The sequence below is a fragment of the Chiloscyllium plagiosum genome, unplaced genomic scaffold (assembly GCF_037043375.1).
Source record: "Chiloscyllium plagiosum isolate Xiang-an unplaced genomic scaffold, Cpla_swu_hap1 HiC_scaffold_34, whole genome shotgun sequence".
NCBI lineage: Eukaryota > Metazoa > Chordata > Chondrichthyes > Orectolobiformes > Hemiscylliidae > Chiloscyllium > Chiloscyllium plagiosum.
In genome coordinates, this window is record NW_028270172.1 from 42,042,964 (window position 1) to 42,115,052 (window position 72,089).

Sequence of the window (72,089 nt, forward strand, 5' to 3'; positions counted from 1 at the left end):
GTGAAAGGCAGCTGTCAACAGAATACACTTTACTGGTTGTCATGGGCAACCACTAACTAACAGGTATTATTACCCACCTAGGAAATTCCGTGTCACTGGTCAGGGATTCGGTGCTTCCTTGTGTGGCTGATGAGCCACATCTCCAACCACACATTTGGCAGATATTTCCGGAGGGTGGAATCATCCTTGGCCTTAAGATCATAGGCATTTCTTCCTCCAGCTCCTTTCCATACTTCCTTTGACAGGTGCTCTCAAAATATTGTGTCCTTTGCTCCAAGTCAGTTTCTTCTGAATGAGCGCCTCCCATGTGTTGACTTTGTTAGCATCGTTTTCCATATGCATCTGATTTACTTGCTTACTTACTGAGACTTGTTTTAAACTAATAATGAGATGTGCTTTATTATCTTTGAAATACAGGATTAATACATGCAATTCTATGGAATCTGTCTTTCCCTCTAATGAACCTTACTCTTCTTAAATTACTATGTTCTTGTGCTGCTTTAAAATCTGCCTTGGGAACAAGAAAGTAAACAAGTTTAGACTAACCGTTATAGCTGGCCAAACTGAGTTTGAGGCTATTTTTCTCATTCTCCAGGTTCCCGACTCTCTGGAGTGTCAGCCTCTCTGCTTCAATGGTCCCTTTAAATACAGTTTTCCAGGTCATTCCCAAGGACAGTGGCTTGCTATCATTTACTATGTTGCAATGCAGCTTCCTCCTATGTAGTCATACAGCCTGGAAGCAGACCCTTCAATCCAACTTTTCTATGCCAACCAGATTTCCCAAACTGAACTAGTCCCATTTAACTGTTCCTGGCCCATATCCCTCTAAACATTTCTATTCATGTACCTGTCCAAATGTCTTTTCAATGTTTTCACTGTATCTGCATCTACCACTTCCTCTTGTCAGTTCATTCCACGTATGAACCAACCTCTGCATGGAAACGTTGCCCCTCAGGTCCCTTTTAAATCTTTCCCCTCGAGCTTTAAACTCCTGTACCCAAAGAAAAAGACCAAGGCTATTTCAGCCTATCCTGATTTTATAAACCTCTCTAAAGTCACCCTTCAATCTCCTACGCTCTGGTGATAGGCATCCCAGCCTCTCCTTATAACTGATTCCTGATAAACCGCTTTTGCCCAAAACGTCGATTTTCCTGCTCCTCAGATGCTGCTTGACCTGCACTTTTCTAGCACCATTCCAATCTTGACTCTCATCGCCAGGATCTCCAATCCTCACTTTCTCATAACTCTCCCATTGTTAACATCAAGCATCTCTGTTCAATATACAAGACAGCTCTAGGCTGGTCTGTTTGCTTTTGACTTGTGGTAACCTTGGCCTCCTTGCATTATATCAGGCCTTGCTTGCAGAATTTGTGCCTTAATTTATGTCGGGCCTAGTTGCTTAGGCCATTGGCCACTGCAGGTCCCCATTTAAAATATATCAAATCAGTGCCAGCTGCAAAAAATGTCAGTCAGAAATTCTGTGAGATCATGTTTAACATGTATTTATTGTCATTATTCATATTACATCCATGTATATCACTTGCATATACTTCCAATGGGAATACAAGATTCATTTTGAAAAACACAAGGTGAAGCATTTAACATCCAGTCAAGCAAAATGGTGATCAACATCTTAAAGCTTGTGACGAATACTGAGATTAAAATATCTATTATATTATTCTGGATCAATCTAGTAATGTTAACACATGAACATTATCCATCCACACATTGTCTATCTTAAATATGTTGCTAAAATCAGTGCAATCACCTGGCACCTGCAATAAAATAGCAGATATTGGAATATGAAATTAATCAACTGTAATTTCTAGGTTACAAACAGCATAAATGGTTCAAGAAAACAAGTACATTATTTTGTTAACAGTTTACCAAAGTGCACGATTAACCATTCATTTTCTGTCCACGTGATGATTATGTTGCCAACTGAACATCGTAAACATGATTCGCTACTAAAAAAAAAGTGGAAAATACACAAAATAAAGTATGATACCATTTGTTGGGGGTGGGATATGTAGCCACAGCCCCAGTGAACATCTACAAACATTGCACTCTATGCCTAATTTTACAATGAATACATCACTAGTTAAAATCTTTCCTTTTGCTTGTATAGAAAGAATATCTTCACCTTCACTTTGACAGTCCTCCCACAGACTTAAGGCAAAATTACATTTTAACAGTAGTACCCATTCAAGTGGCTTCACTGTCAAAAGACAAGAGACTTTAATGTGAATCAAGAGTCAGGGTCCAAATTGCCTCAAGACTAAAGTAGTTGCTTTGAGAGTCAGGTCAGGACTTACAAATTTAGATTTAATAAAAAAAGGAACATCACTTTACACTGATACTACAGGTGTAATGTAAACAATTTTACTTAACCTTTCTAGACAGAGAATACATTTAGCTCCCTTTAGACTTAAACTGGTCAGTTAAATATTTGTTGAAGACAACACTGGAATATGTTGAACATCTCCCATTCTTTGGCTTCCACATATCTCAGAATATCACCAGCAAGTGTTTACACCAGAGACCTCTGCAAGTAAACAAAAGGTCTAATTTACAGAGCAGTTGTCATCATCACATTCCTGCATGGCAGTGAAATCTGGACTGTGTATTAGTGACACACAACAGCTGTCTAACAGCAATGTTGCCACCACATTTGTGGCACCATGCTGCCCCATCGTTAGCACTGCTGCCAACAGCACCAGGGACCAGGTTAGATTCCAGCCTCGACTGTCTGTGTGGAGTTTGCATGTTCGCCTCATGCTTGCATGGGTTGTCACTAGGTGTGCCAATTTTCTCCCATGGTCCAAAGATATGCAGGTTAGATGAACTGGCCATACTATATTGCCCCATAGTATTCATGCTTGTGTAGGCTTAAGTGGATTAGCCATGGGAAATACAGAGATAGAGTGAGGTGCTGGATGTGGGTGAGTTGTTGCTCAGAAAGTCAGTGCAAATTCAATGGGCTGAATTGCCTATATCTGCACTGTATAGATTCTTTCATTCTATTAAACGCTCTGTTCAATGGAGGACCATACAAACACCAGTGTCTTTCTTGAAAACAGCTCTAAAAGCATTCATGCAAAACTCATACATAACTAAATATAATTGTCAGGGCACTCTTCTCAGGCCCTTGCCAGTGTTCCCGGGGAGGACAAAGAAAATGCTACAAAGACATTTTAAAGTTCAAGTACAGCAGCACTGGCATGCGTGACTGCGTGGAACTCATTTATAAATAGTTTAAAATGGCAACAACTTGCCCATCAAGTCGCATCACGCTGAGTCCAAATGTCTTAAACAACAAGGCAGAGTGGCAGTACAAAAAGGAAAATGGAAACAAATCCTGTACTTTGGGTCCCACTACTTTGTGAGATTTCCTTCCCTTCGTGACATAAAATTCACAAGTCGAGAATCAGCCTGAACAATCACATGAAGACTCACAGTATAAACATATCTCCCTGATTAGATGCCACGTTCAAGTCAAGGGTCTGCCAACAAGAATTGATATTACTCATATTCCCTGTTTTTGACTTTTTTTCAGTGCATCTGCAGTTGTGCAATTATTGATCCAATGTAGATATAATACTTCAGGTTGTGCTTTACCAGTGGTTAACACATTGTGACAACCCTTTCTTTGGATTTATACTTGTTCCATCAATCAATTTAAAGATTTTTAAATATTCTAAGTGCTTCGGTAATTTTTGCTATTGACTAGGACTCTTCTTTCAATATTAGATACCGCCACATCCAAAACTACTATCTGTATCCTATTCTTCACAAAACCCTACTCCCAGTAATCTCTGTTCATCATCATCTATGCTGGTTCAGAGTTTCCAAATATAAAGTTTTCCTCTTTGCATTTAAATATTCTTACAGCTTTGTACATCCCCTGTAACTTGCCCCCACCTCCAATCCAAAGAACTCTGTATTGTTCTGATTGCAATTTATTAATATCACATATTTCCTTCAGTCCATTCAGAACTGTACCTTCAGTCTTCTAGGCTTTCCAACCTGGAATTCCTTCATTAAATCTCTTCACTTATTTGAAGACCCTTTTTAAACCTCTCTCCTTGACTAAAGACTTTATTCTTCCTTGTAGCAGCTCATCCTCTGATTTGGCATTAATTCAAATTGGATTATTTACCTTTAAAGTGCCTTTGTATTTGTAACTGTATCATAAGTACTTTAAATATGCAATGCTTTCCTTTATATTTCTTATCAGTAACCAGTTATCTTCTCACTATCCAATGTTGTCACATTTCTAAATACCAATAGTGATTTAGCTATTCAATACTTGCAGTATTTCCATCATAGTCAAAAATACCAGCAGAGTCACCAACACAAAATTCTTTTGGTTTTACGTGATCTATAGAATTAAAACTATTAATAAATACCCTCAATTTCTCATTAATAAAATTAATACACTGTCTTACCTGAATTTCAATACCTTTGGCTTTCATTCCATCAGGTGTGATGAATCTCATCACAGGCTTACTAAACTTTTTTTCATACCCATTTTCTCATCCTTATTAATTAATTGTTACATCCTCAGAAAATATCAACGAAATTTGTTGAACAATATTTTCCATTGAGGCGTTAACTTGGATGTTCTTAGATTGGTTCTTTAATATTTGCTTCCAATGTTTACCCACCATAGTTACCATATTAAATCATTTATAATTCCTTGTATAATGCATCAGACCTTTAAAAAAATCTGACTATTTCTCTCACAATCCCATGTTTCTGAATTGCTAAATCTATTTCTCCTTAAACTTTGTTAATACGGTCTATTTTGTCTAGTGCCCACGGATTTTCCAGAAGTTCTTTTGCTTGTTCCTATTTTCTTCATGAGTTTAAATGCATCCTTTGCTTGGGTGGGATTCTCAAGTAGGCAATCAATGTACTCTATGGAAAGTAATGTATACATCCACCATGTTGTCAACTTTTCTAAGGTCAGGAAAGGAAAAAGAGTACCAAGTGAAGGAGGCACTGAGCAGGCAGAAGAAACAAAGAAAAACCTCAAGGTTATTTTTCTGCATCTTCTATCAGGTGATTGCACATTAGTAACAGGAACGATGGCAGCGCTGACCATCCATTCACCTTTTTCACTCTCAAAATGTCCAGCAGAAAAACCAATAACTGAAACATGAAAACTTCCGGGGTGATTAAAAATGGAGGGCCAGAGGAAAGACATAGGGGAAGCAACTAAGTTCAAAAAGGAAGAGGCGACAACATTTTCTACCTAACCAATGACAGAAAAACAGCTTCCTTTTAGAATTGGAGAAAGGAGGTGGGACACAAAAACTCTTAGCTTTCTTCCTGTACAAACATTTATCACTTCAAAGGGATGCTGCAGTTGTTGCCTTCAATATCAAAGAAACATTTGTTTTTCTTAATGTACCATTCTTGCTGAATAGGTACTTCAGAATGAGACAAAGCTCTTGGTCTTAACCACCGCTCCAAGCACTGTGCCACTAGTGGGTGGCTCTTGACTTCAAACTTGTTTGCAAATAAAAAGTCCTTTTGAACAAGCCATTCCAGGTCTCCCAAACCATAGACACAGATGTTGCGAACATAGTGACCTAGGGGAAACAAAAGAGATAGAAAAGGCACTTTAATTTATGTAATATGATTGTGGTAAGTTTCATGACTATGACATTGCAATATTACTGCCACAATTGAAAACTGAACTGCATTTGTCATCAACCTAAAAAAGGTAAAAGGACATTCACCAATATTGACCAAAAGAAATAAAACCGACGTACTGGAATTTAGTAAAAAAAACACCAGGTCAGTTTTCTCAGTAAGGCAGAGTAATAATGCAAGGAAATTACTTCCTGAAAAGACTGTTCTCATAGGTTACATTAATTGCTAAACTGGCTGACCTTAAACAAGGGTGGGACTATCTTTCTCTGAGGAGTGGAAAAGTCACAACAAATTTGCTAAACCTGACTCTAATGTATTATTATTATGAGCAATCTCAACAAGAGTCAGTTGCAAGTTTTTTTGGGGGGAATATGCAATGTATTCCCTAAAATTCAGCCCTCTGGGTCAAAAGCTGCAAGAGAACACATGAGCCGGTGGAAAATACACTCATGTTGGATATTCCTCATGCAACAGAGTTTAATTTATTGTATTTAATTGCACTATGTTACCACTGGAAAAATCAGACTGAAATCTGGGTTAAACAATCTTTTTGTTTTAATTTAAGGTGATGGTCTCTCACTGAAACACAAACCTGCCAACTTGCAGAATTAGTTTGAACAATAAAACCAAAATGATTATTAGAATGAAGATAAAATAGAACAAACCAAGCTATTTACATATAACACAGCTTGAAAGATTTCAAAAATACGTCAACAGAAATCACTGGAGAAACTCAGCAGGTCTGGCAGAATCTGTGGAGACAGAAACAGTTAACAATTTGAGTCCTATGACACTTCCTTGAAATTCCTTTGATTTTATTTTAATGCCTTTCGATATTCACTCTCTCCCATTGTAAAACTTACAATCCAAAAAAAAAAATCTCATCACAACTCCTGGAGTGCTTTATAGTTTATAGAATCCCTACAATGTGGAAGCAGGCCATTCAGTTCATCGAATCCACACCAATGCTCCAAAGAGCATCCCATCCAAATCCACCCTGTGACCCTATCAACCTACATTTCCCATAGCTAATCCACCTAGCTTGCACACCCTTGGACAGTATGAACAATTTAGCATGGTCAATCTATCTTACTTGCATATCTTTGGACTGTGGGAGGAAACTGGAGCAGCTGGAGGAAACTCACGCAGTCATGGGGAGAATGTGCAAACTCCACAAAGACAGTCACCCAAGGGTGGAAATGAACAAGTGCTAACCGCTAAACCACCCAGTTGATGCACATACTGGTTTAAAAATGATGGCTCTACAATGAATGACAAGTTACTGATTAAACCCCCTCATGCAAAAAAGACCTAGAGCCACTTATCTCTAATTCAAAAGCCAAATACGAATACATCATAATTACACACTTTACATTGCAATTGTGATGTAAGGACCGAGTATGGGCCCCTATAATAAGAAATAATTTTTATATTGAAATTGGGTTGTGTGTTAGAAAATCTATGCTTGTAATGTATGTTTGTATAAATGAAAACTTAAAGTGTCAAAGGATCAACTCTGGTATTATCCTTTGGTACTGGGCTTTCTAGATACTGACAAGACAGCAATAGATAGTTGATTCAAGGTTGGAAACAAATATTCAGGCAGGAATACTAAAATTCTTGTGGCCATCGATGAAAACAGCAAAGCCCATATGTAAATGGTTTGGGTAAGACTGAGGTAGAATTACTGTCCAATGTTCTCAAAATCTGAATCACATGACCAGAAGAATGGGGAGGGTACAAGAATAGGGGGTTACACTGCTATCAAATAGATAACAAGCTATGGTCGCAGTATTGCTGCTTATCATTAAAAATATAAGCAGAAGTACTTTGACAGATGGACATTCATCAACTGGATCAAGAAGCCTAGACATTTTATTAGTTTTTGGGTAACGTTTACAAGAAAGATGGTCAGTTAAATAAGACACGGTCAGAATTTGATAGATGTTAGGAAACAGATGGCCGTTCCACAGAGTATAATCATAGACTTTAACAGATCGTGCTGTCAAAATTCAGTTTAACAATCCTGGGATAAGTACTAGCATTTAAAATAGGCAAAAGTGAGGACTGCAGATGCTGGAAACCAGAGTCTAGATTAGAGTGGTGCTGGACAAGCACAGCAGATCAGGAATGATGAAGGGTTTTTGCCCGAAACGTTGATTTTCCTGCTCCTCAGATGCTGCCTGACCTGCTATGCTTTTCCAGCACCACTCTAATCTAGACACTAGCATTTAAACGACTAGTTTATGGTAAAGTACCTAACATGGACAGGCAATTCACTTTAAATTGTTTGTGAATGTTGGAGGAGGAATCTCCATTGGGTTACATGGACTACCTTAAATATAAATTCCGGGGGCAAACTGGTAAAATATTATTTTATTTCACTCATAGCTAGTATCAATATATGTCCAAAGAATATAAAAATAATGCTTGTTGGTAGGGTACAACACAGATCAGTAAAAAAGAATTGTAAATTCATACAATTTAGTTGGAGTAAACAATTTTATGGGTACTGACATAATCCCTTGCAAGTTATAATATTTAGTCAACAGCATAGCTATCAAAAAGGCAAAGTGAAACAAGAAGAATTACCACTATTTTTAGAAAATATTGGATCTGCAATGTACCCAGTCAAGAGATGGCATCACTGAACAAATCCTGCTGCTTCGGACCAATGTATTAATAGTATTGAATGATAAGAATCAGATTTTATTTTTAAAAGTCTGAATTTACATTGATAATATGCTTACCCTACTAGTTAAACATTAAAAAGTCCAGCTAAAAGATGTAGGTGTAGTTGGTAAAGATTATAGGAGGCTAATAAAACAAACTAGTCAGAATTGAAAATCTTTAAAATGTATTAAAAGGACAGCATCCTTTCCCGATGTCATTATTTTAATCAAACAGTTTAGACAAGTAACAATGGACTTCCAGGGCAGGTCTGACTCGAACCCGGAATGTCTCGGATCATTATAAAGCTGTAAATGTAGGGCAAAAATGGGAGACTAATCAGCCACTTTCCTGAAGTCAGTGACGTGAACAGAAAACATATCTTCTCCGTCTTTCAGTGAGAATGAAAACTCAATAAAAAAACTAAAAAACTTAGAAAAAGGAATTTGAATAAGAACAGACCTAGGACGATGGACCAATTTTCAAAATGAAAAACAACCATCACTTTATGGTCAAAATCCTGGCCCAGCCAGTAACATTATGAATGAATTAAATGTTTTACATGCAAAGTCACAGCATTTCATTCAGGCTGAAGTCTCAGTGGAAATGGGGAGAGCACAGAGTCACTGTACTGTAAAGGCTTTCTGAAACTTGGTTCAATTCAGGATATTCAGCATGATATAAAGAGAATCACAGGAAATGAAAAAGGCTTCTGTAAGATAATAGGTTGTAACTGCAGGACAGTACTTGACAGTTTAATTAACAGAAGACCATTCCTCATGAACGGCTTATGCCCAAAATGTCAATTTCCCTGCTCCTCGGTTACTGCCTGACTTGCTGTGCCTTTCTAGCATCACAGTCTCGACACGTAACAGCCTAGATTGTATCTTTTTTTAAAAAAGGAGGGACTTTTAGAAAATTGGGTAGTTGAGGGCCCTCCAGGGCTTTCGAATTGGCACAGATTAATCATGGAATGTATTCCCCTTGACTTCCTTACAAACATGGTGCACCAAAAAACTGCATTATTCTATAAAATATGACAGCCCTTCCTGAACTATGTAGATACAGATATTTCGGCCATATTGTCAAGGGCTTTTAGCTAGTTGTGGTAGTGGTTCTGACTGGTCCGGGGGCCCACGGGGAGGAATCCCGTATGAATATGGGTTTTCTTATGACTTGATGTTAATTCATTTTGAGCATGTACTTCATTATTTAATTACTATGTTTTTTTTCAGTAATTAATATATTCTATTATATGCTTTGGTTATTTGTAGGTTATTTGTAGTTCTTAGTTGAGTTTTTGTGCTTGTTAAGTTTTGGTTATTATTTATTTAATATTTAATGGTATATTAGTGTTTATATTTGCTTGATATTTTGTAAATTTGTAAAAAAGTGTTTAATAAATTTCCTTTTTTTCAATAACAACATCTATGTAAAGGGGGGACTTTGAATCCAGAACCATTCACCAACTGAACCACTTCCGACACCAAAAGAAGCAATGTGTCATTCCTGCAATATGGTATTGGTCTATTTGGTGGATCTATTGCAAACTGTGATTCTTCCCAACTGCAAAAATATATTCTTTTAAAGATTCACAGATCATTGTATAGGAGAAGATGTGGGGCAGAAATGTGAGAGGATAAACAAAACACTGAAATGATTAAAGTACATAAGGAAGTAAAGGCAGCAACTTAGTGACTTATTATAAATTTAACAAAACCCCCAATGTCATCACGAGTTTAAAGCATGACTTAGTCAGCTGTAACGCAAACAGAAAACAACCAGAAATCTCCAGAGCTGCCTACCTGAAACCAGAGTCTAAAACAGACGGATCAAGCAACTGGTTTTAGTGAGAAACGTAGTTTACATCCATTTGATAGATAGTTGTGAAAGAAACATGTTTTTCTTATTCACTCGTGGGATTATAGGCATTACTAGCTGGCCAGCATTTATTGCCCGTTCTTAGTTGCCCTCAAGAATGTGATGGCAAGCTCATTTCTTGAACTCCTGCAATCCACATGCTGTAGGTTGACCCACAAAGTCTTCAGAGAGGAAATTCCAGGATTTTGACCTAGTGACAGTGAAGGAATGGCAGTGTTTTTCCAAGTCAGGATGGTGAGTGGCTTGGAGGGGAACTTGCAAATTATGGTGTTCCAATGTATCTGTTGTCTTTGTCCTTCTAGATGGAAGTGGTCACGGGTTTGGAAGGTACTGTTAGAACCTTTGGAGAATCTCTTCAGTGCATCTTATAGATATTATACAGTGCCGGTGGTGGAGGGAGTGTATACTTGTAGATTTGGTGCCAATCAAGTGGGCTGCTTTGTTTTGGATGGTGTCAAGCTTTGAGTGTTGTTGGAGCTGCACCCAGCCAGGCAAGTGGGGAGTATTCCAATCCCACTCCTGACTTGTGTTATGAAGGTGTAGGTGTGTACTGTACCTTTAAGAGACAGGAAGCTAGCAAGGACAGACTGAAAGCACAGAGTGCACTGAACAATTTTAAAATGTAACATTTGGTTGATACAAATAGCTGGAGTTGCATTGCCATGGAACAAAACAAATTTAAATTCGGCCAGTCAGTTTAAATTATGCCCCAGATACCAAACTCCAATCAAATTTGAATTTTATTATTTGGGATGACATCAAATCAATGAAATGATCCGATGTTTTTGGGGTATAAGACTGGACATTTTGAACAGTTAGTGGGGAGAGTTAGTGCAAAGAGCACCAACAAAAACAGACTGCTAGCCGATAGGTCTCTGAAAGGTACCTGTCCATAAGAAAAGTTGTGCAGAACACCGAAGAAAGCCAACCCAGGAAATTACAGAGGAAAATCTACAAAGAAGAATCGACAAGCTGCTTTTGAAATGTGATTATTTTATTTGTAAATCTTAATTGGGTTTTTTTCAACAACAAAAAATTAGACCAGTATTGTAGATTGGGAGGTAAAAGATAGGTTGAAGAGAAAGGAGTTGTAAATACTTGTTTAATATTCCCTTTTGGATTTAAAGAATAAAATTGTTAATTTTTACTTTGAGCCGTGAGATCTGGGATGGTTCTTTACCTCTTGAAATTTAACAGATTATGGCACAAGCTAAGCTCCTGTGTGTTGGGTTTAAATTAGCAGAGGGGTTTACATCCTGTCATAACAGTTTCGGGGCTTGTCGTAGGGATTTGAACAGCGTGGCTGCTCTCGCCCATGATTTGGACAGGGTTAGACAGATCCAGTCTAAGATTTGGACAGATTTGAATAGATTTGTGGTATGAAAAGAGCCCAGTAGATTTAAACACTTGCCGGTTAGTGACCTAGATCTTTAAATAAAACATAGGTGAGACAATTTGGTTAATTATGGCTGATGTAGTTGATTAAATTAAAAGTGAAAGAAATGGCTCCTAAAATTGCTAAAGAGGTTCTGGGGTTTGAAGATGATTTCCAAATTTGCCAAGTTTAGAACATACTCTTATAATTAGCAGAGAGGTTAGAAATGGGCTTAACCAAGGACAAAAGTAAAGCTGAAATTGTAAGCGAATGAGTCAAACACTTACGTGTATCAGAGAAACAGACAAGTGCAGTAGAGTTAGAAAAACTTAAATTACAATTGAGGAAAATGGAGTTAGAAGATAAACAAGGGAGATATAGGAAAGAGAAAGGGAGAAAAAAAAAGAAAAAAGAGAAAGTTCTTAGCTGAGCAGGGGGAGGGAAGAAAAGGGGGAGGGCAGAAAGGGGGAGAGAATTTGAACTTGAGAAGTTGCGACTTAGTCAGCAAAGTCAACTTAATAGGATGGAGTTAGAAGAGGAAGTAATGATATATACAAATACGTCAAAACTCTGCCACATTTTGACGAGAAAGATGTCAAAGCCTTCTTTATTTCATTTTTTAAAATTGGCTCGGCAGAAGGGGTGGTCTGAGGATTTATGGGTAATGCTAGATCAAACAAAACTGGTAGGCAGACCGAGTGAGGTATTTACCATGCTGTCAGATGAGGGGTCAAATTTTGAGTGCTTGCGAATTAGTACCAGAGATGTACAGACAGGGGTTCAGAAACACAAGAAGGAACCAGGTCAGCCTTATGTTGAGTTTGCAAGATTAAACATAGTAATTTTGATAGATGGGTGCAGGCCTTAATGATAAGACCTAGGAGGCTCGAAGAGAGATTATTCTACTGGAGGAGTTTAGAAACTTACTTCCAGAAATGGTAATAATTCACATGGAGGAACAGAAAGTTCAGGAAGTGAGAAGGGCAGCAAAATTAGCAGACGAATACATGTTAGAGCATAAGACAAGCTTCCGGCCAGATTTTGGCCTATGAGGGATAGAAGTTGGGAGAAGGGGAGATAGTACACTACGAAACAGTAGAAAACACTGGTAAGTGTTTACCACAGGTTAAAAAAGAAGCCTTAAGAGGGTGGAAAAGAGCCTCAGGTGTTTCCACTGTGGTAGAGTGGGACACAAAGTCACAGTGCTGGTGGCACTGTGGGAAAAGATGTGGTAAAAGCAACTAAGCCAGCAGCATTAATAAAAGTAGTAAAAGAAACCCTAAGAAAAGCAAAGGAGTGGCAGGAGCGCGCACAGCCTAGGCAGGGGCTGGGTATGGAGTTAGTGCCTGATCTCTGTAAAGAATTTGCCTCTGTGGATAAAGTTAACTCAGAAAGGACAGGGGGAGAAGGGCAAGAAGTTATAATTTTGAGAAATACAGGATCTAACCAATCTCTAATAATACGAAATGAGTGAATTTGCAATCTTCCTGATGTTACCAGAGTGTGGTAATTTGTGGGTTAGATGGATAGAAATTTAGCATTCCCTGTGTAAGATCAGGTTGAAGTGCCAACTCAAGACTGAAGTAGTAACAGTGGGAGTGATTGACAGAGTATCAGTTCCAGGAAGCAAATTTCTTCCTCCAGAGGACCATTAATCTTTGTAGTTCCCGACAAAGGTTTAGAATACAAAGTCTTCAGTTTCAGGTGTAAATAATACCTGTACTGAATTCCTGTCCCAGTATACCTCAAGAGGAGCGCCACCTTGTGACAGCGTTGGGAAATGCCTAAGTGTGTGACATAAAATATCAAGCTTTGGAATGTTAGGAGCATTTTCTGTGAAAAAAAACATTTTTCATTTTAGAATGTGGATTCAAAACTCAGAAAAATGTACCGCTTCAAACCAAGGACATTGTGGAATAAGACGTTGCAGTTTTTAAAATGGATTACTGGAACTCAACGTGAACTGAATCTACAACATTGCATTATTCAAAGAGTGGTGGAAGATGCTGAACACATTAGCACTGCGTAGACACTGTTCAGGGCAACACGACGGTTGGAGGAAGAGCGCCTCATCTTCCGCCTAGGAACCCTCCAACCACAAGGGATGAACTCAGATTTCTCCAGTTTCCTCATTTCCCCTCCCCCCACCTTGTCTCAGTCAAATCCCTCAAACTCAGCACCACCTTCCTAACCTGCAATCTTCTTCCTGACCTCTCCGCCCCCACCCCGGCCTATCACCCTCACCTTGACCTCCTTCCGCATATCGCATTTCCAACGCCCTTCCCCCAAGTCCCTCCTCCCTATCTTTTATCTTAGCCTGCTGGACACACTTTCCTCATTCCTGAAGAAGGGCTTATGCCTGAAACGTCGATTCTCCTGCTCCTTGGATGCTGCCTGACCTGCTGCGCTTTTCCAGCAACACATTTGCAGCTATTTTGCCCCAAGCCAGTCAGACTTAGAGATGTACAGCACGGAAACGGACCCTTCAATACACCTCGGCTATGCGACTAGATATCCGAACCCATCTAGTCCTATTTGCCAGAACTTGGCCCATATCCCTTTGAACTCTTCCTATTCAGATACCCTTCCAGACATCTTTTAAAGGCTGTATTGTACCAGCCTCCACCACTTCCTCTGGCAGCTCATTCCATACATGCACCACCCTCTGCTTGAAAAAATTGCCCCTTAGGTCCCTTTTATATCTTTCCCCTCTCACCCTAAACCTACTTCCTCTAGTTCTGGATTCCCCCACCCAAGGGAAAAAACCTTGTATATTTAACCTTTCCATGCCCCTCATGACTTTATAAACCGCTACAAGGTCACCCCTCAGCCTCTGATGCTCCAGGGAAAACAGCCTCAGGCTATTCAGCCCCTTCCTGTTCCCCCCTCAGTCGAAACAAAATGCTCAGAGACAGAGTAGATTTACTTCCTTCATCTTTATTGTGGACCCTGGAGGGAGAGGAAATGATCATCCATGTGCACAGAGATGTGAGTTTAGTCTTTTCTGCAACAGCAGTTTCTTAATGAATTATATAGTCATTTTACAGGGAGGAGCATCCAGATAAGGCAACCTACATATTGATTGGGTGACCATTACAATCAGTGAATGAGAATAGCAAAAATTAAGCCATCTGCTGTTACACAATGAATGTTCTTAACCTTAACTGGCTTCACAAAATGAATACCTTTCACCTTGTTAAACTGACCTTACATACTGAATGCTTCCAATATTGTTAAATGGCTCTACATAATGAATGCTTTTACACCTTGTTAACCCATTACCCTTGCCTCCAGCACCCCATTGTTAACTCTAATTTCTTATCTGATCTGAGTCATGCTCAGCTGAACCTAGTTTCACAAAACTCAGAACTTAACTCTTTCCCTACTTGCTTATAACCTATACACATTCTCATGGCAACATCCTTGTAAATCTTTTCCGAACCCTTTCACGTTTTACAACATCCTTACCATAGGAAGAAAACCATAATTGCAGGCAATATTTCAAAAGTGGCCTAACCAGTGTCCTGTACAGCTCTAACGGGACTTCCCAACTCCTATACTCAATGCTCTGACCAATAAAGGAAAGCATACCAAATGCCTTCTTCACTCTTATCTACCTGTGACTCTACTTTCAAGGAATTCTGAACCTGCACTCCAAGATCTCTTTGTTCAGCAATACTCCCCATGACCTTACCATTAAGTGTATAAGTCCTGCTCGGATTTGCTTTTTCAAAATGCAGCACCTCGCATTTACCTAAATTAAACTCCACCTGCCACTCCTCAGCCCTTTGGCCCATCTGATCAAGATCCTGTTTTACTCTGAGGCACTTAACTGTCCACTACATCTCCATTTTTGGTGTTATCTGCAAACTTAGTAACTATACCGCCTATGTTCACATCCAAATCATTTATATAAATGATGAAAAGCAGTGGACCCAGCACCAATCCTTGTGGCACTCCACTGGTCACAGGCCTCCAGTCTGAAACACAACCCTCCACCACCACCACCCTGTCTTCTACCTTCGAGCCAGTTCTCTCTGTATTCCATGTGACCTCACCTTGCTAATCAGTCTATCATGAGGAACCTGAACACCTTACTGAAATCCATACAGATCACATCCACTACTCTGCCCTCATCAATCCTCTTCAAAAAACTCAAAACATTCTACCGTTCTTCTATAAAATGACATTTGTTTGTCTGAGTTGTCTTTTCCAGATTTTCCCTTTTGAGTTAGATGTCTCTCGCACTCTCTGTGTCTCCGTGTCTCTCTCTCTCCCTCCCTCTCATTTCTGTCCCAGGACAGTTAACCTGGCGTTTGCAGTATTGTTCTTATTGCTGTGGCAGGAATCCAATCAGCACTCCCTGTTTGATGTTTCTCCAACTTTGAAAGATCTCAGCATGGTGGCTCAGTGGTTAGCACTGCAGTCTCTCAGCACCAGGGATCCAGGTTTAATTCCAACCTTGGGTGACTGTCTGTGTGGAGTTTGCACATTCTCCCACTGTCTGCATGGGTTTCCTCCAGGTGCTCCAGTTTCCTCCCACAGTCCAAAGATGTGCAGGTTAGGTGAATTAGCCATGGGAAAATATGGTGTTGTAGGGTAGTGGGCCGGATCTAGGGGGGATGCTCTTTGAAGGGTCGGTACAGACTCGATGGGCCGCATGGCCTGCTTCCGCACAATAGGGATTTATGATTTTCCAGACAGCTATCAGTACAGATTGCAAAAGTGGATATCTCTATAAAATTACTGGATAATCTGAAGAGTGGATTGTAACTATGGGTGAATATGTAACCTAAGATCAAAACAAGTTAATAATTTCCAATCCAAGTTATTTTTCCCCCAAGTTCATTTGTTCCAATTTTTACGTGAGCCATTCTAATAATCCACAGCAGTCTCTAACTCCATGAGGGAATACATCTTAAGTGCATTGAAGTTTTGGCATCATCAAAACAGTCTGTGTCTATGTTTTCAAATCTCTCGATGGCCTTGTTGCTTCTGCCTCTGACTTTCTCCAAAACCCGGATATTCCATCCACTCCTTTCAACAAATACCGCCCACCCCCTGCAGCACTTTTATCATGTGGCTCAATGGTGAACTGAGTTTAGACCGGCAGAGGAGAAGACCAAGTTTGTAACTATCTTGGACTTCAAAGTAACTTCAATGGATTGTACATTAATCCTTGCTGTGCATGGTAAACATATATATATATATATATATATATATATATATATATATATATACATATACATACACACCAGGTGATTGTATTCGAGTTACATTATGAAGGCCTAAACTATCATCTGTGAATTCATGGTCCTGTTGTAGTCTGGTCCAGCATAGAATGATATAACCCCACCCACACTGTGCTATTTATACTCAGTGACATGCAGCTCAGTGACATTGCTGCAAGCTTACTCCAGGGTCCTGAAGCCCTTCTGGAGCAGTGACAGTGTGTATATGCAATAGTAGAGTACATAGGACCACTGAGTGGAAGGTAGTCTGCCTCTATTTATAATCCAATGAGACCACTGCATTCCTCCAAACCAGACCTCTTAACCTTCACAGATTTTCATTATCCTGCTGATAGTTGATGAGGCGTCCATAACTGTTTTCTTGTGTGAATTATTTATTTTAACATTTCTTGGATTTTGTGTCTTTAACCCCATACTGGGGAGGGGGAGGGGGAGGGGGAGGGGGGAGGGGAGACAGAGAGAGGAGAATGCTTTCTGTCTGCAGGTTCTGAATGTTTTCAACTCTTCTGTTCTCAGCACCTCCAGCTTTTTAAATACTCTGCTGCACAGCCATTCAAAGGGCTATTGCCAGGAAGAATTTCCCTATTTCTGAAAAATTCCATGGCTGCCCACTCTCGATTTCTCTCTCTTGCTGATTCTGGAAGGCAGCTCAACAATATCCAACCCCTTATTTCCAAGTTGTGAAACAGTTCAAGTTCAATTTCAAATTATAGTCCCAAAAAAGTCAAATGGATACGTGGTCTCTTGCAACACTTGCAATCTCCAACATGGCCAGTCGTGTCTGCTATTGATCAAAGTCCCAAGTCAGGCTGACTAGTATGACTTTCCTTCCAATTAGCAACGAAATCCCTTCAGTTCTCTTTTTATGTTGATTCATATTGAGCCATATAGTCAGACATCACAGAAACAGACCCTTCAGTCCAACCAGCCCATACTGAACATAATCCCAAAGTAAACTAGTCCCAACTGCCTGCTCCTGGCCCATATCCTTCCAAACCTTTCCTATTCATATATTTATCCAAATGTCCTTCAACGTTGTAATTGTAACCACATCAATCACTTCCTCTGGAAGCTCATTCCACACATGAGCCACGCTCTGTTAAAAAAAAAAATTGCCCCTCATGTCTTTTTTGAATCTCTCTCCTCTCACCTTAAAAATGTGTCCCCTGATGTTGAAATCCCCCATCTTTGGGAAAAGACAACTACCATTAACTCTTTCCATACCCCTCATTATTTTATAAACTTCTATAAAGTTGCAAGTGAGAGGGACCGTATTGTTGAAGAGGAGAGTGTGAAACGGACTGGTAAGCTAGAAGAGATACTTGTTAGGAAGGAAGATGTGTTGGGCATTTTGAAAAACCTGAGGATAGACGAGTCCCCAGGGCCTGACGGGATATATCCTAGGATTATGTGGGAAGCAAGAGAGGAAATTGCAGAGCCGTTGGCAATGATCTTTTCGTCTTCACTGTCAACGGGGGTGGTACCAGGGGACTGGAGAGTGTCGAATGTTGTGCCCCTGTTCAAAAAAGGGAATAGGGATAACCTCGGGAATTACAGGCCAGTTAGTCTTACTTCGGTGGTAGGCAAAGTAATGGAAAGGGTACTGAGGGATAGGATTTATGAGTATCTGGAAAGACACTGCTTGATTAGGGACAGCCAGCACGGATTTGTGAGGGGTAGGTCTTGCCTTACAAGTCTTATTGAATTCTTTGAGGATGTGACCAAGCATGTGGATGAGGGTAGAGCAGTGGATGTAGTGTGCATGGATTTTAGTAAGGCATTTGATAAGGTTCCCCATGCTAGGCTCATGCGGAAAGTCAGGAGGCATGGGATAGAGGGAAATTTGGCCAATTGGATAGAAAACTGGCTAACCGGTCGAAGTCAGAGAGTGGTGGTAGATGGTAAATATTCAGCCTGGAGCCCAGTTACAAGTGGAGTTCCGGAGGGATCAGTTCTGGGTCCTCTGCTGTTTGTAATTTTTATTAATGACTTGGAAGAGGGAGTCGAAGGGTGGGTCAGTAAATTTGCAGATGATACGAAGATTGGTGGAGTTGTGGATAGTGAGGGTGGCTGTTGTCGGCTGCAAAGGGACTTAGATATGATGCAGAGCTGGGCTGAGGAGTGGCAGACGGAGTTCAACCCTGTCAAGTGTGAGGTTGTCCATTTTGGAAGGACAAATAAGAATACAGAATACAGGGTTAACGGTAGGGATCAGAGGAACAGAGGGATCTTGGGATCTATGTTCATAGATCTTTGAAAGTTGCCACTCAGGTGGATAGAGCTTGTAAGAAGGCCTATGGTGTATTAGCGTTCACTAGCAGAGGGATTGAATTCAAGAGTCGTGAAGTGATGTTGCAGCTGTACAGTTCTTTGGTTAGGCCACATTTGGAGTACTGTGTGCAGTTCTGGTCGCCTCACTTAAGGAAAGATGTGGAAGCTTTGGAGAGGGTGCAGAGAAGATTTACCAGGATGTTGCCTGGAATGGAGAATAGGTCGTACGAGGATAGGTTGAGAGTGCTAGACCTTTGCTCGATGGAACGGCGAAGGATGGGGGGTGACTTGATAGAGATTTATAAGATGATCAGAGGAATAGATAGAGTAGACAGTCAGAGACTTTTTCCCCGGGTACAACAGAGTGTTACAAGGGGACATAAATTTAAGGTGATGGGTGGAAGGTATAGGGGGGGATGTCAGGGGTGGGTTCTTTACCCAGAGAGTGGTGGGGGCATGGAATGCGCTGCCTGTGGGAGTGGCAAAGTCAGAATCATTGGTGACCTTTAAGTGGCAATTGGATAGGTACATGGATGGGTGCTTAAGCTAGGACAAATGTTCGGCACAACATCGTGGGCCAAAGGGCCTGTTCTGTGCTGTATTGTTCTATGTTCTATGTTCTATGCATCTCAAGCTCCTACGCTCCGGTGAAAAAAGTCCCAGCGCTGCCGGCTTTTCTTTTCACAGTTAAAAATCACATCAGGTAGTTCCTGATGAAGGAGCTGTGCTGCAAAAGCTTGTACTTTCAAATTAACCTGTTGCACTGTAATCTGGTGTTGTGCGATTTTTTAAACTTTGTCCACCCCTGTCCAACACCAGCACCTCCTCATCATTTCTTTATAAAGGTAGTTCTACTATAACGCAATGGTTGTGTTCTTGTGCAACTCTGTGTTATAGAAAAATGGTGCTTTAGAAACAGTGCTTAAAGTGTTGGCAATGTAAAGTTTGTGCTTTAGAAATAGCACCCCCAATTTGTCAATTATGTTACAATGAATCGGTGTTAACGAAATGCGCTACAGCAGAATGACCTGTAACCCAAACCTTCAATACCCAACAATATCCTGGTAAATCTCATCTGAACCCTCTCCAGCTTGGTAATAACCTTCCTAAAACAGGGCGGCCAGAACTGGACACAGTATTGAAGTTGGTATTAATTCTGTAAAAATAACGCCTGCTCCTTGACTTGTGAGTGCACGTGTTGTATTTTGAGGTTCTGTCTGATTACGCTTCAAGCTGCCCAGGCCCTACATTCTGGAACTTCCTCCTGAAATCTCTACCTGCCTGAAGCTTTGGCTGAATACCTCCCGAAAAGGTACAATGGTCAAATTGTACACACTGTCCAGAGGTGCTCCACTAAGCCAAAGGCACGATATAAATGTAAGTTGTTAGCAATGTCACTTTCCTGTGACTTCACGAACCCTGTGGCAAATCCAAAACCAACTTGTCAGCATTGGGAAGTTGAGCGCCTTGGGGAGGCCAGATGTAAAAGGAAGCTGACTTTGCCCGGACACCCACCTTGGTTTGTTCCACGCTTCTCAAAATCTCCACATGGCTTTGTGAGAAAGTTTGGCTGCTCTGATTTTGCTGTTGGGCTGAGGGATTTAGCTGTTAGAACACTTGGTCGTGTGGCTTAAGACTTTGTTAGCTTCAGAGACATTCCCTAAAAAGGAATTCACTGGTCTGAGGTGATTCAAAGAAGCTCATTAGCAGTTTTCAGCGAAGGAGCTTGGATTCGGAGGATTCCCTTGTTGTACAAATCGAGTTTGTTGTTGTTGCACTTGGGAATTTTGCCATCAGTCTGATCAAAGTCTGCAGCGTTTCCTTGGCCTTAATTTGCCCCGAAGATCAGAGCCTTGGCTTGGAAAGATCTGAGGCTTTGAGCCTTTTAACTAACCCTCTGGAGCTTTCGATTATATCTGTTTTCTCAGAGCAGCTCTACATTGTTTGTCTGTTTTGAAATTGTGGAAGAAGCAGCACTCGGAGGATGCAGGGAAGAAAAAGAGCTGACAGCATGAAGCTTGTCGACACCACCATCTGCAGCTTTCCATCCGAACCCCTCACCATACTGACCTGGAGATACATCGCCATTCCTTCAGTACTTCTGGGTCAAACTCCCAGAATTCATAAAATCCCTACAGTGTGGAAATAGACCATTTGACCAACAAGTCCACACCAAACCTCCGAAGACCATCCCCCACAGACTCAGTCCCCCCTACCCTATCCCTGTAACCCTGCATTGCCCATGGCTAACCCACCTAGCCTGCATATCCCTGGACACCATGGGCTAATTTTGCATGGCTAATCCACTTAATCTGCACATCTCTGGACTGTGGGAGGAAACCCACGTAGACACAGGGAGAATTTGCAATCTCCATACAGACCGACGCTTGAGGTGGGAATTGAACCTGGGTCCCTGGTGCTGTGAGCCACCTTGCTGCCTCCTATAATTCCCTCGTTATAAAGGGCACTGAGTGTCCCTAGTCTGATGGTTCAAGAAGGCAGCTCAACACCACCTTCTCAAGGCAGTATGGATGGGCAATAAATGTTGGCCCAGCCAGCAATGTCCATGTCCTATGAATGCCAAACATAATTCCTCAATCTCAATGGGCAAGGTGCAGCTGGAAGGAGACAATGTGCCCCAGACACACACTGACCTCTATTCCCTTCATGGCAACACTCCGTCAGCTCATAAAATGGTTACAGCTGAGAAGAAGGCCATTCAACCTATCGAGTTGATGCTGGTTCTCAGGAGGAATGGCTCAGATAGTTGACTGAACGGCTGGTTTGCAATGCAGAGTGATGCCAACAGCATGGGTTCGGTTCTCACACCAGCTGAGTTTATCAGCAAGGTCCCAGCTTCTCAACCTCTGCCCTTGCCCGAGGTGTGGTGACCCTCAGGTTAGCCATGATGTAGAGGTGGCTGGTGTTGGACTGGGGTGGGCAAGGTCAGAGGTCACAAGTTTTTGATTTCAAATAAACCCGTTGGACTATGAACTAGTGTTGTATGACTTCTGACCCTCTGGTTAAACCACCACAAGCCATCTCTTTGTAATGAGAAAGCAGCCCTACAGTCTACTAAGTCTACGGCAACCCTTACAGACCAGGAGGTAACGTGTGTGAATGCATTGGAGATCGCGCAGAAGAGGATTAGCAGAATGGTCCCAGGAATGAGAGACCTCAGCTGTGGGGTCATTTTCCTTGGAGAGAAGATTTGATCGAAGCTTTCAAAATGACCTGAGAACCAGAGAGGCGCTGTTTTCAAGTGTTTGACAAAAGATGCAATTGTGAGGTGAAAAATAATTTTTTTTGCAGAACGAATGGTTAGGAAGTGTGGACTCAGATAAGGCTTTTGAGGGGGTATTGGTTGATGAAAGGGGAGGTGGGTTAGCACCGAATTAAAATGCTCAGAGAGCATGATGGGCTGAATGGTCTCTGAACCATGACAATTCTGTCTGTTTAAGATATCCGGTGATCTAGGATTCCAAACTGAAGGCTGTCATGGAATATCCTGCAGGATTTGTGGATCCCAGTGTAGAAATTGATTCCGTTAATTGTTGTCCAGTGATGATAGTGTGATAGTGTTGCAAAGCAATTTGTCTCCACATGTGTCAGCTCCAGTCATTTGGAATCCACAGGCGTTCAATCCATAGGCACTATTGCTCTGCAGTTCCATCTTCCTATCTCATCAAACAAAGCATTCAGAGCCACTATGTACCCTGCTTTACAAATAACGTGATCAGGACTGCAGACAGCTTGTGCAAATGGTTTTCAGTTTGGGTCGAGGTGACATTCTGAGTGTTAACCCAGAGTTTGCACTGAAGGCTGGTACTGAGTCAATTCCTACATAGGAGAGGGTTCTGAGGAAGGGTCACTGGACTCGAAACATTAACTCTGATTTCACTCCACAGATGCTGCCAGATTTGCTGAACTCATCCAGCAATTTCTTTTTTTTCCCCTATATAAGTCCTTTCCCCAGAATGGGAGAGTCCAGAACTAGAGGACTTAGGTCCCTTTTAAATCACTGTAAAGCTAAGTGGCAACTTTTCCAGGCAGAGGGTTGTGCATTTATAGAATGAGCTGCCAGAGGAAGTGACAGAGGCTGGTACATTTACAACACTTAAAAGGCATCTTGATGGGTATATGAATAGGAAAGGTTTAGAGGGATATGGGCCAAGTGCTGGCAAATGGGACTAGATTAGGTTAGGATGTCTGGTCGGGCTGAACGAATTTAACTGAAGGGTCTGTTTCTGGGCTGTACAGATCTGCGTCTGTATTAATTTACAGGCCAGTGTGTTGGCTGAATCCTAACTTGCAGCCGGAGTGAGCAGGATGGGTTGATAGTTCCTGACTGGGCCTGTCCTCCCTCAGGCTCCCCAGAAAACCCGTTCTGAAGAGAGGAGGTGGACATTTTAGCTTTCATGGTGGAATCCGATCCAAGTCTGCATTAATCAGTTTGTGGTTGAATTGACCAAGGAGACAAACTCACCTCTCCATGATAAGCCAGATGTTAGCTTGGAACCTCTTCAGTCCAATAAAGTTTTGATTAGTTTCCCATTTCTATTAAAATTTTGTGCTTATAAACTTAGTCAGCACTGCAGTTAGTAACCGAAACCTCTCAGTACTCCATTAGTGTTCAAAATGACTGATTTACTATGATTTCTTCCAGGACTGAAAAGCACTCCTCCTCCTCCTCCTCCTCCTCTTGCTTAACAGAATAAAGACAGATGTAGAGGAATTTCTTGAGTGTAGTGAATTGGTAGAATTTCTTACAGCAAATGGTTGTCAAGGCTGGCTCATTAATTAAAGAAAAGATTGAGATACAGACATTTCAATCTCTAAGTGAATCAAGGGTTATAGGGAAAAAGGTAAGAAAGTGAAGTTAAGGGTTATTAGATCAGCCATGAACCCACAGAATGGTGGAGTAGACCTACTTCGTCTTATGATCTTGAGCAGACATTTCTGGCCCTTTTGGAACATGTCTGGTCAGTTCATGTCCTCAATTCTATTCTCAGGTGTGACCATTATTTAGATGTGCTGCTTGTAATTCCAGCTAACTGTACTACTCGACAAGTCAGATCTGAGAATGAAGTTTGGCTTCATAGATTATTTCTGTATTTTAGGGTTAACAAGGCAATCATTCATTGAAATATAGTCATTCAAGTTTGCAGATTTCTTTTAACAACAAAACAACAGTTTGTTACACAAGACAAAATAAACCAAGTTGACTAAATAAAGAACAGTTAGACAAAAATCTTAAAACATCCAGCAAAACAAAGTTTCAATGTTTTCTAACACTACTATTTTATACTGAAGCTCCTCCTTGATAACACACCTTGATGCCTGATGGAGCTGATTTTCCCCAGTTCTTTCCTGAAAACTCTGAAACTGTCATACATAAATACTTAATAAATCAGAGAAATCAGACTCAGTCAGCTAGGTGCATATTGCAGATTTCTAACCAAAACACTTAATAGTTTGAAAGTTATAGTCAGTACAACTTTTCTACTGAGATGCTTTCCCTAAAGTCCCAACAAACTATATTTGCTTCTGAACAAGATTCTCAGTGGACTTGGCAGGTGAAATAACATATCGGAAAGCTACAGAACAGTGGGATTTGGGAGGTCTTTTCTTGAATCACAAAATGCTAGCATCCAAAGTTTTCTGGGTAATTGGCAAGACAAACAGAACGTTGGCCTTTATTTCAAAGTGGGAGGGAGTATAAAAGGTAAGGAGGTTTTGGTAAAACTATACAAGCACTAGTCAGCTGGAATAGTGAACAATTTTGGGACCCTTATACTGACATTATGTCTAAAGTGTCAATGTTTGCTTGGTGGAAGGGGAGGCAGCAGCAATATCATTGGGACTGGTAATCCAGAGAGCCAGATTAATGTTATGGGGACATCGGTGTCAAATCCTACCAAGGCAGCTGAAATTTAAATTCAATAAATTGGAACTGAAAGCTAGCCCAAATGGTGTCCACTAAACCAATGGTGATCGTTGTTGAAATCTATTTGACTCACTCATGCTTTTTAGGGAAGGGGATCTGACATCCTTATGCGGCATGGCCTAAATATAATGCGAGACCCATAATATTGTGGTTGGCACGTACTTGAAATGGCTGTAAAAAAACAATTAGTTCAAGCAACTAGGTATGGGCAACAAATGCTGGCTTTGCCAGCAACATTAACAGAAGACCTATTAGGCTGAGGTGCACTTGCAGGATGTTTACGCTAACCTCTGACTCAGAGGCAGTAACAAGGAAACGTTTTATTATTTAAAAATGCATGTGGAATTCATATACGTGCAAGAATGTTAACGAAAAGGACTTTAAAAGCTTGCACCAAATGTTAATAAGTCAACTATTATTTTCTTGGAAATTAAGAAATACTGGCTCATGTGGCGTGGCAAATCTTGACCTTGAAACAATACCAATATGACAGAAATTAAAATAGAAGTTATGCAGCCAGACACAAGGGGGTGCTGCAAACAAGGGACAGCTGGAATAGAAGGGACACTGTAAAGCGAAAGTGTAAAACAGAAAGGGGAGCTGGATGCAGACAGTAATCAGCTCACAGATACAAAAAAAAATGAGGTCAGATTGTGACAAAGAGGAACAGAGAACTCGTGAGGTAAATCCAGTAAAAGTCTCTTTTAAAAGACTGGTTTTCCTAATTGCATTAAAAGGAGAACAGAATTTTAGAAGGCTCTTGGGGAAGCAGTTTGAGCGAACAAGAACAGAAAAGTAAAATCTGGCATGAATGGTATTCGAGGTCTTAATTATGATCCCAGTATGTTGGTTGGTCAGTAGAGAACAAACTTGGGAAAGCTATGCCTTCAAGACTGATATGACCTGAGGGAAAAGGGGTTCATGGATGTACATCTGGTCAATGTTAACAGTGGCTGAAGACATTGGGCGAAAGACACCTGCGAGTGAATGTATATTTTGAGGGCCTAATCAATTGGGTTAAAGGGCAACACGATTACACACGATGCCATGTTCACAGTCAGATTGTATTGATTGTTTGTTGTATCGATTATCTTAAGTGAAATTTATCTTTTCATTTGAATCAAGTATAATTTGCCTGTTAACTCATTATATTTGTGATATTCCTGACTAATGTTAAGGTAAGAGTTATAAAGCAAGTATAGGAATTGGATAGTAATGTCACAGCTGTACAGGACATTGATGAAGCCACTTTTTTTTTTAAAAACTACTTTCAGTTCTAGTCTCCCTGCGAGAGGAAAGGTGTTGAAAAGATTTGTAAGGATGTTGCTGGGACTGGAGATTTTGAGCTATCGGGAGAGACTGAATAGGCTGGAGCTTTCTTTCCTCAGCAAAGGTGGACCAAGAGTCAGAGTTTACAGCGTATGTTTCCGTGCTTCGGTCCAACTTGTCCATGCTGACCAGATATCCTGAATTAATCTAGTCCCATTTTCCAGCATTTGACTCATATCTCTTCAAATTCTTCCTATTCATATGCCCATCCAAATGCCTTTTAAATGTTGTAATTGTACCAGTCTCCACCACTTCCTCTGGCAGCTCATTCCAGACACACACCAACCTGTGTGTGAAAAAGTTGCCCCTTAGATCCCTTTTCAATCTTTCTCCTCTTACCTTACACCTATGCCATCTAGTTTTGGACTCCCCCACCCCAGGACAAAGGCCTTGGCTATTCACCCTATACATGTCCCTCATGATACTATAAACCTCAACAAGGTCACCCCTCGACCTCTGATGCTCCATGGAAAACAGAATAGAGGGGTGACTTTATAGAGGTTTATAAAATCATGGGGGGCTTGGATAAGCTGAATAGCTAAGTTTGTTTCCTAGTCCAAAACTAGATGGCATAGGTTTAAGGAGAGAGGGAAAATTTTTTAAAAGGGACCCAAGGAGCAACTTTTTCCATGTAGACAGTGGAACACACAGAGTGAGCTGCCAGAGGTGGAGTGGTGGAGGCTGGTATAATTACAACATTTAAAAGGCATCTGGATGGGTTTTTGAATAGGAAGGGTTTAGAGGGATATGGGCTAAATGCTAGCAAATGGGTCTAGGTCAGACTGGGATGTCTGGTCTTCCCAATGGGAGATAACTCACTTTGGCAGCAAGAATAGAAAGGTGGATTATCAGAATGGTGATAAATTGGAACAAGTGCAACAACAACTGGGTATCCTTGTATACTAGTCACTGAAAGTATGTAAGCAAGTGCAGCAGGCAGTGAAGATGACAAATGCTATGCTGACCTTCAAGGAGATGACAAAAGCAGCTGCAATTGTACAGGGCCTTAGTGAGACCACATCTGGAGCACTGTGTGCAGTTTTATTCTCCTTATCTGAGGGAGGATATTGTGGCTATGAAGGGAGTACAACAAAGATTGTACTCCCTTCATAGTCAGACCAACATATAAAGAAAGACTAAATCAGTTAGGATTATCATTACTGGAGTTTAGAAGAATGACAGGTGTGGGGAGAGTTGCTGAAATTCATTGAAATCCATAAAATTTTAATAGGACTACACAAAGTGTTGGCTCTGCTGAGCTGAAGGTGGCACAAAAATGGCTGACCATGAGTATCAGTTGACATAGATGGTGGAGAAGACTTTTAGCAGAAGCAGTAGCTTGTTTAGTGTAGTATTAAGGCAAAACATAAGTTAGGACAATTGTAGTTTTGTAGACAGAATTTATATCTAAGGTAAGAAGAATAAGATAGTACAAAGGATCTTACTGCAAACAACAGCTGCAGCTGTTGATACAGAGACAGGTGTAAAAGGAGACCTCGAATATGCTGATAGAACAATTTCATACCTAGCTGATTTGAAGTCGAAAGTCGGAGATCCATCACAAATAAAGTTACTTTGAAAATTAGGTATGAGCAGGTAGGGAAAGAGTTAAGTTCTGAACTTAAGAGGTTCAGCTGAGCATGACTCAGATCAGAAATTGCAGTTAACAATAGGGTGTTGGAGGCAAGGGTAATAGGTTAACAAGGTGGAAAAGCATTCATTATGTAGAACTATTTAACAATATTGGAAGCATTCAGTATGTAAGGTCAGTTTAACAAGGTGAAAAGTATTCATTTTGTGAAGCCAATTAAGGTTCAGAACATCTTTTGTATAACAGCAGATGGCTTAATCTTTGCTATTCTCACTCACTGATTGTGACAGTCACCCAATTAATATGTATGTTGCCTTATCAGGATGCTCCTCCCTGTAACATGACTATATAATTCATTGAGAAACTTCTTCCAGAGAAGAGCAAAAACTCATGTCTCTGTTCATGTAGGCGATCATTCTCTCCCCCTCCAGGGCCCAGAATAAAAATTAAGGAGGTAAAACTCTGTCTCTGAGGGTTTTGCTTTAACTGAGGAGGGGAAAACGGGATGACAATATTAGTTAAGATTCCCAGATAATCAGTTATAAATTTTGAAAAATACACAATAAGCATTAAAAGAAAAACCCAGTAAATTCTTTGGACAACCTTAGACAATAAAGAAAGGCCCCCATACTGCTTACAGGGAGAACTGAATTACAGACGCAGAAATCAGCCATTTGAATGTGGATTGAATAAGATGCATTGTGAAAGTCCAAGGATGTTGATAGCAATATCTAGTAAACACAGATCATGGGAATACCTGGGGTTGTCCATAAGGCTGTCCATTGCTGACAATGCAGTCACATGAGTAACCTGATTGGATTTGTGATCAATGAGCAATATTATTGGTTTGTAATAGTCAAAAGGTGGGCTGAAAGCAAATGTCTAAGAGTTTTCATCTTTCCTTTGTTCAGCGAAGCTTCAATAAACTCTGATGCTGGAAGTGGACTCCAGATGTCAAGCGACTTTATCATAGAAATGAAACCATCGAATCCCTGAATTGTGGAAACAGGAGATTTGGCTAAACAAGTGCATGTTGACCCTCCAAACAGCAACTCACTCATATCCAGTCCCCTATCATATTATTGTCACATTTCCCTTGGCTAATATATATATAACCTACACATTCCTGAACACAATGGGTAATTTAGCATGGCCAATTCACCTAACCTGCACATCTTTGGATTGTGGGAGGAAACTGGAGCACCCGGAGGAAACCGATGCAGACACGGGGAAAATGTGCAAACTACACACAGACAGTTGGCAGAGGCTGGAATCAAACTTGGGTCCCTGTCACTGAGGCAGCAGTGGTAACCACTGAGCCACCATGCCACCCTATTTATTTAAATATTCCACCCCAACACAAATTAAACACAGGAAGTAAGTTCTCAATAATGACAGAAGCCAGAACCAGGAGTCACAATTTAAAGATATGGAATAGACACTGAAGACCAAGAAGAGGAGAAATTTCTACACCCAGAGAGTGGTGAGCCAGTGGTTGAGTCAAAGCTTTGAATGTTTTCGAGTTAGATAAATTTCTTAGGACTAAATGGATCAAATGGGTATTTAGAGAAAGTGGGAACAAGTGAGTGATCAACTATGATCACATTGAATGGCAGAGGAGGCTTGAAGCACCAAATGGTTACTCATGCTTCTACTTTTTATATTTCTACAGTTTTAAACACACTATATTTATACCACAGATACACAATGCAAATAGAAAACAATGATCCAAACAGGTCCCAGTAAAGTAATAAAAGAACAAAGTCAAGCGAATGACTTTAAAAATCAAAGCAGCATTTGGCTGTTTAATACCAATGACTGACAGTCAGCACGTCTGAGCACTTCGAAATCTTATCTCATGGGAAAAACAACTCATGTTTGTATCCCCAGGACATTGTATATGAAATCTCAAAGAAACCAATGCAAGGTTGTGAAAGTGATTCAGAAATTAACAGTATTTCCACCATAATTTATTCAACTTTGGCAAAACTACACAATATTACACAATAAAGCTTAACCAATTTACTGCAAGCACTGATGTTGCTATAACATGGACATATACAAGCATACCTTTACAACCATCGTGGGCCACTTTAGTCTGGTCCAGCCATTTAACTAACTTTACATTGCCTTCCCACCCAGCATCGGGATCTGCTCCAGGTGCATCTGTTGAAAGGAAAGTATGACTTAGTTAATTCAAACCAAACAGGTTTGAAAAATATATCAAAGTAGAAATAACAAAATCATACAGCATTTGGTCACACTTAAGTAGATGGGAAAAATATCACTATTCCTTCAGCCTAAAGGTTAGTCTGCAACTAAAACCAAGCCATATGTAACACTGAACTCGGAGGTTGAATTTTGTGCATATTCTGACAGATATGCAATTTGCTTGGCACTATTTTTCTATTTACGTAATTGACTATAAATTGACAAAAAAAAGGAAGTGATAATTCAGTGTCGCTCCAGAGTTCTCTTACAGTTTTAAGGTTTGACACTTGTACATGTGCTCCAATTAAGAGATCTGTTTGTTGACAATAAGGACAAAGTGTGCACTCGCAACACATGCAGTCAGAGTTTATGTCGTCACTATCAGTAACATCCCAGTCAGTTTCCAGACATACACCAGACTAACAAAGAGAAAATGAAATGTCTTTGGAACTTCTCTCTACCACCTCTTCAGTTCCCTTCAGCCACTCCCCCACTTCACATCCCCTACTTGCCCTCTTCCACTCCTACCCATTGGGCATGTACAGAATGAGTACAAGCCAACAATAATATAGGCATGTTTAGAATGAAGCCAGTGGTTAGTACATTTGTGCAGTCTTCATGCATGCAGAACATATTTTGCAGTTGGCAGTGATCAAGGCAACCCCATAATTTGATTGTTTTTAATCTCTTGGCAACAGATTTGTTTACAGTTCATAATTTCAAATCCAATGGCTTTTTGTATGGTTCATTATGGTCATTAGACTACAGTGATAAGGAATTTTGTGTTTTTGCTTAGTAGAACAGGACATAAACATGAACATCTTGTCTCCTTTTAGCAAAGCATTTCACCTTGCAATAATCAGGATTAGGACAAAAGACTTGAAAAGAAGGAACATCAATTTATGACAAAAGTGTGCTGAATAGTTAAGCCATCAGCATGGAGTTGCAGCAAGAAGAATAAACTGTCAATCTTAGTTCTGATTGTTCAGCTTGATTCCATGAGAATTCATTGTACCCTTCTCACTCCCTATGACAAAAGATGCAATGGATACAAATTCATTTATCTATAAATGATGCCCATCTGTTAATAGATTATATATACACATTTTCTAGTTTATGCAATGCATTTCACTTAGTCTGACTTTTGACTTTAAACTGGTTTCTATTCTTTTTTTTAGCATAGTCTAGATTATTTGTCCAATAGTGGAATCACAATTAATGCTGGAGATAATATTTTGAGGGATATAAGCAGAGCCTACTGAGCACAAATCAGCATGCCATCTACTGTGAATGGAAGATGGGCAATGGGGTTCGATACTGTCTGCCAATCATCGATTTAGACCCTATCTACCTTCCCTTGGAAAAAAAAAAGAACCGGAAATGACATTACCCACCTTAAGAAACCAAAAAGATTTATAAATAAAAAGAGGTGGGACATACCACCAGCGCTTCAGAGATGAAATGTCTGAAAATAAACCTTCAAGCTCAGTGAGCTAACTTACATACTTATCAACTTGAGCTACAAATCTTCTCAAAAATCACTAATTGGGAAGATATTAGTTACATTCTGGAGTAGTGGTGCTGGAAGAGCACAGCAGTTCAGGCAGCATCCAAGGAGCAGCGAAATTGACATTTCGGGCAAAAGCCCTTCATCAGGAATAAAGCTGTAGAGAGAGGAGGAAAACTTCTTCAAGGCAGGCATCCTTGCAAGAGGATTCGCAGTAGGGTTAAAATCAATGAGGTAAAAACAATGACTGCAAATGCTGGAAATCAGATCTGGTTTCCAGCATCTGCAGTCATTGCTTTTACCTCTAACATATTAGTTACATACAGTACAATGGCATGCAAATAACTAATTCATGCCGTCGGGTAAAACATCTTGAATAATGGAGCCACTAGAGTTTTGACTTGAAAAATGTTTCAGACAACAACTCTGGGAGACATGCACCAACAACCCCTCTGCCCTGTGGCTGACCACTTCAACTCCCCCTCCCACTGCGCCAAGAACATGCAGTCTTGGGTCTGCTTCACCGCCAAATCCCAACCACCTGACGCCTGGAGGAAGAACGCCTCATCTTCTGCCTGGAGACCTTCCAATCACACGATATCAATGTTGATTTTACCGGTTTCCTCATCTCCCCTCCCCTATATAATCCCAGACCCAACCTTCCAACTTGGCACCACCCGCTTGAACTGCTCCCACCTGTCCATTTTCCTTTCTACCTATCCGTTCCACTCTCTGCTCTGACCTACCACCATTACCCCTCACCTGCATCCACCTATTGCCTTCCTAGCTACCTGTCCCCCAGCCCCCCAGATCCTCCCTCCATTCCTGATGAAGGCCTTATGCCTGAAACGTCGACTCTCCTGCTCCTCAGATGCTGCTTGACCTTCTATGCTTTTCCAGCACCACACGTTTTGACTCCTGAATATACAGTCTTGTATCTACATATGGTTATATTTAATTGGTCATTTTGGTTGTTGTGTCCTTAAGATCATACAGGTAAAGCTGAGCATTACAACAAGTATTCATTTAGAACAATCAAGCTGCAGGCCAAAGGTTACCTTTCTTCATAATTTTTGGATTTTGTGATTGGTACAATAAGTAGTTTTCTAAGGTATTGCTCTCAGTACGTGCAAAGATATGCAGCTTTATGAAAGTGTACATTGTATTATGTACACTATACTACTCTGTTAGTGTTGTTATAAAGCAAAAAGTCCAATCAGTCCTTTGTTTAAAAAGTGCTCCAGTAAAGTTTAATCGTTTATAGAGAATTTCATAAAATGTTTGATTAGATTTGCCTCAGAGTGAGAAGCAGCCAGTACACAATGATTGACTTATTTGAAGATTGTTCAGGATCTTCGTCCTGCTCTCACACCTCAAACTTGCAAAATGCGAGTCAGGCCCAGTTACAGATTCAGAAAAGCATACCAGGTTCATGCGTGACTTTGCTCAGGACTTTCATTTCTTTCATACAAGGGCAATCTGCAGTTTGCGAGTCATGATGCGCAGAGTGCACGCACTGAGGTGGGCAGCTTAGAAGACCAACTTTGGTTCTTGGGGTCAATAGAATCACCAAGGTCTTAGCAGATCATAGAGCTTCTCTCTAATGCAAGAGAGAGATATACACTGAGAAACAAAAGGCAGAAGGAGGGAGAGGTAGACAACTGGTAGTGGCTTAACCTGGGGGTCACCCAGGTATACTAATCAAGTGGCGCTGAATGGCGTTGAATTACTGGAATATTGCTGGAGCTGCAATTATCTAGGCAACTGGACAGTATTCCATCACACTTTGAATTTAAGCCTGATAAATGGTGGACAGGCTGTGTGAAAAAAAAATCTGATGGGGGGTTAATTGCTGCAGGATTTTCAGCCTCTGACCTGTTCTTCTAGCCACTGCAGTTATATGGCTAGTCCAGCTCAGTTTCTGTTCAAAGTAACCACAAGGATGTTAATGGTGGGGGATTCAAATGACGGTAATGGCTCCTCTTGCTGAGGATAATTATTGCCTGGCACTTGTGGGCACAATGTTACTTGCCACTCATCAGCCCAAGCTTAATTTTTGTGTAGGCCTTGTTTCATTTGGACATAGACTGCGTCAACTTGTGAGGAGTTGTGTTTAATACTGAATACCAGCCAGTTATCAGGGAACATTTTAACTTTTTAAACTTTATAATGGAGGAAATGTAATTGATAAAGAAACTGAAAATGGTTGAACGTAAGACACTACCCTGCAGAAACTCAACTTTCGCAGTCAAGATCATTGGCACCCAACTACCATGGCATCTTTTTCTGTGCGAGGTAATGACACCAATCGTGGCATGGAGTGTCCCATTTAAGTTTCACCATTGAACTGCTGAAGTGAAATAATTACATCATTTAAACAATGCACTGCCCGAAAATTTTTCTGGGACTCTTCTGGTACAGTGGTAGTGTCCCTATCTCTGAGTCGGAAGGCCTGGGTTCATGCACCACCTGCTCCAGAAGAGGGTAGTAACATCCCTGGACAGGCTGATACAAAAGATATCTCCAACAGTTTTCTGCAGTAACATTAAATCATAACACAGGTTACACTGTATGCACTCTACTGAAAACAGCCAACAAGAATTTAAGACTGTTCCCCAAGTTCTGCAGAATATACAGCACAGGGAGAGACCATTTGACCTAGCAATTTGATGATCCCCCTGCTCCTCTTTAGTCTAGTGTCATTCAACTTTCAATTCCTGTCTCGCTCAGGTGCTATCTTACTTCCTTTTAAATGCATCAGTCCGATTCACCTGAACTACTCTCAGACAGCAAGTTCCACATTCTCACCATTCACCGGCTAGAAAGTTTCTTCTGAATTTCAAACCCGATTGTTGAAACATATACATGATGACCTCTAATTTTGTTCTCCTTTGCAATCCCCCAAACCCTGCCAAATGAAATGCTGTGTTTGTGCCTGTTAACCTGTGAATGTGCCTATTATACAGAAGGTTACATGTTTGACAGGCTGCTTTTAAAAGGCCTTATTAACTGTCATTATTTTGAGTGATTTGATAATTTGTACTTGGATCCTTTTGCTCAATGATATCATTTTAAATTATTTTTCATTATTAATGTTAACACTCATTAAAATCTAATAACCCAATTATTTGCATTGAAATTCATGTACACATTATACATTATTTAAACAATGCACTGCCCGAAAATTTTTCTGGGACTCTCTGGTACAGTGGTAGTGTCCCTATCTTTGAGCCGGAAGGCCTGGGTTCATGCACCACCTGCTCCAGAAGAGGGTAGTAACATCCCTGGACAATTCAATTCCCTTCTTATTCTTAACAAAGAAATTTTAGAAATCGGTTCCAAAGTCCAAATTATTTACTATCTACTTTGACTAACAGCACTGATCTTCCAGTAACCCTATTTCCCAGAAGTATCTAATTCAGGCATTAGACCCTTAATTAGTTTGTGAATGGCTAACATTCATCTCAACAGCCACTCTAGAAAACTGAAAAATACCCAACTTGAAGTTGATTTGAACTTCCTCAGCCATACAGGATGCTGGTCTCTAAAATCAGACCTTGTTACACACAATTAGGGCCGTATTATTGTGAAATGGTCAAACAAACAATCAGACTTAGCAGAAATCTAACAGCTTATAAGAGACAACTAGCTGTGTGGGATTTAAACAACCAGAGGAACACAATAGATGTCTTCAATCCATGACAAGACACCTGGGTGTCAAGATCACCATGTTTTCATTGCTAGGTATCAGAAGCCAAGACTTAAAAATTGATGTGACTTAGTGAGCACTGATAATTCAATGACAGCTTTTATAATTGATCTATATGGATGATATCTAGGCAATGATTGGATTAAACCAGTCTCTCTAGACTTTGTTGCATAAAGATATTGAGAGAAGGGATTGACTAAGTGTAGAGATTTAGAAGTTTTACATATTGCACTGACTGATGTCAAGGTACCTGAGGCAGACCAGGGAGTGTTTAATTGGAAATTACACATACGACCAGCGTAACTGTCATGCTGATGCACTTTGATCTTACTGTCTTGAATATAACAATGTTTCAGGTCTTCCCTTCACTTGAAAGAAATGTAACTACTGACACAAAGTACCAAGATCTGGACAACATTCAAGCTGATAAATGCCAAGTAACATTTGCATTGCGAAAGTGCTAAGCAACAATGATCAAGAGAGAATCTTGCCATCAACTCTCAACATTCAATGACATTACTAATGCCAAATCCCCCATTATCAACATTGATAGTTACTACTGACCAGAAGCTGAAGTGGGGCAGTTATTTAAAATACTGAAGTGCAGTCAGAGACTAGAAATTCTGTGGTAAGAACCCAATCTCCTCACTCCCCAATGGCTGTCTACCATCGACAAGACAAGTTAGCAGTGCAACACAAGTCTCTCCATTTGCCTATACCAAATTCAAGACGACAGGTCATCAAACTTATTCAGGACAATTACAGAGACTAATAAATGTGGGCCTGGCCAGCAACTCCCACATCTCATGAACAATAAAATATTGATTTTAGTTCGGGACAAGGGAATATGGGGTTAATTGACTCTCTACCGCCTGTGCAATCTCTCCATGCTAACCGTGTGCACATTACAGGAAAAGACAAAACATACAGATATTGAATTAAGCAGAAGATTGAGAACTCTAAATAAAAATACATTGTTTCAACTTTTAAAAAGATTAAGGTTGCACTTGCATTGTAATAATTCACACCTGACACATTGTAATGGCAGATAGTTGGTGCTGCATATACTCTAATGAGTTCTTAGTTCATATCCAACTTTACTGATATTCATTGTTGCAAATTACATTTGATAGAAGTTAATGCAAATACAAGGAATTAAGTTAAATGAAGGAATCCAGAATTTCTGCCAGAAGCTCTTACTGCACCAAAAATGGGTGGAGGCGGCTCAGAGAGACAGATACATGAAATGTAAAGTACCGACCCAATGCAAGAAAGAGGATTGGAAAAGTTAGAACTGTTAAGTTTAGAAGTAAATTAGTTTTTAAAACAGTAGTGACTGGCCCTGAATGCAAATATGAATGTAGAGACTTATCCCTCAAGAAATGTCATGCTACCAGTTTTTGAAAATAAGCTTTTATTTGTTTGTCTCTTCTAGCAAACTCCCTTAACGTTTGTAATTCCCATTTTGCCTCCAGAATACAGTTTACATGTTGTTTATATTCCCTGTTTTTTTTTCTGGCTGTGTTTCTTTTAGAAAATAGAATCCTCACAGCGTGGAAACAGGCCATTCGGCCACAACAAGGTTCACATCAACCCTCCCAAGAGCACTCCACTCAGAGCCACCCCCTACCCTGTCCCTGCAACTCCCAACATCCACACCTAACCTACACATCCTTGAACACGGTGGGTAATTTAGCATGGCCAACCCACCTAACTTGCACATCTTTGTACTGTGGGAGGAAACCAGAGACCCGGAGGAAACCCACGCAGACACAGTTGGAAGTTCTTCGATCAGACTCACGAGTCTGAATGTTGCCTGCCCTGTTCACAGATACCACAGAGCCCCTGCACCAAGACATATGCCAGATTAGAAGAAAGATCCTTGAAAAATATGCAAAATCTTTGCAAGAAAAGATGAGTAGTGAAAGGCATTTCCAGAAGATGAGAGGACATAGTTTTAGGATAAGAAGTAGCAGACTTAAAACAGATGAACAGAAATTACTTCTTTCAAAGTACCACAAACCTAGGGAATTCACCACCCCACAGTGGATGCCAGAACACTGAGTAAATTTGAGGAGAAGATCGTCAGATTTTTAACTAGTACTGGTTTAAAGGGTTATGGAGAGCAGGCAGGCAAGCAAGTGGAGACGAGATCGCATGAACGATTCAAATGGAGGAGCAGGTTCAAAAGGGCCAAATTACCTATTCTTGCTCCACAGCTCTTATGGTCTTCACCATGAGGAGAGACAAGGACTTGGGTTTTCTTTGTACTTCTGAGCAATGTCCATTACTGCTCTCTTTTCTGCATTAAATTTCATCTTTTGTGGGTATTCCTCTTCACTGGTCTGTTTGCCCTTCTAAAATATAATCCCCACTCATTATATAAAATTTGAAAATGTAGTAATATGCAAGCAATGTGCCCTGTTCACCCAAGTCCTGCTCATTATTACAGACCAGTATTACTAATATTAATCCTTTAGGAACACTCCTGTTTACCTCTTTCAAAAGAACCATTAGCCATCACTTTGTCCCTTTAGTCAATTTTTAAAATTATACTACTTTTAGCTTCTTATAGAATCTTAAAGATTTTGTGAGCAAGATTACATAGCACTTTGTGAAACACATTTTGAAAGTACATATATATATATACAGGCACACACACTTCAATTTCTTTTAAATCTTCAAATTTTCTTGCATGATCGGCACATCAAAAGAGAACAGGAAGAATGTGGTCAAAACCTCTACAAAATTTCTATGAAACCTATGAAATTTCCATCTTGACTGTCTCCACCAAAACCATGCCACCTGGACCAATTGACATCTCTACTATGAGAACTTATGTCCCAACTACTTTTTAAAATCCTACTCAATTGTGCTGCTGCCACCTGCACTGCTACTGCTGCATTTTATTTGTTTTCATTGTTGCCAAGGTGTTCACTTATTACCCTGCCATGTCCTCAGTATCCAGGTAAAGATCCGTTTTGTTCTCCTCCGCGGTGCGGCACGGTGGCACAGGGTTAGCACTGCTGCCTAACAGCGCCAGAGACCCGGGTTCAATTCTCGCCTCAGGCGACTGACTGTGTGGAGCTTTCACATTCTCCCCGTGTCTGTGTGGGTTTCCTCCGGGTGCTCCTGTTTTCTCCCATAATCCAAAAACGTGCAGGTTAGGTGAAATGGCCATGCTAAACTGCCCGTAGTATTAGGTGAAGGGTTAAGTGTAGGGGAATGGGTCTGGGTGGGTGGTGCTTCGGCGGGTCGGTGTGGACTTGTTGGGCAGAAGGGCCTGTTTCCACACTATAAGCAATCTAATCTAATTAACCTCAACCTTACTTTGGAGTAGCATTTTACAAAAGCTTATAAAACAGTCTTTGGATTCCAGTTGTTAATACGACTAACAAATAAACCCACACAAGGTCACATTTCCATAATCACACCAGGCGATATTCACTGAGTAAGTAAATTGACATAGTGCCTTATTGTTTGTCAACAATTGAACAGCTTGAGAAAAATGCAAGTCTGTGTTTGGTACTGAATTGCATATTAAGAACTAGTTGGTACAGTGGGCTGGGAAAATATTCCTTTCATTTCAGGAATTTGAGATAAAGTCTGTCCATCAGTTTGAAAGTGTAAATATATCTAAAGTATATATTAAAAAAATTATTCATTTGAGTTAGGATTTTGAATCAGTGACATGAGGGGCTTTTAATATTTCTACTTGCATATGTGTGTATGACTACTGGAGCGATAAATGATAATGTCTTTGCATTGCACAAACCATACAGTTTGTTTTGCTTAGAGGAAAATCCCAGAGTTGTAAAAGTTTCTGATTTCAATTTCCAGAAGTCCTGGCTGGAGTCAGCAGAAAAACGCAGCTTCTCCTGATGAAAAGAAATAGTTGGGAACAATTAGAAAGTGGGCTACCACAGTCTAAATACCAGACCAGTGTGAATGGTTAGAAACCTGAAGGTGTTATTTGAAGATGGAAAAGTCCAAAGTTCAGCAGACTAATCAAGAAAAAGGATCTCAAAATGCTCAAGACTAAGAATTAAAAGAAACTGATAAGTCAAACCTGCAGATGTGATTGACAAAGGTAATCTCTTTGATAAAGTGATGGTGTTGGGATAGATGAGTTTTATTTCCACTGTTTCAAATTGTGTTGTATATAAATAGTCTGGTGTATTCGGTTTGATTTTCATATCTTTTGCATAATAAACTTCTGATTTATTGTTGAAACCAAATTTGCTGCATTGTATTTTGGTGAAAGAAATCCTTATTAAAACAAAAAAGCAACAACAAAAAACATGGACTGGTCAAGCTAGGTTTCAATCTGGGATGTGAGCAGAAATAATGGCCAGGATCATAACATAATTCTTTAGCAAAGATCTGACCTAATTTCCAACAAGAATAGGCAGAGCACAAACTATAACCTCAATGATGACCTCAAAGCTTGCTGATAAAGGAAATGGAAACAAAAATCGCAATGGGGAAAAGCCAGAGTGTACTCATAAGCACGTTGCTGAAGTAGGACAAAGAAGCTGCGGCAGTTACAGGTGTGCTCCATTATCGAGAATTCAAATCTTTCATTTGAGTACAGAATTCAACCAAAATTATGTAAATAAACTAATTTAACACTCAATGTCACTGATATGCTAGTAAGGAGGTCAACTGCCTCTCCTGTAGTCTCAAGGACAACCACTGAAAGCATTTATATTGATACTACATATCGTCCTTTAAATCAAGTACACTGATACACTAGGTGGTTTGTATTTCCATTACAATAAATTTACAAAGAGTCAGCTATCATCAGCTGACCTTTTTGCTGTACAATTGGCTGAAATACATAGATCCTATTTGGACAGTAAAACTTCATTACATAATAAATTTTGCCGCATCAACATTTCTGCCTCTTTCCCCCTTATATTTTCTCCCACTGGTCTCAAATGCATCACATCAGGCCTGACTGCCTGTTCACATTAGCCCACTGACCGATTTAGGAAATTCTGATAATGAAGACTGTTAACAGAAATATGTTATCACACACCTCTGGGGCAGATGGGACTTGAACCTTCGTGTCCTGGCCCAGAGACGGAGTTATTACCATTGTAACACAAAGGCTTCTCTGACATTATAAACCAGAGGAAACTAACTGCTTCAGTTTGCCCACAGGTAGTGTTAAGAAAGGGGCCGCATAAAACCCACGCAACAATAGATTACTACCAGCGGATGCAGAAAACTGTAGATAATAGACAAATCATAATTCAAAGCAAACATACATCAATTGACTGGCCTTTGCATTCTGACAAATCGGTTAACAGCCAGGGTAATGTTGCAAAAAAATCTTTTCAGTCTCCCTCGTCTTCAAATACTTGCCTTAAATTCAGATTATGATTTGTTTTTTTTTAAAAGTACAAACCGAGTTAGAGTAATAGAATGCTGGCAGTACGTAATGAGGCCATTCGGCCCACCATGCGCGCTGGTTGTCCGAAACAATCTCAAATCAGCACCGGGGCCGGGAGGAAAGCAACACGAACAATTGCAATTTTTGCTTCCACGCCCGACAAAACAAAAAATTTTCTAAAATAGGACGGAAATGTAAAGCAACAAGAGAAACATTTTCAGAGGGAGGTTTGAATTAGTGACTGCGCTGTTGGAACAGGAACGTCCAACTTCTAAATGAGCTCCTGGCGAGGGGAAACGCGTGAGTGGGTTGACTTCCGACGATTTCGCAGTAAAATAGGCATCGGGGTCACCTCCGCGGGCGCCGTGTTCGCTCAGAGCAGCACGGAGTTACCTGCGATCCGATTCAAGGTGACCCAGTAATGCTCATCCGGGCTGTAAGTGTCCCGGGACCACTGCAGCAGGTCCCTCGCCCGCTCGTCCTGAAGCACGAAGCCCACGAAGCCGCGGGTCAGCACGTAGTAAGCGGAGCCGAAGTAGAGCTTCAGGCCGTGGGGGACGCCGCCCGCCTTCTTGGCCGAGGTCTGGATCACGTACGACTGCCCGGGGGCGAGGTGCTCCCGGTGGACGTGAGCGGTCCTGGGCTTCATGTGCTCTGGCTGCGGCACCCCCGGGGTGATGTTCCGGCCCCGCCGCTGGCTCTTCAGGAAGCGCACCAGCTCCCGGTTGGTTTTCAGCGGGTAGTCCTGGCCGCACAGGTTAATCACGTACTGCCAGCGGAGCGGGGAGCCCGCCAGCTCCTGCATGCAGTTGATGTCCGCCTGCAGCCGGGAGAAGCCGCCGTACACCACGGCCTCGCTGCGGGACGCCAGGAAGACGTTGCGGAAGCAGGAGGCGAGCTCCTGCAGCCGGCGCCTGAACTCGGCCGAGCTCTTGTCGTCCACATGGATGCAGTAGATGTTCTGCGGGGCGTAGATGGCCCTGAAGAGCCACAGCAGGGTGTCCAGGTCCTTGTGGACGGTCAGGATGTAGGCCAGGGGGAAGTCCGCCTCCTCCTGGGACAGGGGCTCGGTGATGTAGGAGTGCGCGGCCAACAGGCGGGAGCAGTTCAGCGGCCCCGGGGCCCTGGCCTCGGCACGGTGCAGCTGCTCACACCGAGCCCCCAGCCCCACGGCGGCCGCCTTGCCCTGGAAGAGCGCGGCGCACAGCTCGTCCGGGTAGTCGCCGCACTCAGCCGGGTGCAGCGGCCAGGCCTGGGGCACGGGCCGCCGGAGCTTGCCGCTGCTGATGTAGATGCACAGGCAGACGGCGGCGCTCACCGAGGCGCACAGCACGAAGCTCCATTTCGCCGCATTCATTGGCCTCGCCCCCGCCGCTCCGAGAGCCAGCAGCAACTTGCACCATGGTCCGGGTCCGCAGCACGGCCCTGCACCCGGACACTCTGCATCGACTCTCCTTCCGCATCCCCGGCTCCACCCAGAAAGGGGGCAGGCACACTCTCCCGGAGCTCAGGGCACAGAAACATGACAGCGTGCAAACAAATGTCAACACCGCACTGCCCGCCGCTGACCATTTCCAGCATCACACTCGTCTGAAACAGAAACAAACTGCTGGTGGGGGAGAAAAGCTCTGTGGGTCTGGGAGCATCTGTGAAGAGAGCGCAGAGTTAACTTTTCGGGTCCGGTGCAGAACCCCTTTTGAATTCTCCACAACCACCCTGATGAAGGAGCACCACTCCGAAAGCTCGTGCATCCAACTATAACCTGGTGTTGTGTGATTTCTAACTTTGTCCACCCCAGTCCAACACCAGCTCCTCCAAATCATGGTATAAAGGCCAGCATCAAAAAGCTGGGCGCAGATCAAACCATCCGGACTCTCAGATTACCGCGGGATGTTCTGAAATCAGAAACATTCAAACAGACTATAGTCACACCCTAGAACGGAAGTGAGGACTGCAGATGCTGGCAAAGGCCCTTCATCAGGAAACGTCGATTTTTCCTGCACCTCGGATGCTGCCTGACCTGCTGTGCTTCTCCAGCACCACTCTCATCTTGCCTAGAGTCGCACACTGACACCAGTGTGAGAAAATCCAGTAAATCTTGTAATGGTGCTTACAGGGGTGACATGTTTCTCTACTCAGGACAGAACTCCAATAGGTTCATGTCTAAATATGACTTTAAAAAAAAAATCCTCTCCGCCCAGGTTTTGGGAGAGTGAGTGTTATCATACAAAACGGGGAGGGGAGGGGGGAAGGGAGATGGGGGAGGGGAGGGGGGAAGGGAGATGGGGGAGGGGAGGGGGGAAGGGAGATGGGGGAGGGGAGGGGGGAAGGGAGATGGGGGAGGGGAGGGGGGAAGGGAGATGGGGGAGGGGAGGGGGGAAGGGAGATGGGGGAGGGGAGGGGGGAAGGGAGATGGGGGAGGGGAGGGGGGAAGGGAGATGGGGGAGGGGAGGGGGGAAGGGAGATGGGGGAGGGGAGGGGGGAAGGGAGATGGGGGAGGGGAGGGGGGAAGGGAGATGGGGGAGGGGAGGGGGGAAGGGAGATGGGGGAGGGGAGGGGGGAAGGGAGATGGGGGAGGGGAGGGGGGAAGGGAGATGGGGGAGGGGAGGGGGGAAGGGAGATGGGGGAGGGGAGGGGAGGGGGGGAGGGGAGGGGAGGGGAGGGGGGGAGGGGAGGGGAGGGGAGGGGGGGAGGGGAGGGGAGGGGGGGAAGGGAGATGGGGGAGGGGAGGGGGGAAGGGAGATGGGGGAGGGGAGGGGGGGAAGGGAGATGGGGGAGGGGAGGGGGGAAGGGAGATGGGGGAGGGGAGGGGGGAAGGGAGATGGGGGAGGGGAGGGGGGAAGGGAGATGGGGGAGGGGAGGGGGGAAGGGAGATGGGGGAGGGGAAGGGAGATGGGGGAGGGGAGGGGGGAAGGGAGATGGGGGAGGAGAAGGTGGAGAGGGGAAGGTGGAGGGGGCAAGGTGGGGGGAGGGGAAGGTGGAGGGGGCAAGGTGGGGGGAGGGGAAGGAAGGGGGAAGGAGGGGAGAGGGGGCAAGGTGGGGGGAGAGGGGGCAAGGTGGGGGGAGGGGAGGGAAGGGGGAAGGAGGGGAGAGGGGGAAATGTGGGGGGAGGGGAGAGGGGGAAATGTGGGGGGAGGGGAGAGGGGGAAAGGTGGGGGAGGGGCCGGAAGGGGGGAGATCTCCATTCCCAATACTTGCGCTCAGACCCCACAGAGCCATTCAATATCTTCCGTGGTGCCACCTCCCAGTAAATGGTAGAGGGTGCTAATCGAGAGGGTACCTGTAGTCTGAAGCACTCTCCTCTCTACATCAGACCTGTAAGGATCAACCATCAGTGTGGTCTTTTTCTGCATAAAGTCCCTGATCTGAAAATAATGGAAGAGGTCTCTGCTGGGCGATTCATATTTGCACCTGATCAACAGACATCATGACCTACCCCTCAAGAGACTCCCCTGGATGCCCATAACATAAAACCGTGGCCGAATTCCTGGCTACAATGGGGTTGGGAAAAGGAGGTTTTATGTAAACTGCCCTCGTTTTGTCACATCGCTGTCCATGCTTTAAACATGTTACCAACAATTGGGTTCCATCAATACTCTGTGACTGTCCTCATCTTATCCATAAATAACAAATTAATAAGGGGACATTTTGCCCAGGAGGCCTCAATATCTAGCTATATTGACCTCCAATCCTGACAAGCCCAATCATTCACAAAGGATAATAGGGAGCTTATTTGATATCTCTTAAAATCTGGAAAGTCTACCCCATCTCGCAACATTCTGTGGGGAAGCTGCAATTTGGCAAACTTAATGAGAGGCCGCCTGCGGAGCCAAATAAAAGAACTAAGCCAACTGTTGAGTCTCCGTAACATTTGCTTAGGCAACACCAAAGGGAGCATTCACATCAGATATAATAAGTGAGGAAGAACATTCATTTTAACAAGAGCTATTCGACCCAATCAAGATATTGGAAGAACCTCCCAACGCTGAAGGTCCTGCCTTATCTTCTAAAGCAAGTGCACAAGGTTAGCTTTATATAATTGGTCAAAGGCAGGAATAATGAAAATGCCTAGGAACAGGAAACCTCCCTATGACCACCTGAAAGGGAATCAGATTTGAGATTAGATACTCCCCCAAGACCCTCCACCAAGTAAGGCCTCCGACTTCATAAAATTAATCTTTAACCCCAAGAAAGAGCCAAATAAATTGACACATTGTATTAAATGAGTCACAGACATTGTTGAGTTTGATAGGGAAAGGGGGAACATCATCTGGGTAAAGGGTAATCTTATGTCCTCTCGATCCTACCTCCAGGGCGACTATATTGGGGTCCCTCCAAATAGCCTCTGCCAGTGACTCGATCACCAATGTAAACAACTGTGGTGAGAGGGGACAACCTGGTCGGCTGCCTCTACCAATACTGAAATGATCAGACTTTATGCCATTAGTAAGGACTGCTGCCATAGGTTTGCTATATAGCACTTCCACCCATCTGGCAAAGACCCTAACAAGACCAAACCGCTCCAGAACATAAAAAAGGTATGGCCATTCCACCTGATCAAATACCTTCTCCGCATCTAGGGAGACCACCAAGCCCGGAATCAACCTCTGCTGGCACATGTGGACCATGTTCGGTATTTTTCTAATGTTATTAGAAGAGCTATGGCCCTTAATAAAATCCATCTGATCCTCCTTTATAATAGAGGGCAATACCTTCTCCAACCTCAGCGCTAATGTCTAAGACCAGAATTTTAAATTCCTAGTTGAGCAGCAAGATGGGCCTGTACGAAAGTGGGTACTGCAGATGCTGGAGATCAGAGTCAAGATTAGAATGGTGCTGGAAAAGCACAGCAGGTCAAGCAGCATCCAAGGAGCAGGAAAAATCGACATTTCGGGCAAAAGCCCTTCATTAGGAATGAAGCAGGGAGCCTCCGGTGTGGAGAGATAAATGGGAGGGGGGTGGGGCTGGGGAGAAGGTAGCTAAGAGTGCATTAGGTGGATGGAGGTGAGGGTAAAGGTGATAGGTCAGAGAGGAAGGTGGAGCAGATAGCTGGGAAGGAAGATTGGCGGGTAGGACAGGTCATGAGAATGGTCCTGAGCTGGCAGGTTGGAACTGGGGTAAGGTGGGAAGAGGGAAAATGAGGAAACTGGTGAAGTCCACATTGATGCCCTGGAGTTGAAGTGTTCTGAGGCGGAAAATGTGGTGTTCTTCCTCCAGGCATCAGATGGTGAGGGAGTGGCGGTGGAGGAGGCCCAGGACCTACATGTCCTTGGCAGAGTGGGAGGGGGGAGTTGAAATGTTCAGCCACGGGGCGGGTGGGGTTGATTGGTGCGGGTGTCCCAGAGATGTTCCCTAAAGCACTGTAAAGGAGACTGCATCGGGAGCAATGGATATAATAAATGACATTAGTGGATGTGTAGGTGAAACTTTGATGGATATGGAAGGCTCCTTTGGGCCTTGGACAGAGCTGAGGGGAGAGGTGTGGACGCAGGTTTTGCAATTCCTGCGGTGGCAGGGGAAGGTGACAGGAGGGGAGGGAGGGTTGTTGGGGGACGTGGACCTGACCAGGTAGTCATGGAGGGAGCTGTATTGGTCAGAAGGCTGTGAGGATAGGTTGGCGAAGATGAAGTCCTTCTTTAAGAACCTGGACCTTCCAAGGTTGACTCCGGAGCAGGCGTCCCTTTTGAATGCTCCCTTGACAGTGCAAGGACAGATACAAGAGGCCGCAAGGCAGCTCCAAAGTGGTAAGACACCCAGCCCAGATGGACTTCTGAGTGAATTTTATAAGGAATTAATGAATGTTGGCCGGGCCAATGCTGGATATGTACAATTAATGCTGGACTGTACAAAGCACAGTCCGCCAGGGCCTTCCCTCTCTGGAGAATGAGGGAAATATAAGCTTCTCTCAAAGAGGGTGGGAGACGGTCCAGACTGTATGAATAATTGTACATGTCCAACATTGGCCTGGCCAACATGTTCATTAATTCCTTATAAAACTCACTTGGAAAGCCATCTGGGATGGATGCCTTACCACTTTGGAGCTGTCTTGCCACCTCTTGTATCTCTTGCACTGTCAAGGGAGCATTCAAAAGGGACGCCTGCTCCGGAGTCAAACTTGGAAGATCCAGGTTCTTAAAGAAGAACTCCACCTTCGCCAATCTGTCCTCACAGCCCTCTGACCAATACAGCTTGGAGTAAAATTTCCTAAACACCGCTTTGATCTTTTTGGAATCACAGGTAATAGATTGGGGAGGATGCGGGGGTGGGGAGGCTCTTTTTCCTAGCCAGATATGCCAGGTATTTACCTAGCTTATCATCATTCTCAAATAGCCTTTGTTTGCAAAAGAGATCTTTCTTTTCTCTGTCTCAGTAAGCGTGGAGTTCAGAACCGCCCGAAGAGCTATTGTAACTTCATCACGGATAGCCTGCCAAAGTACGAAGCCGGGCCTCAAGCGTACGCTGCTGCTCTCTCCTCTGTCATTTCTGAATCGCTGAGTCAGAGATAATTAAACCCCTTGGATAGGCCTTGGCAGTATCCCAGAGCACCAACGGGTTGCTGGCTATACCCGAATTGGTATCCAAGAACATTTTAAACTCCCGCAAAAAGTATTCAATAAACTTGCTGTTCTTCAGGAGAAAACTACCCCATTACCCCGGCCTTCACCTCCACATACACTGCCACATGATCAGAAATGGCTATGTTCCCAATTTTACAGGACAATACTGAACAAAAGAAATGCTATGGAGCAAGAAATAGATCAATCCTTGTGTAGCACTTGTGCGGGTTGAAGAAAAAGGTAAAGTCCCTACCAGCTGGGTGAAGGCATCTCCATACATCCACCAAACCCAACTCCCCACATAAGTCCGCCAGTTGTTTAGATTGCTGGGAGATTCGTGGAGACTCCAGGGCAGCCTATCCACTGCGGGATCCATGAGACGATTAAAGTCTCCCCCTATAATCGTATAGTGCGCTCCAAGGGCCACCAACCTGGAAAGTGCATCCATTAAAAATTTAAAAGGGTGTGCCCTGGGGCAGTAAACATTAAAAATACTGTACTCCTCACCATGTATTAAAGCTTTGATGATCACAAACCACCCATATTCATACTTAATTTGATCTAACAACTGAAATGGGAAATTCTTCTGAATGAGTATGGCCACTCCCCTGCTTTTGGAGTTAAAAGACAAAAAGAATACTCGGTCAAACCACCCCCCACAAACCACTACAACTTTAGATGTCCTGGTCATCAAGATGGGTTTCTTGCAACAGTGCAACATCAATCCTCTCCTTTCTAAGACTCAAAAGTACTTTCTCTCTTAATCTCTTAAATGACTCCCCTTAATATTCCAGGTGCACCATTTAAAAGAGAAACTAGCCATAGCCATCTGAAACAGCCTGTGACCTCCCCACCCCGAGAGGAAGAACCCTGCTCACAACATGCCAAGCAGAAACAATGAAAGACTCAAAGTCTAAAAAACACAACTACAGAAACTACGAAAACAAAACTTCTAAAAACTACACATATGATAAACTAATACAAAAACCAGATAATCAGAGATTTTCCCCCTTGTCCATAGGGGGCACTCACACTACTCACAAACGTCTTTATGGTTCCTTCTAGCTGAAGCTGCACCCCAAACCCAGATAAACAAAAATTAAATATATAAATCTTTCAAACAAATTAGAAGTGGGCATGTCACCCATATCACTCATACATCACCCATCCCACCCATACATTAATGATAAAAATCAAACCAAAAAATAAATCTGACAGCGCTTCCCAAACCCCAAAAAAGTGAGAAGGGAAGAGAAAAAAAAACACATTAAACGGACAAAACCAGATGAACAGAGCAAACAGCAAAGGGAAAAAAAGAACCATTACTGTCCATATTGCTTGAACCATATTGCTTTAAAGCATCCAAAATGTCCTTTGTCTTTTCTGACAGATCAAAGTCATGCATGGACCCTCCGTGGCTGAAATGTAACACTGCCAGGTACCTTACAGAGTACTGAATATCCAAATTCCTCAGTCTCTACTTCATCAAAGGTCTTCCTCTTACGGATCACAGCCGCAGAAAAGTCCTGAAAAAACATAATCTTCGATCCCTTATGAATCACAGCCTGTGGATCCTTCCCCAGGAAGTTTTCAACATGTTTTGCTTGTCTCTATAGAACTGGCATCACACTAGGACCAGGTGGGGGCACTGGTCCGACCTGGGCCTGCACACTGCAACCCGGTGAGCTTGCTCGATCTGTACCCAACTCACCTCGGCTTCTCATCCCAAGAACTGCGGCAGCCATTGCTCAAAGCAGCTGATTGGCTGATCCCCTTCTTTTCACTCCGGCAGCCCAACAGGTCATTGACCTGCTTCTCCACAACCTGGATCCGTCCCACCGAGGATTGTCTGCAGTCTCCACCGCACGACCTCCTCCACACACTGCCCGAGACACTGCATATCCTGCTCATGCTTTTGCAGCACGGCTGAGATCAGTTCTAGCCTGGTCCAAGTCTCCTCCATCGCTAACTCGATCTTTTCTCAGAGTTTGTCCAACTTCAAAACCAGACTCTGTTGAGCAGGTAAATCCAAAGGGGCTTCCATGAAGGTCAACGCTGCGGCCACAGCTGTGTCTGTTACTGCAGGGGAGTGCCCTGCCTGTTGTGATCCATGCAGACCTTTACCTTTAGTTGTCTTCCCTAATTGCTAACAATATACAGTATAAAGATTCTAGGAACTTAAAACTATCAATTTTTACCAAAACAGCTATAAGGGGAGGGTAAAAGCACTACTTTGCCTGGGTTGTGATGCAGAACTCAGCAAGGCAGACCTGTTAGATCGCCACCATCTTGAATTCCCCCTGAATATTTTTAAGGCAGAGGTAAAAAAGATTCCTTATAAGCAAGAGGTGAATATTTATCCATGATAGGCCACCAGGATGGTCTGACATCTCTCAGCTTTTTCCTCTACCAGAGTCCTGAACAATCCCCACCCACCACCACTCTCTTCTGGCTGAACATGTTCTCTCACTGAACAATTGCTCCTTTAATTCATCTCCCTTCTGCCAAGTCAAAGGAGTGGCTATAGACACTTGCATTGGTCCCAGTTGTGCCTGCCTCTTTAGGGGGAGATGTGGAACAATCCTTGCTCTAGTCTTACACTGGCCCCCTCCCACACCTTTTCTCGGTACATCGATGACTGCTTCATTGCCTCTTCATGCTCCTGCCAGGACCTTAAAAACTTCATTCATTTTGCTTCCAATTTCCACTCCTCTGTAACTTTCACATCATCCATTTCAGACTCTTCCCTTCCTTTCCTTGACCTCTCTATCTCCATTTCAGGGGATAAACTATCCGCTGCCATTCACTACAAAACCACAAACTCCAATAGCTACCTTCACTACAGCCTGTCATACCCCACGTCCTGCAAGGACTCCATCCCATTCTCCAAGATCCTTCACTAATGTCACATCTGTTCACATGATGCCACCTTTCAAAACAGCACTGCTAGCATGGCTGGCTTCTTCAATGTCTGTGGTTTCCCACCTGCTGTGGTTGACAGGGCCCTCAACCGCATCTGACCTATCATCCATGCTACCGCCCTTGCCCCTTCCCATTACTCACAACAGTTTGATCGGGTTCCCCTTGTCCACACTTTTCATCCCTCCAGCTTCCACATTCAAAGGATCATTCTGCGCCATTTCAGACAACTCCAGCAGAACGCTGCCACCAAACACATCTTCCCTATATTCCCCCATATCTGCATTTCGCAGGGGTCATTCACTCTGGGACACTCTGGTCCATTCCACAACCACCAACACCATTGCCCCCTCTCCGTGCCAGGGATACTGTTATGAAGTCAAAGGCACGTCCGGTCCCTTTAAGAGAGACAGAATGTTTTTCTAAGCTGAGAGATTTTAACAGCACATGTGTCTGTGATTAGCTGACAGAGTCACAGAGAATACTGAGAATTGAAAGTATGTAACAATTGGCAGTAGGGTTATTAAGATTAGCTTGGATTGGGTTTGGGCAACCGGATTTGAATTTAACCAGTTAATTTAAAATATGCGTAGGAAACTAAAAACCAATTGAATTTAAATTTGATTGAATTAACAACATTGGGCCAATGAGATGGCAGGGGTAATGGGATTTATAAACCAGGGCATTTGAAAATTGCTCAGACCTAACTCTCCATCTAACATAAAAAGCTCTCAAAGAAATCTCTAAGAAGGCACCAGCTACTTAAAAGGTACCAAGGGATTTGTTAGCTAAAAATACTCGCAGTAAAAAGTAAGACCAACCAGGAGAAGACAGCAGATGTGGGAAGAACAGGAAGTAAGGCTGAAGGAAGAAGGGAAGACCCTCTGTGTTGACTTTAAGAGATTAAATGCTAATTTACCATTATTATTAATTGTGTTATTGGAACAGAATATGAATAGAATTGTGTTCAACTAAGGGATAGTGGTTAGCTAGGGGAAGAGTGTCAGTTTGTTAATAGTTTTGTCAGTGTTCACTGTTAGTAACAATTATTTATTTAACTCTCTTTTTTTATTTGTACCATGTAAATCAGGAATCTTTCATTCACAAGTTTTTAACAGATTTTGAGGCAAGGCAATTTCCTGACGAAGGGCTTTTGCCCGAAACGTCGATTTTTTTTTTTTGTTTGTTTGTTTGTTTTTTTTTTGTATTTTTTTTTCTCCTGCTCCTTGGATACTGCCTGAACTGCTGTGCTTTTCCAGCACTACTCTAATCTAGTATCTGGTTTCCAGCATCTGCAGCCCTTGTTTTTACCTAATTTTCTCTGGATATTTGAGATTAATTAGCAGAGGGTTTTGACTTCCATATTGAAACAATACAGCTAAGTTAGCAGCAATCCTCAGGTTCTGTCTAAAAGATATGAATGTGTTGAATTTGCTAGTAAGACAACCACAAAGGAGAAATTAAAATATTAAACCTAATCTATAATCTGAAGGGGAAAAAAATTAATTAGTTCAACACAGAAGTATCAGTAGACTGAGATTAAGAATTTGCTTACATATAGTGGAGAGAGGGATGCATGAGAGCTAACGTAAAGCAAGATTGATAAACTTCCATAGACTCGATGCATAGTTGAGGAAACAGTTGCCTGCTCCTGCAATCTTAAAGCAAATATATTCAATTTCAACACATCAGCCATTTTCCATAAAAGGACATTCATTAAATTAAAGATTAACCAGGTGACTTTTGTTGTTTTGAGCCTCAATTTGGCAGTTTACCATCAACAGGCATGTTCATGATATCAATGTATCATGGCATGTGACCTGGTCTCAGACTTGAATCATGGCATACTGCTCATATAGCCAGCTGTAATGAACATTTGCTAGAACTTTCAATACCATATCATCCATACCTAGATACATAAGTTTAAGGAATAACATGAGTATTATCACATCATTTAAGAAAATACTGCTGGAGACAAGATTTATGTCAATTTTACAAAAGAAATTACTAATTCAATAGGAAAGAGTTTCACGGTGAATGTGTTGAGGGTAAATTACCACAGGTTATCTATAATGCAGCTAATTATTCAGAAATCTCACAATCAAGTACTTGAAACAATACATTTTGTTGCATATAGTCAAGTAAGCAAGTTAAACTTCATACCTCAGTTTGGCTATAACCTCATTAATAGTGAATTTAGCTATGATTACATCCAACAGTGTCAGTCTCTGGATGTGTCCAGGGTTTGATCCTTGTGCAGTGTGATTCGATTCCCCACAGTATGGAAACAGGCCCTATGGCCCAACAAGTCCACACTGACCCTCCGAAGAGTAACCCACCCAGACCCACTCCACTACGCTATCTTTACCCTTAACTAATGCACCTAACACTATGGGCAATTTAGCATAGCCAATTCATCTGACCTGCACATCTTTGAATTGTGGGAGGAAACTGGAGCACCCAGAGGAAACCCACGCAGACACAGGGAGAACGTGCAAACTCTGCACAGACAGTCACCCAAGGCGGGAATCAAACTCAGGTCCCTGGTGCTCTGAGACAGCAGTGCTAACCACTGAGCCATCATGCTGTGTGCTTCTGCTTAGGGAGAATTCTGGGGTTGCTCTCTTATACAGTGTTTTTGTCCTTCAGGTATGACTGATGATTCTTTAGATTCTTTTGATCTAAATATTGACTACCTCCTCTGAAACCATCAAATCCACAGTTTGCCTTCTTATAATAAGTAACTCCTCTGTTTGTTACATTTGGTGGTAGTTGTCTATTTGAAGACATCCCTTTCATGTAATTAACTCCTTAAATCTTTACATTCTTCAGCATTAGCAAGACAGGATCTTAGACTGAAGGATCAAGATAGAATCTGTGACTGGGTAGATCTAAGCAACAGCCAGAGGAAGCAAACATTGGTGCAAGTCGTTCATAGACCACCAAACTGTAGTACTAATATTGGATACATTATAAGTCTTGATATTTATCCTTGTGGCATGAGGCACCCAGTTGTCAAGCCACATCAACACAGTTTTGTTCATGTGGCTTTGATTCCCTCTTCTCCCAGACATGGCAAATTGCTTTCAATTCTTGTGTAAAAAGTTTGTCCTTGTCTTTGAGTCTATTCCAGACAGTTATTCCTGTTCCTTTCCATGAATAGCAGTTCATCTTTGTTGATTCCTTTAGTCCATGAACAGTTAATAACATTCTAAAGTTTACAATATCACAAAGGAATTCAGGAAGTTAAGTGTCTTTCTGTTAAGGTAATGGAGTAACTATCTGGTTTAGCAGGGAAAAATGTTCTCAGTGAAGGATATACAAGAGATAAAAGGAAAGGTCCTCTATTCTAGACCACAGAGGAACAAAAACAAAATCAGGATCAACAATCCTCAATCCTCTATTCAAAGAAAAGATGATCTAAAAGGTATTGCAAAATCTCCATACTGCCTGAACTTGAAGTCAGAGCATGGAGATGGGGTAATGATAAATGCATTATATGAATGATTAACTATTAGAGTCATAGAGGTCTACATTGAGTTTGTGCAAAACAAAAATGACTATCTAACTGTGGGAAAACATCTTGGAGGGATGTGTTGTATGAAGTAATAGTTCTGAAAGAGGACTAATTCTTGACAGGACTGGGGCTAATTTCCTCATAAGGGATATTTGGTGCTGGTGTTGGGAAGGTTTTAAACTAAATTGTTGGGGAGTTGGGAACTTAAGTGTGAAGTCAGATTCAATAGAAGCAAATCCAATCAAAAAAAGGCAGTATTAAGTAAATAAGAGCGATGGAACAATGACAGGCATCAAATAAGATCAAAATGGAGAATATTGTTAAAAAGACTGAATTCAAAGTATTCAAATCTGTAGGCATGTATCATTTTCAAAATGCATAAGTTAAGGTAATGAATGATGTAACTGCCATTGCAGAGAGAGACATAGCCACAGGGTGACTAAAATTGGAAACTGAACATTCAGTATTTTCTACATTTAGAAGGGACAACTAGAAAAGAAAAAGTTGGTGAGGTAGCATATCTAATGAGGATGTCATCCATACATTAGTAAGACAGATCTTAGACTGAAGAATCAAGATAGAATCTGTGTCTGGGTAAGCAACAGCAAGGGGAAGCAAACATTGGTGCAAGTCATTCATAGGAGAAAGTGAGGACTGCAGATGCTGGAGATCAGAGCTGAAAAATGTGTTGCTGGAAAAGCGCAGTAGGTCAGGCAGCATCCAAGGAGCAGGAGAATCGATGTTTCGGGCATAAGCCCTTCTTCAGGAATGAAGAAGGGCAATTGCCTGAAACGTCAATTCTCCTGCTCCTTGGATGCTGCCTGACCTGCTGCGCTTTTCCAGCAACACATTTTTCAGCAAGTTGTTCATAGACCACCAAACTGTAGTACTAATATTGGGTGCATTATAAGTCTTGATATTAGCTGGGCATATAATGTGATTAATATAGTACTAACTGATGACTTTTATTTGATTGTTGACTGAGTTAACCAAGTCAACACTAATGCTATAGAGAGGGAATTCCTAGGGTATCTGGAGCATAATACTGAGAAGATAACTAGGGATCAGGCTATTTTGGGTTTAGAGTCATAGAGATGTATAGCATGGAAACAGACCCTTCGGTCCAACCCGTCCATGCCGACCAGATATCCCAACCCAATCTAGTCCCACCTGCCAGCACCCGGCCCATATCCCTCCAAACCCTTCCTATTCATATACCCATCCAAATGACTCTTAAATGTTGCAATTGTACCAGCCTCCACCACATCCCCTGGCAGCTCATTCCATACACGTACCACCCTCTGCGTGAAAAAAATTGCCCCTTAGTTCTCTTTTATATCTTTCCCCTGTCACCCTAAACCTATGCCCTCTAGTTCTGGACTCCCCCACCCCAGGGAAAAGACTTTGTCTATTTATTCTATCCATGCCCCTCATAATTTTGTAAACCTCTATGAGGTCACCCCTCAGCCTCCGACGCTCCTGCCTGTTCAGCCTCTCATTCTAAATCCAGGATCTTAAATCTGTGCAAAGTAAATTATAAAGGCCTGAAGGGAAAGTCAGCTAGGATGGACTGGCAAAATAATGTAAAAGATATGGCAGCAGACAAGTAAGTCAAAGAAATACTGCAAGGTCTACATTCCTCTAAGACACAAACATGTGAATAGACAAAAGGTAAATCATCCATGATACATGAAATAAATTAAAGCTTGCCTTACGTCAAAAGAACTGGCATATAGAAATGTCAGAAATGTAGCAAGCTTAAGCAATGAGAGAAATTTAAGACCAAAAGAAATCTAAGAAATTGATAAGGAAGGATGTGAAAACAAAGAGCAAAGAAAATTTACAGCCTAGGAACAGTCCCTTCTGCCCTGCAAGCCTGAGTCGATCCGAATCCACTGTCTAAACCTATCACCCAGTTCCGAAGCATCTGTATCCCTCTGCTCCCCACCTACTCATGCATCTGTCCAGACGTACTTTAAATGAATCTACCATGCCTGCCTCTACTACCTCTTCTGGCAACACGTTCCAGGCACCTACCATCCTCTGTATAAAGTACTTGTTGCGTATATCCCCATAAACTTTTCACCTCTCACCTTGAATGCATGACCTCTCGTTATTGAATCCCTCACCCTGGGAAAAAGCTTATCTCTACCTACCCTGTCTATACCCTTCATGATTTCGTGGACATCAATCAGGTTCCGCCTCAATCTCCTTTTTTCTAACGAAACCAATCCTAACCTACTCAACGACTCTTCATAGCTAGCACCTTCCATCCCAGGCAACATCCTCGTAAATCTTCTCTGCACCCTCTCCAAAGCATCCACATCCTTTTGGTAATGTGGCGACCAGAACTGTACACAGTATTCTAAATGCTGCTGAACCAAAGTCTTGTACAATTTTAACAGGACCTGCCGGCTCTTATACTCAATACCCCATTCAATGAAGGCAAGCATACCATATGCCTTCTTGACCACTCTATCCACCTGTGCAGCCACCTTCAGGGTACAATGGACCTGAACTCCTAGATCTCTCCGCTCATCAACTTTTCCCAAGGCTCTTCCGTTTACAGTATAGTTTGCTCTAGAATTAGACTCCCCAAAATGCATTAGCTCATATTTGCCTGGATTGAACTCCATCTGCCACTTCTCCAACCAACTCTCCAATCTATCTGTATTCTTCTATATTCTTTGACAGTCCCTATGCTTTCTGCTACTCCACCAATCTTTGTGTCATCTGCAAACTTACTGATCAGACCAACAATGTCCTCTTCCAGATCATTTATGTATATTATAAACAACAGTGGCCCCAGCACTGATCCCTGTGGAACACCACTGGTCACCTACCTCCATTTCGAGAAACTCCCCTCAACTACTACTCTCTGTCTTCTGTTGCTCAACCAGTTCTTTATCCACCTAGCTAGAACATCCTGCACACCATGTGACTTCACTTTCTCTATTAGTTTACCACAGGGAGCCTCATCAAATGCCTTACTAAATGTAAATGACATCAACATCCCTTCCTTCATCTATTAACTTGGTCATTTCCTCAAAGAACTCCCATAAGTTGATAAGGCACAATCTACTCTGCACAAAACCATGTTGCCTATCACTGATAAGCCCATTCTTTTCCAAAATAAATAGATTTTATCCCTCAGTACCTTCTCCAGCAACTTTCCCACACTGATGTCAGGCTCACTGGCCTGTAGTTACCTGGACTATCCCTATCACCCTTCTTGTACAGGGGGACATGAACAACCCTCCCATCCTCCAGCACCTACCTGTGTTTAAGGATGCTACAAAGATATCTGTCAGGGCCGCACCTATTTCCTCTCTCACCACCCTCAGCAACCGGGGATAGATCCCATCCGGTCCTGGGGATTTGTCCACCTTAATATCCTTTAGCCTACCCAACACATCTTTCCTCCTTATGTCAATGTGATCCAGAGTAAACAAACTTCTATCTCTAATCTCAGCATTCATCACCTCCCATTCCTCAGTGAACACTGATGCAAAGTAATCATTGAGAATCTCACCCACTTTCTCAGGTTTGACACACAACCTTCCTTCCTTATCCTTTAGTGGACCAACCCTTTCTCTGGTTACCCTCTTGCTTCTTATTTAAGAATAAAAGGCCTTGGGATTCTCCTTAATTCTGCTCACTAAAGTTATTTCATGACCCCTTTTAGCCCACTTGATTCCTCATTTAAGATTGCTCCTACTCTCCTGATATTCCTCCAAGACCTGTTCTGTTTTTAGCTGCCTGAACCTTATGTATGCTTCCCTTTTCCTCTTGGCTTGTCGCATGATTTTTCCGGTCATCTACCGTTCATGAATCTTGCCTTTCCTATCCCTTGCTTTCAACGGGACATGCCTATCCTGCACAATCTTCAACCTATCTTTGAAAGCCTCCCATTTTTCAAATGTGGACTTCCCTTCAAATAGCTGTGTCCGACCAACATTTCCCAGCTCCTGCCTCATTTTGATATAATTGGCCTTGGCCCAGTTTAGTACTTGTCCCTTAGGACCACTCTCATCTTTGTCTACAAGTATTCTAAAACTTACAGAATTGTGGTCACTCTTCCCAAAGAAATCCCCCACTGCAACGTCTACCACCTGGCCTGGCTCATTACCCAACACCAGGTCCAATATGGTTCCTTCCCTTGTCGGTCTATTGACATACTGATCTAGAAAACTTTCCTGGACACTCCTTCCAAATTCTGCCCCATCCAGACCATTGACACCACATGCATCCCAGTCAATGTTGGAAAAATTAAAATCTCCCATCACCACCACCCTGTTGCCTCTACATCTTTCCATAATCTGTTTACCTATTTGTTCTTCTACCTCACGCTCACTGTTGGGAGGCCTGTAATACAGTCCCACCAATGTTACTGCACCCTTCTTATTTCTTAGCTCCACCCATAATGCCTCACTGCTCAAGCCCTCCATAGTGTCCTCCTTTAGCACAGCCGTGATATTATCCCTGACCAGCAATGCAACTCCTCCCCCTTTTTTACTTCCCTCCCTGCCCTGTCTGAAGCATCTAAATCCTGGAACATCTAGTTGCCAATCATGCTCTTCCTTCAACCAAGTCTCTGTGATCACAATAAAGTCATACTCCCAGGCACCAATCTAAGCCCTAAGATGATCTGCCTTACCCACTATTCTCCTTGATTTAAAGTGTATACACCTCAGGCCACCAGTTCTCCTGTGTTCATCTGCTCTCAGCCTACTCTTCCCCTTGGTAATGCTAACTTTGTGATCCTTACAATCTCCAGTTTCCACCTCACTGTCTAGTAGTCTTCTCTTCTGGTTCCCAGTCCCCTGCCATTAGTAATAAACCTCCCCAACAGCAGTAGCAAAAACTCGCCCAAGGACATTAGTTCCAGTCTGGTTCAGGTGTAGACCGTCCAATTTGTAATAGTCCCACCTTCCCCAGAACCAGTCCCAATGTCCCACAGGCCTGAACTCCTCCCTCAACAACATCCCTCAGGCCACGTGTTCATCCTGCCTATTCTTTGATTTCTACTCTGGCTAGCTCGTGGCACTGGTAGCAATTCTGAGATCACTACCTTTGAAGTCCTCCTCTTTAACTTCTCTGCTAGCTCCCAGAATTCTGCTTTCAGGACCTCATCTCGTTTTTTACTTATATCTGCAGCCGATTGGTGACATACCTGACCCTAGCACCTGGGAGGCAACGTACCATCCGGGAGTCTCATTTTCAGCCACAGAACCACCTATCTACTCCCCTTATAATAGAATCCCCTATGACTATGGCCCTACGAGTCTTTTTCCTACCCTTCTGAACAGCAATGCCCGCCACAGTGCCATGATCTGGCAACTGCTGCCCTCCCCTGGTGAGCCATCTCGCTCAACAGTATCCAAAACGGTATACAGAGGAACCTCAGGTTGGCCGGGGGCATAGACTGGGGTTGGACGGTGGGTGAGGGGTGAGGGTGTGTGGTGTTGGATGGGGTTGGAGGCGATTGGGCGGGGGCTCGTGCATGGTGTGCTGCTGCCTAGTCTCCTAAACGGGGAGCAGACTGCACAGAAATCTCCGAGCCCAAGAGGAAATCAATTAACCGAATAATCAATTATCCGAATGAAATAGTGCCCGCCCATCTTGTTAGATAATCGAGGTTCCTCTATACCTGTTTTGGAGGGAGATAATCACAGGGGACATCTGCAATGCCTTCCTACTCTTTCTCTGCCTTTTGGTCACCCATTCATTGTCTCCCTCAGCAATTCTAATCTGCGGTGTGACTGATTCACTAAACGTGGTATCCACGACCTTCTCAGCATTGCAGATGCTCCACAATGAGTCCATCTGCAGCTCCAGAGCCGTCATGCGGTCAAACAAGAGCTGCAGCTGGACACACTTCTTGCAAATGTAAGAGTCAGGGACATCAGCCACTTCCCTCAGCTCCCACATCAGGCAAGAAGCACATGCCACGGGTCTGAGATCCCCTGTCATTGTAAGCTTTAGCTTTATATCAACTAAATAAAACCAAACAATGCACTTAAATATATGAAAGAAAAAATCCTTACCTTACAGAGTCCTTTATCTTCTGGTTAGAGGAGGGTGGGTGAGAGGGAGATACTACATGTGTAATATCTCGGGTTTAGCTGCTGCCCAAATTTATACTAAGTTCTTACCTTCCCAGCAACCTCCTTGTCTCCAATGTCACATCTGCGCTGTCTCCTGCTGCTCCCGGACAGGAAAAACCAGGAGAAACTTATGGATGTTGCCAGCGTTGGAGTATTTGAGTGACAGGGAGAGGCTGAATAGGCTGGGGCTATTTTGCTTGGAGCATCGGAGGCTGAGGGGTGACCTTATCTCACTAGTAACTAACATACTTGCGGACTGTACAAGCTTTCATTGACATAATGAAAGGTATAAGACAAGCTATGGCAAATGTGGGCAGTTAGGGACAAGAGAATTTATAGTCTAAACCATGGAAACAGCAGAAAAACTAAGCCATTCTCTCAAATCTGTCTACAGAGAAGATATAGAAAATCTGCCAAAAATAAAGATGATCAAGGGACTTGTGTAACTAAAGATCTAAAATAAATTAGTATTTGTGTCAAAATAGGACTTTAAAAAAAAAGCTGGATTGCGGTTTGATCAATCTCCTGGACCAGACAAACTTTATCCGAGCTCCTTGAAGGAAGTATCAACGTAGGTAACAAATGCGCCGATAACTTTCCTCCATAATTGTCAAAAGGTTCGGGAAAGGTTCTAGCCAAATAGAAGGTTACCATTTGTAACTCCACTATTGAAGGGAGAGGAAGGGTGGAGAACTACAGACCTCAATGGACAAGTATATTTTTCCTTAGATAAGGACACCAAAGCCCCAGACACTACTTTAATGATTGAATTTCATCTTTTAACAGTAGTAATACTGTATTAATAGTTACAACGACAGTGAAATGATAGTTTATGTACTTAAAGTGTGGGTTATCATACTAAGAGCAGAATGTCATGTTTTACATTGCTCCTCTATTCTTAAATTGAACAGCACGTGAGATAGCTTGGAATCAGAGTCACCCTTAATGATAGGAATGTGCTAATGTGGAGGCAAAGGAAAAAACAAGTGAGCCATCTTTGCCTTCATTAAAAATAGTGTGACAAATGACAACAAGTAATTTTAAAGACAGCACGGATAGATACCCCATGAGGGAACTGAATTTCTGTTTTTAAACCAGCTTAGAGCATGCAGATAGATAACTGCAGCTGCAAGACAGAGACTGTTTAGTTTCAAATCCAGGTTTTCAAGATCAATTAACAGATGATATACTCCCAAGGTTGTTAGCTGTGGTCACAATTCTTCAACAAAACTATGCCCTTGTATTGTTGTATTTATGAAGCATAAAGTAGAGGAACTGACCTTATAGACTTCATAATAATTTGTAGAAATTAACACACTTCCTTATCTTCTAAATGAAGGTATATAAGAAATATAAACTGTTTCTAAGTTTCTGCATAACAGAATCAAACCAGAAAAAAAACAAATTGTTAGTGATAAGGAAGTGTCTGATTTGATGGGAACTTCACTAATTAAGCTAGGATTGGGACACCAGGTCAAGATTACATAGGCCTCACTTTACTCTTCACAAAGCAGCAAAGAATAATCATCTTAACAAAGTTGCAATAACAAACTTAACGAAGAGGGTGGACCTATGGATAGTTAACAACTTAAGCAGCCTGTCAGGAGATAGTGGGAGGTGACTTTGGACAATGTCCATCATCCCCATATCTTGTTTAGCTTAGCCCAATCAAAATCTAACTTGTAATTGATCAGGGTGTAGGTTATGACTTGGAAAAGAATTAACAAGCAACAGCTTGTTTTCCTATCTTCCTGGTGGTGGAAATTGAATAAAGATTCGTGCACTTTGTCTTTCACTGTGTGAAAAAAAAGCAACAGCTAACAGTGAACAAGACACAATTGGTGAGAAAATTTAATTTTTTTATTTTCTCACAGGATGTGGATGTCTCAGTCTATGCCAGCAATTATTGTCTATCCCTAATTGCTGAGAGAGCAATTAAGAATCAATCATCTTGAGTCACATATAGGCTAGACCAGGTAAGGGTGAAGTAGATGGATTTTTCTGACAATTGACAAAACTTTCATAGTCATCATGGGTGATGTGGTGGCTCAGTGGTTAGCGCTGCTGCCTCACAGCGCCAGGGTCCCAGGTTCGACACCAACCTTGGGCAGCTGTCTGTGGGAGTTTGCACATTCTCCCTGTGTCTGTGTGAGTTTCCTCCAGGTGCTCTGGTTTCCTCCCACATTCCAAAGATGTGTAGGCCAATCTAAATTGTTCATAGTGTTAGGTGCATTAGTCAGAGGGGGGGTGGGTTACTCTTTGGAGGGTCGATGTGGACTTGTTGGGCTGAAGGGCCTGTTTACACACTGTAGGGAATCTAATTTTTGGACCCAGATTCCTTATTGAATTCAAATTCCACCATCTTCCATGACAGGATTTGAACCTAGGTCCCCAGAATATTAGCTTGAGTTTCTGAATTGACTGTTTAGCTAGATAATACCTCTATGCAATCCCCACATCATCCCTCTTCTAAAGGAACAAAGGCCCGCATGTCAGTAGACACTGAATAGATGCGAAGCTGGAAGAGCACAGTAGGTCAGACAGCATCCGATGAGCAGGAAAGTCAACGTTTCGGACTGAAACCTTTTTTCAGGAAGGGTCCTGACGAAGGGTTTTGGCCTGAATTATTGAATTTGCTGCACCTCAGATGCTGTCTGACCTGCTGTGTTCTTCCAGCTTCACATGTATTGACTCTGACTTCCAGCATCTGCAGTCCTTACTTGTCACCTAGTCATTGAACAATGTATTTTGTCTTCTTGGGTATTTACCAAGGGCCAACGGGAGGGAGGGGAAAGAAATAGGATAGGTTTTCCTGCAGTCTCAAGCACATATTTCAGCTCAGAGATGCAAATATGTATTGATATAATTGGATAATAAATGTATGAATTTGAATATATTTGGCTAATATAGTCATGTGTACCAATTTAGAATGTTAACTATTCAAACAAAGCTGGATGGAAACTTTGACGAATAAATGTTTCACCTTTTGATTGGACACTGTGAATTGTAGAAAAGTCGATCAGAAGCTTGTTATCTGTAAAAATGGTTAAAATAAAACTGTGTTCTTGGAATAAAAATTTGAGCTACACACTATTTTTAGTGCATGAATAAATGTTTAAAGAAATTTGAAGCAATACAAGATTTAAACTTGCCATTCCAGTTCTCCCAGACAGATCATCCTGACTGGCAGCAATTTCAGTTGTGCAAGCTCAGTAGCACTCAGGTGTAATGTCCCTAGATCAGAAATATACTTGTTTTCAATGGTAACCTGATGACAACTTTAAATGCTGAGCTGTACTGGTGAACTTGCTACACAGCATGAGCACTATTCTGCTCTGCATCCTGCTCCTCTTCCATTTCCCAATGAACGATGTTGAGTGCATCACTACAGTCTAGTCCTCTCTTCAGTGTTTGGACTTGATATACATTTTCCATAATCAACCTGTTCTGAGATATTATGACATACCTTAACTAGGTCTATAAACAGATGTGGCGCATAGATAAGGGAGATAGCCAACAGCTTTTCCCCATAGTAGGGTAGGTTAAAACTCGAGGGCACAGGTTTAAGTTGAGAGGGAAGAAATACAAAAGTATCCAGTGGGGCAAGTTCTTCTCACAAAGGGTGGAGAGTGTCTGGAATGGGCTTTCAGAGGTAGTGGTGGAGGCAAGTACAATTTTGTTATTTAAGAAATAATTGGTATGGAGGGCTACGGACCAAACACCGGCAAATAGGACTAGATTTATTGTGAAAACTGGGCAGCACGAACAAGTTAGGCTGGAGGGCTTATTTCCGTGCTGTATACCTCTGAGTCTGTGATAAGAGTTGGAATGAGACTAATGTTAAGTGTAAACATGAGCATAGACCACTCCATTGAATGATGCATTTATGCATTACAGAATTTGTATGTACTGTGCTTTGGACAACTTTATCATCTGCATTGTTTATATACTTGGGAAGATCTAGCAAAAAATAAGGTGTTGTATGTACAAAAATCTTCTTGCACTGGATTAAATAAATATAGGGTTATAAAGTGTTTACCAAGATGTGTACTTGGGTATGCTGATACTTAAAGGCTCTTTTTGCAACAGAGAGCGGCGGGAGCTGGGCGGAAGTTCAGGCGGAGCGCAAAGCCGGTCGGGAAGGTAAGTAATTGCTATTAGAGTGGGTGCGCCCACATCTCCCCCCTTACTTCCCTCCAAGGCCCCAAGGGATCCTTCCATATCCACCACAAATTCACCTGCATTCAATACACATCATTTACTGCATCCGCTGCACCCAATGTGGCCTCCTCTATATTGGGGAGACAGGCCGCCTACTTGCGGAACGTTTCAGAGAACACCTCTGGGACACCCGGACCAACCAACCCAACCACCCCGTGGCTCAACACTTCAACTCCCCCTCCCACTCCACCAAGGACATGCAGGTCCTTGGACTCCTCCATCGCCAGACCATAGCAACACGACGGCTGGAGGAAGACCGCCTCATCTTCCGCCTGGAACCCTCCAACCACAAGGTATGAACTCAGATTTCTCCAGTTTCCTCATTTCCCCTGTCTCAGTCCCAACCCTCGAACTCAGCACCACCTTCCTAAACCTGCAATCTTCTTCCTGATCTCTCCGCCCCCACCCCCACTCCGGCCTATCACCCTCACCTTAACCTCCTTCCACCTATCGCATTTCCAACGCCCCTCCCCCAAGTCCCTCCTCCCTACCTTTTATCTTAGCCTGCTTGGCACACTTTCCTCATTCCTGAAGAAGGGCTCATGCCCGAAACGTCGATTCTCCTGCTTCTTGGATGCTGCCTGACCTGCTGCGCTTTTCCAACAACACATTTTCAGTTACAAAAGATAAGTGACTAAATTGGGACTTGGTCCGAGCAAATCAGAGCAGGACTTATACACTTAATGATAAGGTCCTGGGGAGTGTTGCTAAACAAAAAAACCTTGGAGTGTAGGTTCATAGCTCCTTGAAAGTAGAATCACAGGTAGGATAGTGAAGAAAGTGTTTGGAATGCTTTCCTTTATTGGTCAGAGTATTGAGTTCAGGAGTTGGGAGCTCATATCGTGGTTGTACAGGACATTGGTTAGTCCACTTTTGAAATGTTGCGCACAATTCTGGTTTTCTTCCCATTTGAAGGAGTATCATTGTGAAACTTGAAAGGATTCAGAAAAGATTTACAAGAATGTTACCAAGGATGGAAATGTGTTGCTGGAAAAGCGCAGCAGGTCAGGCAGCATCCAGGGAACAGGAGAATCGACGTTTCGGGCATTAGCCCTTCTTCAGGAATGAGGAAAGTTGGTCCAGCAGGCTAAGATAAAAGATAGGGAGGAGGGACTTGGGGGAGGGGTGTCGGAAATGTGATAGGTGGAAAGAGGTCAAGGTGAGGGTGATAGGTCAGACTGGGGTGGGGGCGGAGAGGTCAGGAAGAAGATTGCAGCTTAGGAAGGCGGTGCTGAATTTGATGGATTTGACTGAGACAGGCTGGGGGGAGGGGAAATGAGGAAACTGGTGAAATCCGAGTTCATCCCTTGTGGTTGGAGGGTTCCTAGGCGGAAGATGAGGCGTTCTTCCTCCAACCGTCGTTTTGTTGTGGTCTGATGATGGAGGAGTCCAAAGACCTGCATATCCTTGGTGGAGTGGGAGGGGGAATTGAAATGTTGAGCTACAGGGTGGTTGGGTTGGTTGGTCTGGGTGTCCCAGAGGTGTTCTCTGAAACGCTCCGCAAGTAGGCGGCCTGTCTCCCCAATATAGAGGAGGCAACATCGGGTGCAAAGGATGCAATAGATGATATGTGTGGAGGTACAGGTGAATCTGTGGCGGATATGGAAGTTTCCTTTGGGGCCTTGGAGGGAGGTGAGGGGGTGGTGTGGGCGCAAGTCTTGCACCTCCTGCGGTTGCAGGGGAAGGTGCCGGGAGTGGAGGTTGGGTTGGTGGGGGGTGTGGATCTGACGAGGGAGTCACGGAGGGAGTGGTCTTTACGGAATGCTGATAGGGGAGGGGAGGGAAATATATCCTTGGTGGTGGGGTCCGTTTGGAGGTGGCGGAAATGGCGGCGGATGATGCGCTGTACATGGAGGTTAGTGGGGTGGTAGGTGAGGACCAGTGGGGTTCTGTCCTGGTGGCGGTTGGAGGGGCGGGGTTCAAGGGCGGAGGATCGGGAAGTGGAAGAGATGCGGTGGAGGGCATCGTCGACCACGTCGGGGGGGAAATTGCAGTCCTTGAAGAAGGAGGCCATCTGGGATGTGCGTTTTTGGAACTGGTCCTCCAGGGAGCAGATGCGGCAGAGCTGAAGGAATTGGGAGAATGGGATGGCGTTTTTAAAGGGGGCAGGATGGGAGGAGGTGTAGTCCAGGTAGCTGTGGGAGTCGGTTGGTTTGTAGTAGATGTCCGTGTTGATTCGGTCACCTGAGATAGAAATAGAAAGGTCGAGGAAGGGGAGGGAGGAATCTGAGACTGTCCAGGTGAATTTGAGGTCGGGGTGGAAGGTGTTGGTGAAGTGGATGAACTGTTCAACCTCCTCGTGGGAGCACGAGGCGGCGCCGATACAGTCATCGATGTAGCGGAGGAAAAGGTGGGGGGTGGGGCCAGTGTAGTTGCGGAAGATGGATTGTTCCACATATCCTACGAAGAGGCAGGCATAGCTGGGGCCCATGCGGGTGCCCATGGCTACTCCTTTCGTTTGGAGGAAGTGGGAGGATTGGAAAGAGAAGTTGTTCAGGGTGAGGACCAGTTCAGTCAGTCGAAGGAGGGTGTCTGTGGAAGGGTACTGGTCGGTACGGCGGGAAAGAAAGAAGCGGAGGGCTTTGAGTCCTTCGTGATGGGGGATGGAGGTGTACAGGGACTGGATGTCCATGGTGAAAATAAGACGTTGGGGACCGGGGAAGCGAAAATCATGGAGCAGGTGGAGGGCATGGGTGGTGTCCCGAACGTAGGTGGGGAGTTCTTGGACTAAGGGGGACAGGACGGTGTCAAGGTATGCGGAGATGAGTTCGGTGGGGCAGGAGCAGGTGGAGACAATGGGTCGGCCGGGGCAGTCAGGTTTGTGGATTTTGGGCAGGAGGTAGAAGCGGGAGGTGCGGGGCTGTGGGACTATGAGGTTGGAGGCGGTGGATGGGAGATCCCCCGAGGTGATGAGGTTATGGACGGTCTGGGAGATGATGGTTTGGTGGTGGGGGGTGGGGTCATGTTCAAGGGGGCAGTAGGAGGAGGTATCTGCGAGCTGGCGTTTGGCCTCAGCGGTGTAGAGGTCGGTGCGCCAAACTACTACCCCGCCTCCCTTGTCTGCTGGTTTGATAGTGAGGTTGGGGTTGCAACGGAGTGAGTGGAGGGCTGCGCGTTCCGAGGGTGAGAGGTTGGAGTGGGTGAGAGGGGTGGGGGAGTTCAGGTGGCGGTTAATATCGCGGCGGCCGTTGGCTATGCAGAGGTCGAGGGCAGGTAGGAGGCCAGCACGGGGTGTCCAGGTGGATGGGGTGTGTTGGAGGCGGGAGAAGGGGTCGTCAGAGGGTGGGCGGGAGTCTTCGTTAATGAAGTAGGCGCGGAGGCGAAGGCGGCGGGAGAATTGTTCGATGTCACGCCGCGTGTTGAATTCATCAATTCGGGAGCGTAGGGGAATGAAGGTGAGGCCTCTGCTGAGGACTGATCTTTCATCCTCAGAGAGGGGTAGATCTGGAGGGATGGTGAAAACACGGCAGGGCTGGGAGCTAGGACCTGGTGTGGGGCTGGAGCTGAGTGTGGGGGCGGGGTTAGATCTGGGGGTGGGGACGGAGATCGGCGTGGGGGCGGGGTCGGGCGTGGTGATGGCAATAGGCGAAGGGGCGGGGTTAGACGTGGTGATGGCGATAGGCGAAGGGGCGGGGTTAGACGGGGTGACGGAGTTGGCGAAGGGGCGGGGTTAGACGTGGTGACGGAACTCGCCGGGGGGCGGGGTTAGGCGTGGAGATCGGTGTGGGGGCGGAGACACATGCGGCGTTAGTGACGTCAGTGGGGGCGGAAGTGGCTGCGGCGACCGCAGAGACAGAGTTATTCCCCATAGCCGCGGAGGTCGCGAATCTGCCGGCGATTGTCTTCATGGCGATCGCGGAGGCTGCGAGGTCGGTGGGGGCAGAGGTGATGTCATCGTCAGCGGCGGCGGCAGGTATTGCAGCGGGTGATGTAGCGGCCGCGTGCGTAATGGCGCCAGACTGATTTCGGAGGCCGATGGAAGATTCTGGAACAGTTGAGGAATCCGGAGTGTGGGGGTAAGTACATGAAAGTTTTTGGTACTTACTGTCTTTAATTTCCAATATGGCTAGGAAGAACTGTTTGTTTAGTTTATGGATCCTTCTGTGGATGAAGAACAGTAGAGGTCCTTTGCAGGTCTGTGACAGTGTTGTCCTGAGCTGGGGTAGGTCGAGTTGCAGGGAATGTAGATAGCGGCGCATGGCTGCAAGCGTGGAGCGGAGGATCCGGAGGGACGTCTGTTGCTGGAGGCTTCGGATTTGTTGTACGTACTGGTTGTCTTGGTTGGGTCCAAGTTTTGTTGGTCGGAACGTAGTCCGGAGTCCGTGCGGGATCAGTCGGTTCCGTAGGCAGGTGCTGAGGAAGGAGATGTGGCTGTGGTAGCGAGTCTGTTTGAGAATGTGGTGAAGAGCTTCTGTGCAGAGGAAATGACCTGGGGGGTGCAGTGAGAGAGGGACTCACTGAAACCTTTGTAGAGGGAGAAAGAGAGCTTCTTCAAGGAAGGCATCCTTGTAAGAGGATTCGCAGTAGGTTGAAATCTTTGAGGAGAAAGTGAGGTCTGCAGATGCTGGAGATCAGAGATGGAAATGTGTTGCTGAAAAGCGCAGCAGGTCAGGCAGCATCCAGGGAACAGGAGAATCGACGTTTCGGGCATTAGCCCTTCTTCAGGAATGTGGAAAGTTGGTCCAGCAGGCTAAGATAAAAGATAGGGAGGAGGGACTTGGGGGAGGGGCGTCGGAAATGTGATAGGTGGAAAGAGGTCAAGGTGAGGGTGATAGGTCAGACTGGGGTGGGGGCGGAGAGGTCAGGAAGAAGATTGCAGCTTAGGAAGGCGGTGCTGAATTTGATGGATTTGACTGAGACAGGCTGGGGGGAGGGGAAATGAGGAAACTGGTGAAATCCGAGTTCATCCCTTGTGGTTGGAGGGTTCCTAGCCGGAAGATGAGGCGTTCTTCCTCCAACCATCGTTTCGCTGTGGTCTGACGATGGAGGAGTCCAAAGACCTGCATATCCTTGGTGGAGTGGGAGGGGGAATTGAAATGTTGAGCTACAGGGTGGTTTCCTTGGTGGAGTGGGAGGGGGAATTGAAATGTTGAGCTACAGGGTGGTTTCCTTGGTGGAGTGGGAGGGGGAATTGAAATGTTGAGCTACAGGGTGGTTTCCTTGGTGGAGTGGGAGGGGGAATTGAAATGTTGAGCTACAGGGTGGTTTCCTTGGTGGAGAATGTTATCAAGGTTGGAGGATTTGAGCTATAGGGAGAGGTTGAATAGGATGGGGCTGTTTTCCCTGGAGCGTCGAAGGCTGAAGGGTGACCTTATAGAGGTTTATAAAGTCATGAGGGACATGGATAGGATAAATAGACAAAGTCTTTTCCCTGGGGTGTGGGAGTCCAGAATTAGAGGCACAGGTTTTGGGTGAGAGGGGAAAGATATTAAAGAGACCTAAGGGGCAACGTTCTTATGTAGAGGGTGGTACGTGTATGAAATGAGCTGCCAGAGGAAGTGGTGGAGGCTGGTACAATTGCAACATTTCAAAGGCATCTGGATGGGTATATGAATAGGAAGGGTTTGGAGGGATATGGGCCAGGTGCTGGCAAGTGGGACTAGATTAGGTTGGGATATCTGGTTGGTATGGACGAGTTGGACCAAAGTGTCTGTTTCTAAGTTGTACATCTCTATGACTGAGATAACCATTGGAGAATTCCCTTGCGCTCCAAATAATTTCATGAGTTTTTTTTCAAATCATCTGAAAGGAAGTATCAATAGTGCTGTACTCAAATTGTGTATCGAGATATCAGCCTATTCTCATGTCCCGTGAGTAGGGCTTGATTTCTTGGCATTCTATCTCAGAGGTCTAAGTGCTAATCTTGAACTAATGCTACCAACCGCATTATGGAAAGAGACAGTTCTATTGCAATGCAACATGAAATAGCAATAGCAGCTACAAATAAAAATAATTCACTAATCCTAACAACTGGGCAAAAGGAACTTTAAAAATCATTGACATTTGCCTGTGAAGGATGAGTCAGTATGTATGGTCCAGATTGAAGTAATTGTTTAGATTTTTTTCTCACATTGTTCTGCTGGCCACAGCACATCAAGCAAGAATTGACAATAACATCAAATGCAAGACGTAACTAGTGCCAACCTTATTAATGAAATCCCCAGGATATCCCATGTTAAGTCAATATCTTTATGCTGGTCCCTGTACTTTAGTCGTCTTTACAAATGGGACTTCACTGGGTGGAAAAGGTACTTTTCGACACAGGGTCATGATGGCCATTGTAAAGTGCTTCAATATTATTGATTCATAATTAAGATGTTTCCCAGGATTATCACTTGTACACATCCAAGTATTAGACCACTAAATTTACAGCATTAATTGCTTTCTGTACTCAGTGTTGCTGATGTTATATTTGTGCATTGTATCATTGTATGTACATTGTCAATAAGCTGTTGCTAATATCCTCAAATCAAAACATTAAGCATTCCAACAGACCTATTGTCTTGAAACACTTAACCAGCTTGCAACTTAAAATGGCCATGACTCCCAGTTCATCTGAAATATTCACTTGTAGAACCCTTGGTTTCTGACAGCAACTCTCCCACTATGTCAAAATCCTGGAACTCCTGACCTAACAGCAAAGTGAATGTACCTTCACCACACAGACACACATTGATCACTGAAGAAAAACTGGCCATCTGCAATATCATTTCCCAAGAATTAATCTTGAAGAATATACTGTCTACTTGGAAAGGCTTCATGTAAGAACTGTGAAAGGACTGTTCATTTTAACACTTACTCGTTTTGAAGTATAGTAAGCCAAAACACCTAGTGGTCACATTGGCGCTATCTTACGTGCTTGACATTGAAATGACTGTAAGATTCCCTGACAGAATGTCTTATGGAACTGCTCAAGCTGTTAAATGACTTGGCTCTTTTAGTAAAACACGAGTGTTCAATTCCCAGTACGTAGACAGGCAGGAGGCTGGAAGAACACAGCAAGCCAGGCAGCATCAGGAGGTGTAGAAGTTGACTTTTCGGATGTAACCCTTCTTCAGGACTAGATTCCCAGGACATGTCATACTGGGTTGACGCCCAGATACCCAACAACACCAGTCATGAAAAATAGAATGCACATAAATACAATTTTAATTTGAATAACATTTTTATTTCCATTAAAGTCTTCTCCTAATTCATACATTCATCATCTTGCTGACAGGACCAAGATGGATTGCAACACACGTCCTGCATTCCACTCCTATTTGAAGTGTAAGGTGATCTTTTCTGTGTATATTACAGTTCAATGTATAATTGAATAAAAGAACAGACTCAGATATTGCAAATAAAACCCCGAGTAAAGTGTAACAATCAGAAAAGACCTTTAATGGCTTGCCAATTTCCTTCTTTTGAAACAGGCTCATTTTCACCTATCACAATTTAAACCTTATTTAGATACGTTTTCCCTAGAGAGAAGCAATATGAATATCACAGCAATGTATTAAAATGTTCCAATGAATATTCCGTGAGAAGTGAACGGAAATGGATATAAATATGCTAGTCTAGTTTACTACATTTTCATCATGAGAACAAAAATGTTCCCTTAAACAATCAAATGTGCAATCTGATTATCAAGATTGACTACACCTTCGGAAGCTCACTCATAGGTAATAATAGATTTCTTATATAAACCTACAACCTTTCACTCTCTTCATTTTGGTAGGGTAAATCAGGGCAGGATTTATATACTTAATAGTAAGGTCCTGGGGAGAGTTGCTGAACAAAGAGCAACTTCAAAATTCCTTGAAAGTGGAGTCACACGTAGACAGGGTAGTGAAGGCAGTGTTAGGTACAGTTGCCTTTATCGGACCACGCATTGATTGTAGGAGTGGGGAGGTCATGTTGCTGCTATACAGGACATTGGTTAAGCCATTTTGGAATACCGCATTCCATTCTTATCCCTGAGCTA

The 72,089-nt window shown here is 43.1% G+C and overlaps 1 protein-coding gene across 2 annotated transcripts; it reads right to left on the bottom strand.

Annotated features, from left to right (window-relative positions):
* Positions 1-1,486: 1,486 nt before the first annotated feature.
* Positions 1,487-42,244, bottom strand: LOC122564359 (putative beta-1,3-galactosyl-O-glycosyl-glycoprotein beta-1,6-N-acetylglucosaminyltransferase 7). Of its 2 annotated transcripts, none has more exons than XM_043719113.2 (3): positions 41,196-42,243; positions 30,048-30,143; positions 1,487-5,597 (listed from the first exon to the last, which is right to left on the bottom strand). In XM_043719113.2, exons 1-3 carry the CDS (start codon positions 42,157-42,159, stop codon positions 5,350-5,352), a joined length of 1,308 nt encoding a protein of 435 aa, XP_043575048.2. In that variant the 5' UTR covers positions 42,160-42,243; the 3' UTR covers positions 1,487-5,349. The 2 variants fall into 2 exon arrangements, with proteins under 2 accessions (XP_043575048.2, XP_043575049.2); XM_043719114.2 differs by lacking the exon at positions 1,487-5,597 and adding an exon at positions 27,152-28,969 and having other exon boundaries at positions 41,196-42,244.
* Between the last annotated feature and the right edge of the window lie 29,845 nt (positions 42,245-72,089).

Excerpts from the sequence above, each read along its gene's own strand:
- LOC122564359 (XM_043719113.2), bottom strand. The coding sequence starts at position 42,159 with ATGAATGCGGCGAAATGGAGCTTCGTGCTGTGCGCCTCGGTGAGCGCC. Across the intron at positions 30,144-41,195 it reads CACCTTGAATCGGATCGCAG|ATGCACCTGGAGCAGATCCC; the intron begins GTAACTCCGTGC and ends TCCTTTCAACAG. Across the intron at positions 5,598-30,047 it reads GGCCCACGATGGTTGTAAAG|GTCACTATGTTCGCAACATC; the intron begins GTATGCTTGTAT and ends TGTTTCCCCTAG.